This window comes from Gastrolobium bilobum, unplaced genomic scaffold, assembly GCF_033153095.1.
Source record: "Gastrolobium bilobum isolate Gb01-03AN ecotype WA unplaced genomic scaffold, APGP_CSIRO_Gbil_v1 utg9231, whole genome shotgun sequence".
Classification (NCBI taxonomy): Eukaryota; Viridiplantae; Streptophyta; class Magnoliopsida; order Fabales; family Fabaceae; genus Gastrolobium; species Gastrolobium bilobum.
In genome coordinates this window covers 4,116-76,204 of record NW_026897073.1, presented here as the reverse complement: position 1 = coordinate 76,204, position 72,089 = coordinate 4,116, and the positions used below count along the sequence as shown (strand labels likewise).

At 34.5% G+C, this 72,089-nt stretch overlaps 5 protein-coding genes and 1 non-coding gene across 6 annotated transcripts; 2 read left to right on the top strand and 4 right to left on the bottom strand.

Moving 5' to 3' along the window:
• The first annotated feature begins 17,059 nt into the window (after positions 1-17,059).
• Positions 17,060-20,593, top strand: LOC133303853 (probable metal-nicotianamine transporter YSL7). The gene is made up of 6 exons (XM_061503821.1): positions 17,060-17,381; positions 17,644-17,807; positions 18,579-18,676; positions 18,800-18,934; positions 19,199-19,388; positions 19,496-20,593. Exons 1-6 carry the CDS (start codon positions 17,060-17,062, stop codon positions 20,591-20,593), a joined length of 2,007 nt encoding a protein of 668 aa, XP_061359805.1.
• Positions 20,594-21,241: 648 nt separating this feature from the next.
• Positions 21,242-27,026, bottom strand: LOC133303856 (proteasome subunit alpha type-5). The gene is made up of 9 exons (XM_061503825.1): positions 26,958-27,026; positions 26,748-26,829; positions 26,388-26,468; positions 25,825-25,938; positions 25,642-25,743; positions 24,452-24,510; positions 22,575-22,677; positions 21,788-21,853; positions 21,242-21,681 (listed from the first exon to the last, which is right to left on the bottom strand). The coding sequence occupies exons 1-9, from the start codon at positions 26,969-26,971 to the stop codon at positions 21,589-21,591; spliced, it is 714 nt and encodes a 237-aa protein (XP_061359809.1). The 5' UTR covers positions 26,972-27,026; the 3' UTR covers positions 21,242-21,588.
• Positions 27,027-45,007: 17,981 nt separating this feature from the next.
• Positions 45,008-46,563, top strand: LOC133303861 (glyoxylase I 4-like). Its single transcript, XM_061503829.1, has 3 exons — positions 45,008-45,286; positions 45,619-45,724; positions 46,187-46,563. The coding sequence occupies exons 1-3, from the start codon at positions 45,132-45,134 to the stop codon at positions 46,430-46,432; spliced, it is 507 nt and encodes a 168-aa protein (XP_061359813.1). The 5' UTR covers positions 45,008-45,131; the 3' UTR covers positions 46,433-46,563.
• Positions 46,564-52,037: 5,474 nt separating this feature from the next.
• On the bottom strand, positions 52,038-53,583 carry LOC133303852 (uncharacterized). Its single transcript, XM_061503820.1, has 2 exons — positions 53,104-53,583; positions 52,038-52,145 (listed from the first exon to the last, which is right to left on the bottom strand). The coding sequence occupies exons 1-2, from the start codon at positions 53,581-53,583 to the stop codon at positions 52,038-52,040; spliced, it is 588 nt and encodes a 195-aa protein (XP_061359804.1).
• Positions 53,584-53,654: 71 nt separating this feature from the next.
• On the bottom strand, positions 53,655-54,969 carry LOC133303850 (UPF0481 protein At3g47200-like). Its single transcript, XM_061503819.1, has 3 exons — positions 54,231-54,969; positions 53,831-54,177; positions 53,655-53,774 (listed from the first exon to the last, which is right to left on the bottom strand). The coding sequence occupies exons 1-3, from the start codon at positions 54,967-54,969 to the stop codon at positions 53,655-53,657; spliced, it is 1,206 nt and encodes a 401-aa protein (XP_061359803.1).
• Positions 54,970-60,769: 5,800 nt separating this feature from the next.
• Positions 60,770-60,875, bottom strand: LOC133303871 (small nucleolar RNA R71). Its single transcript, XR_009750523.1, has one exon. It is a non-coding gene; the product is annotated as a small nucleolar RNA R71 (small nucleolar RNA).
• Between the last annotated feature and the right edge of the window lie 11,214 nt (positions 60,876-72,089).

Here is a 72,089-nt window from a genome sequence, read left to right as displayed (position 1 = left end):
CAAATTTTTGACGAAATATTTTTCTTAGATAAATTTTGTTAGTATTTGAGACTTTTCTAATAATGTCACATTTAAAAATGATTTATATTTATGTAATTTTCACATCTTAATGTTAAGGATAAAAGATAATACTTATTTGTTCTTTAATTGTAAAATAGTTTGGTTATGGATAACCAATTATTTTTATGGTTTGGTAAATAACCAATTTATAAAATAAAATGCAATTTCATATGAAATCGGTTTTTAAAAATAATCGATTTTTAAAATGTGGAGCAGTTTGGTTATGGATCGGTTTGGTTCTTTTGGACATTTTGCACATCCCTAGTTGAGACGACCCCATGGCAAAACCCAACTGGAACTCCTCATGAGCCCTATCTAGCGGAAGTCCCACGTTTGGATCATCCTGGTACCGCTCCTAGAGTCGGCCCCACGGCAACAACCCGACCGAAATCCCCAAAGGATGTCTCCAGCGGATGTCCAAACCAACACACATCTACTGGGCAGAGATCAAACATGTCACAGACAACATGCTCCAAGCATGTTACATCATCAAGCAATAATGCATGAACATACATATTCACACCATGTTCAAAGACACAAAATCCAACCACAACCTTCCACTAGGTGTGGTGGAGCACACAAGGGACTAAACCCAAGTTTCAAAGGTTTACCTCGACTCCGAAGCCAATGATCCACACGTAAGCTCCAAGCTTAATCCGCTTCCATAGCGTCCGTGAGAGGCAACCTGTATGATCATCAATCAACTCCAAGACAACAATTCACTCTCAAAATACTCATACCCAAACTCATTAACTTAGGCCAAAGGGTTATTTACACTTATTGTTCCTTATACATCATCATAGGCCAATTTACCACATACTCAATACTTCCATCATTCTTCCAATTCCACAACATCATACCAACCCATTACCATTTAAGCACCACTTACAATCATACAACACCAATTATACCATTTTTACATCATCAAACCAACCATGACCTCAATAGGTCGAATTGCTCATGCCTTTCAATCTAGGGGTATTTAATCCAATTCCACACTCATACTCATCATATAATCATATTACAACATCATACAACAACTCATCAATCCATTTCTTACACAATTCAACTCTCACAAATCCATTGCATCATGCAAAATTTCCTAAGTTATGAACATATTTTCACCAATAATTTTTATTGCATTTCTAGCTCAAATACATCATTCTAAGACATAATCATCTAATGCACATTTTCCATTTGAGCTCTCTAACTACACAAATCATCCAATTTCATTCTAGGGCACAAAACATAATCTCATGAATCAATCCATAGAAGTGTAAGGAAACTTACTCAAAAGGTGGGTATAAGGCTCCTCCACATCATATCCAACCATTGGAGCATCAATCACCACCAAGAACACAAATCTAAGGAAGAGGGTCGCGACTTTGGGGAGGGGATTTCTCAGAATATGAGGGGTTTCAAGGCTTTCCACTAGTGCCAATGTGTTTAGAAGGCCATTTCCATCAAGTTTCAACACAAATTTTGCTTGTTTTGGTGGATAAATGATGAAGTTAGGAGGGAGACAAGTTTTGGACAAAAACTTGCATGAAGAACAATGGGGGAGGGTTGTGTGCACGGGAAGAAGAGGGAGGGAAGAAGATAGAGTGTGAGGAAAAAGTGATTTTGACTCACTTAAGTCACAGGCGGGACCCACACGTGTTTTAACTTTAATCAATCACCTAATTTCGACCACAAATTCATGACCTACGTAATTTTCTCGTTCATGTCATATTTTTGTTTCCTAAAAATACTGATAAAAATTTCACGCTTATCGATACACTTATACCGCAGTATTTTTACACTCGGAAAATCATTATTCATCAAAATTTTCGAAACTTGCCTATCCACTCGATTTTTCGTCTTGAATCCATTTCCGGCATTATTTTTATCATTTGAGATTTCTTACTCAATTTTTTATGCCTTGGGTTACGTGTTTGGTAAATTACCATTTGCCCTTGGTACATATTTTGACCCCAATTTCAGGATTTTCGCTAATCCTACCCTTTTAATTCACATTATAATATATAAATTCATCTTTAGAATCACGAGGTGTTATAGGGGCCGTGTGCTACCGGCCATACTATCTGTTTCCAGTGTGGCCAGGAGGGTCACTATGCTAGAGAGTGTATGTCGTCTGTGGCGAAGGCTGCAGCAGTTCTGACGGCTCCTATTCAGATGTTTCCTGCACCATCAGAGACTGACTGGGTTTATGCACTGGGTCGTCAGCTGTCGGACCGAGCTCCGAACCTTATCAGAGGTACTGTTTCCATTGGGGAATTGTTGTTGATGTTTTGTTTGATTCCGGGGATACGCATTCTTTATTGCAACCCCGATTGTTGTGGGGCTTGAGTTGCCCATGTTTGTGCTTTCTCCACCGTTGCGGTTGACCATTGCCACAGGAGAAAAATGAGATTCTACCACTGTACATCGAGATATCGTGTTTCAGTGGAATGGCCGTGAGTTCTCAGTAGATCGGATGGGATTACCGATGGCTAATTTTGGAGATCATCCTTGGCAGGGATGGATTGTCCAATAGTTATGTGATGACTGATTGATTGTTGTGCCTAGCGAGTGGTGATGTCTCCGTGTGATTCCACAGCCAGTTCCTCGCCTTTTATTTCAGTGCTGCAGGCTATGAGAGCCTTGTGAGCAGGGACTTTTGGTTATGTCTTGTTGGAAGGTTTGGTGAGTGGAACACAGGAGGATATCACTAGCATTCTTGTGGTGGGGGAATTCCTCAAGGTGTTTTCTGAGGAGATTCCTGAGTTTCCGCCACAACGGGAGGAAGAGTTCTCCATTGAATTGTTGCCTGTTGTGAGGCCTTGTTATTAGCTCCATACCGGATGTCGCCACCAGAGTTGGCTGAGTTGAAGTAGCGTTCTGAGGATCTTTCGGCGAAAGACTTCATCCGACCGAGCGTGTCTCCGTGGGAAGCACCGGTCATGTTTTTATTGAGGCAAGATGCCTTACGCTATTACTTAAACGTGATGGTGCTCTGTTTGAGAATGTGAAATTCTCTTCAGGGAAATTGAGTGTGTAACACTTGGAATTTGTGGCAAGGCCACGCATGATCTGGTATATGCGAGGCAGTGCATGTACAATTCGTTTGTGAGTTGAGTGGTCTCCATGACTCTAGGATCTTATGTTGATTATTGATATGCGTCATAAGTAGTTGGCATGTTAACACCATGGATAATGTTAAGCATAAAATAAGTACGATGAACTGTTGTAATATATCAATGTTATTTCACCTTTGACTGACTCTCGATTTTGCAGATACCATGGAGATTGAGGTATACCGTTACTTAGAGTTTTACGTTATTATGCTATTGAAATTGAAAATGTTGTAGGTGTACGTGAACTAAGGTACGTCACTATGTGAATTAGTATGTTAACTAACATGTATTGGTTGAAATGAACATGATCATGATTTCGTACTGTGAAATGATTATGAATTTATTTTGAGGATATTGATTATAATTTGTAAGTCTTGTTGAGGTTAGAGTCATGGAATGAGACCAAACTCACTCAAGATTTGTGTGGTCTAGAGTTGGTGGGGTCGGGTCACCTCTATTGAGAAAGTGACGGATGATTCCAGGGAATCAGATGACGTTTTGATGTCATTGTGAAACTTCGAGTTTTGACGGTGACCTCTTTGTTTGGGGGTGCACTTCTCGAGGCGGAGATTGTGAGAGTCAAGAATGATTTTTTGGAGAAGACCCAATAGGTGCAAGTGCTAAGAGAGTGCCGGGATCATGTGAACAACCAAGATAGTGTGTCTTGGAAGAATGAAGAACTTTGTTGCTTGTGCTTAAAGGTGAAGATTGAACACCAGAAGCCATTTGGTAAGCTTCAACCTCTTGAGGTACTGCAGTGGAAGTGGGAAGGTATTTCCATGAACTTCGTGGTGGGTTGGCCTAAGACTCAGGCTGGTATTGACTCTATTTGGGTCATTGTGGACAGATTGTCAAAGTCTGCCCACTTTCTTCCGGTACAGGTGAGTTTCTCTTCATAGCAGTTGGCCAAACCAGTTGTTCGCGAGATCGTGAGTCTTCACGGGGTGCCCGAGAGTATCATCAATGATAGGGACCCGAAGTTCACCTCTCGGTTCGAGGAGGCGCTGCAGAGAGCTTTTGGAACTCAGTTGCTACTGAGTACATCCTATCACACTCAGACTGTTGGACAGACTGAGCGAATCATCCAGACCTTGGAGGACATGTCGAGGGCTTGCACCTTGGAGCAGGGCCCAGCATGGAATAGGTACCTGACATCGGTTGAGTTTTTGTGCAACTGTGTTTTCCTTGCTAGCCTGGGCAGGGAACTGATAGTCCTCAAGAGTTGAGGCCCATTAAGTGCAAATTGTTCCACAAAACCCATGTTTTGGTTATAAATCACGCCCTTTAACCTTCTTCTTTTCATATAGAGCAACTGTTTTGAATAGTGGACCAGAGCAATGCCGAAAGTGGGAATTAAGGTAGACCTGAAGCAAATTTAACATTATCTTTTTCACATATGACTATTGGGTTAATTTGCTTTGTTCAGGACACCTAAGGCCCATCAAAAGGAACCACAAAATGAAGAGAGAAGAAGGAGTGTTGCGCAGAAAGGAAAAAGAAGTCTGCTATAGTACAACAGCAGTCAAAAGAAGCAATGGGGAGCTGCCTCGTCAGCTACAGCAGAGAAGGTGAGGGTGCTGCCTCTGCTACAGTACGAAAGCAAAGAAGCTGAGCAATGGGGAGCCGCCACGTCAGCTACAGCAGAGAAGGTGAAGGTGCTGCCTCTGCTACAGTACGAAAGCAAAGAAGCTGAGCAATGGGGAGCCGCCACGTCAGCTACAGCAGAAGGAGTGGAGGTGCCACCCTGAATCCGATACTCCTACTCACAAAGGGAGCCAAAAGCAAGGGGGACCACTTCCATTTAAGGCCAAGCTGGCAAGAAGCAAAGCTACCATTGGAGAGGATTTAGACAAAGCACGACCCTTGATGAAAGGAACAATGGAGATCAAATGAAGAACCTTATAAAAGGAACAAGCAATCCTCATAAAGAGGAGGATCAGCACCCATCCTAGGACTGGTTGTCTCTTTGATTTCTTATTTCTTTGTAAAAATGTTCACTAGGAGCTAACTTCCTCTAAGTAGGTGAGGGTTCCATAGAAGTAATCCCTTTTGTCTTAGGATAGCTTTGCAAGGAACACATATTTTATAAATGAATTTTGAGTTGCTCTTTGGTTTAATTTATTGATTTTGTGAAACCCTTTGGGCTGGCAACCTCATCCCGGGACCACTCGGTTGATGAAACACTGACAAAGGCGTGTGGAGCATTCTCAAAATCCTGGGGTAGTTTAGCCTGAAGAAAGGAGGGATAAACACCTGGAATGGGGAGCACTGCCATGTGAATCCATGCTCTTTTGAGAAGGCAGCATGGTTTCCTTGCATATAACTCCAAGTACTATGGAGTAACGTGGAGAGTAAGGCTTTACCCTCTGCTTACCTATAGCAAAACAAGGGAAGGAGCAAGATCCACTTGTAAAATATGCTACCAGGCAGGGTTAACCAAAGGGATGAAAACATGGAACCCGTAACACCTACTTGATCTTTTTCTTTCTGAAATTAATCTTAACTCAATTCCTATCACAACCTTTTCCTCACGATAACTGAACTGTGTTTTACTAGCTGATGCTCTTACTTTCATTTCGTTGACTGCTCTTAAAGTTACTTCAATTGATGCCATTTTATTCGATGACCATGCTAAGTCATTCACTGCTCTCATCTGGTTCAGAATGGTTAACATTGTTTAACTAGCTGCCCAGAGATTGCTCTTTGTGAAGCTTAGCTGAGAATAGTGATTTCTTTTATTGCTCCATTTTACAAATTAAGTTTCCTTTAGCGCTTCTTACTTCACAACTGCTCCCTGAGGACGATAAATCTGGGGCTATAATACCCTATATTGCTTGACACGTACGCTTGCGTATAGTTGAAGAGGGTTGCTCTTAGTCAGAGTAGATTGCTCCTGTTGGCAATCCTGATTACTACTCTACACTCTTGCTCTCTGAAAGAAATATTCCCGAGTAACTCTCGGTTCAACCAAGCAGGAACCCTACGAGGCGCTGTTTGGTAGGAGGTGTAGAACTCCTACCTGTTAGTCTGAGGTTGGAGATAAAGAGTTGTTAGTCTTGGACCTTGTCCAATTTACCACCGACCGATTCAGATGATCAGAGGAAAGCTGAAGCAGGTGCAGAGTCGCCAGGAGAACTACATTGATGTTAAGCATCGTCCACTGGAGTTTAGTAAGGGTGGGCACGTGTTTGTGAGACTTTCATTGTCACCGGTGTTGTTTGGGCACTCGGAGTGAGGAAATTGAGCCCGCGATTCGTTGGGTCATACCAGTTATGTGGTAGAGTAGGATCTGTTGCCTACCGGTTTGCCTTGTCTCCGAACTTGACCAACACCCACGACGTGTTTTACGTGTCTCAACTTCGCATGTTTGTAGCAGATCCTTCGCACGTTGTACAACCGGATGTTGTGGAGGTTCGGGAGAACTTGAAAACTTCCGTCGGACCACTCAAGTTTCTCGATCGTGGTGAGAAGCAGCTGAGGAGCGAGATCATTTTGATGGTCAGAGTACGATGAACGAGAAGAATTCCTGAAAGGTAATTCTGGGAGCGAGAGGACGAGCTTCTCCGGCAGTATCCTGCGCTTCGAGACATGTATGTTTTTGGATTTTGAGGGTAAAATCCTGAAAAGGTGGGGTGAATGTAAGAACTTGCACCGTTAATTAAGGAAGTTAATTAAGTAATTAAGAGAAATTAGGAAATAATTCCATAATTGACCCTAATAATTATTAGGAGGCTTAAATAAATATAGAAAGTGATTAACAATGCTGAAAGTCGCTTTTCTGACGAAAAGTGCAGATACCGGTTCTGCTACTCCGTATAAATGCGTACTGGTGAAGTATCCCGAAAAATTATAATAAGTGCATTAATATTCTTAGAATAATATATAGGACTTGTAAAACAAGTTTGAAGTCAAAATAATGAGAATTGATGTCAGAACTAATACTGTTAGTGTTAAAACGCATATCGAAAAAGTGTTGTGAAAAATTAATATAAAGATACGAAAAATCCTAGAAAAATGGCTAGGTTCAGATTATGAAGTTTGAGATTAAAATGATAAGCGTAGCTATTAATGCTAATACTGCGCGATTAACTTAAGCGCGCCTATAAATACCCTTGGGCACATGATCCTAGGTTAGCCTCCCTCTCCTCTACGTGAGTTTTCTGAGTTTTGTGACCAGCCACCTTTCTCCCATCTTCTCTCCTCCATTGAAGCTCCAAGAGAGCTCTTTTCCACTTAGTTCCTTCACCAAAGTTGCTTATAAGAGTGTGCTCTAGCCTTGGGTGGGTGAAAGTCCAGCCATTTCTGAGTTGTGGGTGTTGTGTTGAGTGAGAGAGCTGCTGTCTTGGAGGTTGTGAGGTGTGGGAGCCATCTCCATGTTATTTTGTGCTTCATGGTGCCATTTTGATGGAGAAAGGTCCAACCTTGTGATACATTTTCGTGGCTTTGTTGAACCTGAGTTTTGGGTCAATTTGGAGAGCTCCAAGAGCTTACTTTTCTAATGAGTTTGAACCTCCATAGGTATACATTGATCATTCCTCTTGAAATCAATGATTTTAGCTTGTTTAAGTCACTAAAGGAGGGAACTTTGATTAATCAAGTTAAAAGTGGTTAATTTATGCATGTTTAATGCTTTGGAACTTCTGTTTTTGAGAAAACCAGGACCTTGGATCATTAGGAACCTTTCCCACCTCGGATTATGCAGAATTTTGCTGCAGAATTCTGTTCTGCACGCGTTGGAATCGATTCCCTTATGTTAGGAATCGTTTCCCAAGTGCAGGAATGGATTCTCCATGTTTGGGAATCGATTCCTACTTGTGACAGCAATGACCTAGTTTAGTAAAATCGTGATATCTCAAGCTACAGATCTCCAAATTGAGTGAGGTTTGGACCTATGTAAAGCTAACACATAGGAATACAATTCTTTAAAATTTCATAGCCATTGGATAAGTGGTTTGTTCGTAGTGTTGGTTTGAAGTCGCGACTTGATTGCTAGAAATTCAGGTTGCAGCAGTCACTTTGCGAAAAACATAACCGGAGTTATACAACTCCGATTGAGACATAAAATATATCATTGGAAACCTTAAGATGTCTAGTTTAACATAATAAAATCTTAGAATATCTCATAAAGAGATGAAATTGCAGTCTTGAAAATGGTAAAGATAATTTAGTGCTTGTGGCTTCGAAAAGAGCCCGTAGTAAGCGAAACGAAAAAGAAATAATGTTCGTTTTAAATCTGAAAAGCTATGATATATTTATTGATGATATTCCTGTTATAAACATACTGTGATTGTGTTGTTTGTTGACCTTGAGCCAATGTGGACTCTTGGTTGGACGAATAGCTTGAGAGGTAAGCTTTCGTGTCTTCGATTTAGCCATTGTTGGTTCCACCATTTCCCATGGGGGGGATGGTTGTATGCATGATGTGTTTTCATGTACCGTTTTATTGAAATGCTAATGAGTTGTTAAGTGCAATTGCTTATGATATTTATGTGGTGTTACGCCTACAAGAGGCTAATGAGTGCTCTTATGGGCGGGTACAACAATGGCTAGTACTGTGTGGGTTTAGATGGATTCCTGCACTTCTCTAATCAGTAGAAATATTATAAAACACATGACATGATTATTTGCATTGCACTATTTTGAGAACTTATACTGCTAAACTGCTTTTGAACTTATATTGCACATGTAAGTGAGCTTGGGGTGGAAGATCCTTGAGGACCCCTTGTCTTACTGAGATTTCTTGTTTAGAGATCTCACCTCACGTTTGTGGACGCTTATTTCAGGTTCAGGTAATTTGGGGGCTGATGCCTCTGGCAGCAGGAGGCCGGAGCTTAGTTGATTATATATTGCTGTATGCTGACATGATTGGATATTGGCTGCTGTTTATGTTTTCTGTCCTTATTATGATATTTGAGTTGAGACTGCTGTTGGGCTTTGTTGTCTTATTTGGTGAGCATGGGGATTGTCCATGCCACATTGATTGACTATGTCTTAGTTTATATTTGAGTATTAATAATGTATCAGGATTATGTCCGGACTACGTGTTGTAGATCCATGACTTAGATACTTACTTAATTATATTACAAAGTATTTCAGTTAGCTGTCTTTTGCAATTTACATACAGGCGATGTTTTTATGAAAATGGTTAAGTAATCAACTTGGCTAAGTATAATGACGTCATAATTGAAAAGAAAAAGATATTCCGCATTTTTTTAAATTAAGCGTAGCTTAATACGATGATATGTTAACAAACTGGGTTAACACGGGGTGTTACATAATGCAATTTTGTAAAAGATACAAATAAAAAAGGATGAATTATACAAAGTTTGTAAGTTGGCTTGCGTTAAACCCCTAATATTTTAAGATAACTTGTATGGTAATTAGGCAAAAAAAGTTAATATATTATTATTTTAATACAAAAACTATGAAAATATAGTTGTTTTGAACCAATTTACGAATCTATTGCACTGAGTTGCGCACCTGGTGGACACAACAGGTAGCTCCCGTGGTAGAGGTGGCAATATAGGTTGAACCCGATGGGTCAACCCGCCAAAATGGGGCGGGTTGGGATACACATTTCAACCAACCAACTCGCCCCGTTGGGTTGTGGGTCAAAACGGGTTGGCGGTGGGTCAAGTTTTTATTTATTTATTTATTTTTTACTATTAGATAGTATTTTATTTATCTTTAAACTTTTATGATATCCAATTTTTTGTTATCTTAGTACTCTCTAAAAAAAAAAAAAAAAATTTATTTATGACAAAGGTAATCTATATATGGAGATAAAAATAAGTTTGTAAAGAATGTATGACTAAATATTAGCATATATTTAGGCTTAAGATTGGAAAAAAATAAGGGAAAAGTAATATAAAAATAAGCAATATTATAATATTAATAAAATATAATTTATTTATTTTTTTAATTTTTTACGCGGGTTGACCCACCAATCCGCCAACCCACTATAAAACGGGACGAGTTGGGATTTTCAACCTACATTCAAGAGGCGGGACGGGCTAATCCATTTTTGGTGGGTTGACAGCGGGTCAGGGCGGGGTGGCTCATTTTGCCACCCCTAGCCCGTGGTGGGCGCAACAAGTCGTGCCTTATGGAGCGCCAATGGTGCAAAGTCGCCACCATTCACGCAGTGACACGTGCCACAAAAAGTCGATATTTTGGTCGTAAAACTTCGGAAGAATGTAACTTCAAACTCGGGTGTCTGAATCAGGTATTTTTTTTATTCCACATAATTTTTTAAGATCTACACAATAACATCTCATTAAAGGAGATTCAGACAAAAAAGTTTCCAAATTCTTTTTTAATTTAATTTTTTTTCCATGGTAATTACTATAAACTTATTCAGAGGGATTCGAATTTTTTTTTGTCTAATTTTCCTATTCCCTTAGCTTACATGCTCTTTTATTGAATAATGGCAACCTACAAAAAAAAAAAAACACTTTAAATATTAATGCTTTTCCTCTTAGTTGATTTTTTTTTTTTTTTTTTTAAAAAATACTTCTCGATATATCTATCTTTAAATTTGTCCGTTAAAATTATAATAAACTTATGTACTAAAAAAATGAAAATTAAAAAAAACTTTGGGAATGATTATATTGCCTACCAATTTAATTTTTTTACCCTTAAAGCCAATTAACAAGAATGGGCCATATTACTGGATGCTATGTCCGACACTAACACGGGACACGATACACCGACATATTAATTTTAAAAAATGTCATATTTCGGCAGTTTGGATATGTTTTGATATTAAATAATATTTTTAATATATAAAAAAATATTTATATTTAATACATTTAACAGTTCATAATAAGTCATATAACTAATCAAATATTCAAATTTCATAATATAAATATAAACAAAAATAATTTTTCGTACCATGTTAATTTTTCATATCAAATTTCATAACAGAAAAAAATTGATTTATAAATTATTATTTTTATGTTTAATTAATAAAATAAAATTAAGACATGAAAAAAAATGTATCAAAAAGTTGACCGCGTGTCAAAAAAAACAAACTAACTGCGTATCAGAAAAATGTACGAGAATGTGTCGACATCCTACACGTATTTTTTAAAAGAATTTGCTGTCCGTTGTTGACCGGAAGCATCAAACTTGGCTATGCTTTCTGCTTCTTGGGTACGAGAACTGGCTACACCCAGGACACGATATATTATGTTTAGAATAGCATTGATATTGGACTTTACGGTTTTCTTTTTCTTTTTTTCATGGTTAGAAATTCGACTCCTCCAAACAGTGAATTATTTGTTTGGGTGCGTTTTTTTTTTGGTAATCATTTGGGTGCGCCTTAATTCATAGCAAAGGTTAACTGAATCTCAGTTTGAAAGTTTTATCTTCCTCCTTGATTGCATCTCGGTACCGATTGACATATATTTAACATATTTGGTATAATTAAGGGTTCATTTTTTCTACGATCACCTACAGATAGATAAGTTATCTCCAGTAAATACAACACGATGTTATTTTGGGCAGAAATTATGGTACTTTTATAATTTTAATTTATTTCATAGTTTTACTATAGTTTTAAATTTTTTTAATTTTTCAATCCCAAAATGACATCGTTTTGAGTGTAAATACAGATAATTTATCTACAGTAACTGCAGAAATATTTTTCTGTATAATTATTTGGTTATATTTATCTTACATATGTTGTATGAAAATAGATATATCATGTTATAGAAATAAAATTATAAGAGGAGAGAGAAAAATAGATGTGAGATTCACCTCTATTTTATATGTGTAAAAAACTTATTTATCTTTTTTTTTTGGAGGTTAAAAACTTATTTATCTTATGCAACATAAGATAAATATAACCATAATTATAATATGCGTAATGTTTGTGATTATTTTGAAAATTTTAATTTGTAAATTCTTTGTATTACTTTGGGCTAGTAAAGGTCGTATGTAATGCTAGTGTGCTTATTTTATTGAATTGTAAATGAATCAAGATTCAAGACATGGGTAGCTTGTGTGTCAGCATGACTTACTTTCAACTCTAGCTTTGCATGGGAGTAAATGTCAACATGGGTATCATATTATATGTGTCATATTTTGTACGAATGATATATTTAAGATTATTTACTTTTGAGTTGAACTTGGATATGACCATAGTGATTGGGTTTGCGGTGGTGCTAGTCTAGGAGCTTTTTTTTTTTTCCAATATTAATTATGATTAAGCTGCTAGAGTATAATATATTACCAACGTGCTTTTTTTTTAACGTATTAATGTGTCACTGGGATATGTCATCACCTGTAACTCTTTAAGTACCTTTGCTTGCTTACCTATTTTTCTTTTGACGAAAGTCTATGTATATACTAGTTAGAAGGTTGACCTTTGGCACGTCTGTCTTGTTACACCACACATACATCACCTCTCACAAAAAAAATTATTGTTAAATATTAAATAAATCTATCATTTATATTAAGCCAACGGCTGAAACACATTATGCAAGTACAATGTTAAAGTTCTTATGTGCATGTACATTATGCTATTAATTAAGTTCATGAATCATGACGTTCTTATGTGCATGTAATTTATGTGCATGTTTGGTATACAGGGTATGATAAAACATGATACTATAAGATCTGATATAAGGTCTGATTGTATAAAATCTGATTAAATTTTAATACTATTCAACGTTTGGTATGATATTGTTTAAGATAATATATTGTAAAAGATAATATCATCTAATGTTTGGTAACACACGGTATAATACTCGATATCATAAAATAAATATTTTTGACAAAAATACCTTTTAATAATGAATTTATATAATTCTTTCAAATATATCAGATGATATTGATTTGTATAGAAATCTGTTGATCAGTGTGTCCAAAAAAACAAATTAATTTTTATAACAATAAAAAAATCTGCAATATTTTGAAAAATTATATATTGAAAAATTATTTTTTATTTTAATATATTAATATTAAAATAATATATTATTTCTTGAGAACTGTGCATTAGTTATTACATCAATCCCTTATCAGGCATAATCCTACCCTCCTAGACCTCATTAAGTTATACATCATTTTGATGTATAAAGAGATCATGCTATATAAGCTTATACTATACGATGGTGACACCAAACAATTAAAAATGTCATAACATATAGTATAAGATTATACTATTAGACCTTATACATCACATCAACTGGCCTTATGGTAAGTCCTTGGACAACTTTTGGACACGTGACATCAAATGGTGCCATTTTAGAAGCCTTAGAAGGCTAGACAACACTATATATCTATATATTATAAAAGAATGTCATTCTTTGACAAATTTGATGACGTATTGCTCTCTCCTTCAATTTCAGGTTTATGTTCACACTAGAAAACATTTAAAATCTTTTCTCTTTTAGTAAAAAAGTAGAAATACAAAAATATAAAATATATTCGAATTTGCAAATAAATTAAATGGAAAAATATGTGAACAATTGTTGGTGGCAGACAACTCATTTAATGTCCTACTACTTTCTACATTGGAATTTCTAAATTAATAATATCTCACTGCTTTCTGAAATCTTGATTTTAAATTTTGAATTTAATTTCAATTTCAATTTTAAATTTGAAGTTTTATTTTTATTTTTATTTTTATTTTTATTTTTTAATTTTTAGAGTAAATACCTTTTTTGATCCCTAACAAAAAACACGGTCCCCACTTTAGTCCCTTACAATAATAAATTAGTCAGTTAGTCCCTAACAAATTCAAGGTGGACCCATTTTAGTCCTTTTGAGGGACTAATACGGGTCTTTTTTGAATTTGTGAGGGACCACGATTTCAACTAAATGGGTCCACTTTGAATTTGTTAAGGACTAACTGACTAATTTATTTTTGTAAGGGACTAAAGTCGGGATCGTGTTTTTTGTTAGGGACTAAAAATGGTATTTACTCTAATTTTTATTTTAATTTTTAATTTTTAATTTTTAATTTTAATTTGAATTTGAATTTTTAATTTTAAAGGATGGGAAAATATTTGAACAATTGTTGGTGGCAGATAGTTCATTTAATGTTCCACTACTTTCTACATTGGATATGTTAAATGTATGTATTATTTCAAATTGTATTATGATTAAAAAAGACCTCTACTTGCATGTATAAATAGGAACACTTCAGGCAGATTTTTGCTATGATTTTTCTTTTGTTGCTTCTGTCTCATATATATATGAAAAAATATTTCTCAAGTTGCTTGAGATATATTTTTCTCCAGTTGCTCCAAAACTATGTCGTTTTGTTTATTTATTTCCTTATATTAATTGATTCACCTTTGAATGGTTATGATTCTATTTTTCTCTCTCTTCCTTTATCACCATTGATCCATCTTTGTACGATTTTGATTTAGTGGCCGAAAATAAAGTTATCTCAAGCAGCTTGAGAAAAGATAAGCCCTATATATATATATATGGGGTTTACATTTATGCAGCTGCTGTACATGCAACAATCAAATACTTGCCATATATATACTTGAAAGCATTAAATGTAGGGAATCATAACCATACAAAAGTTGAAAGCTTTAAATGTGAGAAATCATAACCATACACTTGTCATTGTTGTATGTAAAGCAGTTGCAAAAAGAATTTTACCTATATATATATAGGGGGGAGGTGAATGACTCAGTTGTGCTTCTTGACATTAAGATGTATTTATCTTAAAATATACATAATTCTTTGAGGTTATGACATGGATCCAATTAATTTTGAGCAGTTTTCTAATCATACAGGCAAGCTGCTTCTATTTCTTCATTGCACTCCTAAGGTCATCAAGCTCACAAGGAGACTAGTAATTGAGAGTTATTGTGTCAATTTCTTACCATGGAAAATATTACAGTAAATATTGCAATGCAGTGAGGGATTTACTAATTCACCAGGAAGATGAAAGAGGTGCTGACATTAAACAGATGACAGAACAGAAGAGGAGGAAGTCCAGTTTGTAGCTGCAAATGATGATGAAGTGATGATGTTGAGGAAAGAAATTGAGAGATTTAATGAAGAGAACGTGGCTCATAAGTTCCATTGTGTATTGTTGTATTTGGAATTCCTTGTATACAATTCGTATTCATTATGATAGTTTTAATTTGTAAATGTGATATTGTATACAATTAATATTTTTCAATATGTATTGTAGTTTTTTTTGCCATTGATCTTAGTTTAATTGTGTATTATATGCTTCAAATTCCTATTTATTTGTTGAATTAAAATCTATAGGAAAGATATTTTTAAAAAAAAGTAATTCAAATATTTTTGGTGAGATTTAACCAAAAATTTTAAAAAATTAATTCAAATTTTTTTACGAAAAACAAATTCCGTCGAAGATTTTCAACGAAAATAAATTCCGTCGAAGATTTTTCAAAGAAACAAATTTTGTCGAAGATTTTTCACAGAAACAAATTCCGTCGAACGTCTTGAACGAAAATAAATTCCGTTGAAGATTTTCCACGGAAATAAATTCCGTCAAATTTTTTTGACAGAATCTCTATTTCCGTCGAAAAATGGGTTATAAACGAAGAGAAATTCGACAACCTAGATTCCGTCGAAAATTTCATTTTTGACGAATTTGTATCATTGTAGACGTAATTTTTCCGTCGAAAAATGGACTCTTTTAGTAGTGATAAGCCCCGAAACAAACAAGCAGAAACATATTACTAATAAAAACATATGTTGCATGCAATCATTAAGCACTAGTGGAATGAGGTCTGTAGGAGTGATATCAAATTATGGTAGCTCAGTTGGCGCATGAGAGCTGAGCAGATAAGGGTGAGAGCATATGTTCAATCCTTCCCAATATCATCTTTGGGAAGAATTTAAAACTTAAGGATTGACTCCCATGAAAGATGTGGTTTAACAAAAAAAAAAAAAAACCCTACCCTTCAACAAACAAACTTTGAAAGAGCCTCCTTATTTTTTTTATTAAGATAAGAAATGAAGAAAGCATGATTAATTCCTTATTGAGAGATTCTTTTGCATTTTTTACTCAAAGTATTACTCACCCTTATTTTTTATTAAGATAAATGATGAAAGCATGATCAATTCCTTATTGAGAGATTTCTATGCATTTTTTACACTAAGTATTACTCACCCTTATTTTATTAAGATAAGAAATGGAGAAAGCATGATTAATTCCTTACTGCGACATTCTTTTGCATTTTTTACACAGTATTACTCACCCACTTATTTTAGCACTTTCAGTCTCACCCGGAAAATGTTTCTTACTTCCATTTTCTATTCTTATAATGCAACAACAACCTTATGAAAAATATTACTCAGCAAAAATTAATCCATCACTTGTTTAATATAATGATGCCATGTTTAGTATCAACTTATTTTAAGAAAAAAACTATTTTTTAAATGAAAAAGTAATTTTCTTGTCACGGGAGATAAAATTATCTTCAGCAACCTCAAAACTACATCATTTTGAGAATCGAGAAAATTAAAGAATGATATTTTAGGAATTTTATTTATTTCTTTGTTACATAAATTTTACCAAAATACCTTTTATTAATTTTCCAACTCTTAAAACGATATAGTTTTGGTGGAGATAGCTTTTATCCTTGTGACAATGATAAACCCTTTTTTAAAACTTCTCAAAACTTACAATAAACAAAATTAAATCCAAAATAAGTTAATTTAAACAACCAATAAGTTGGCATTGTTCATTGAATCTTAAATTGATACATATGTAGTTCCTACCATTTTATTAAACTTCCTCTGAATTTTTCTAGTTTTAGCACACTAGCATTAAACCTTAACCTCTACGCGGCTTTGAAACTTTTGATGCATTCAATTCAATTCAATAAATAGATTTGGCAGTCTCCACAAACCACCCAATGAGCTTCAAAATGAGAGAGATTATGGAAGAGAATGACTTGGAGGGAGAAGTGAGTACTTTAAAGAACACATGGGTTCCAACATGGACAAAACAGATAACAATAAGGTCCTTAGTGACAAGCTTTATCCTAGGCACCCTCTTCAACTTCATTATTTGTAGACTCAGTTACACCTCAGGACTCACACCAAACCTCAATGTCCCTGTGGGGTTGTTGGGGTTTACGGTCATTAAGTACTACACAGCATTGCTCAACAAGTGTGGCCTCCTCAAGCAGCCATTCACTCGCCAAGAGAACACTCTGATCCAAACCTGCATCTTTGCCTCCTCTGGAATTGCATTTAGTAGTAAGTTTTTTTTTTTTTGGTTTCCTTGGATACCCTTTTTCTTTTTATATTTCATGAACTGTGTTGATATGAAATCTTATAAGAATTCAGAATTAACATGATATTAAACTGGTGTTCTCATTATGTAATATGTAAGTGAATTTACCATATCCTAAGAGTGCAAAGAAGTTGTTCTCTTCTTCTGTCCTTATTGTATATGGAGCAAGGAAGTCCTAATTTGTTTTGTAAAAATATTGAGCTTTGCTATGTGATTACTGATTAGGTGGCACTGGAAGTTATCTATTTGGGATGAGTCCATATATCACTGCAAAAGATCATGTAGAGGACACACCAATCAATAGAAAGAGACTCTCCCTTGGCTGGATGTTTGGTTTCATCTTTGCCATTAGCTTTGTTGGCTTGTTCTTTATTTTGCCTCTAAGAAAGGTTGGTACAAAGAAACTAGGCTCTGTTTCATTTCTGTTTTGAAAAACAGTTTTTTAATTTTCAGAACAAAAAAATTAAAAAACTCGTTTGGTAAGACCTATTTTGTAAAAATTGTTTTGAAAACTATAATTATTTTTTTGTTTTTAAAATCAAATTTAGAGAACATGCGTGAGTTGTTTTTGTTTTCTGTTTTGGTTTTTAACTTTCAAAAAGAAAAACATATAGAAAACAACTGTTTCCATAACTATTTTACAAAACAGTTTTAAGAACAAAAAACCAGAACACAATCAAACAGAACGTTTGATTAATGTTTTTAAAAACAATTTTTTTTTTTCAGAACAAAAAAACAAAAAAATTCGTTTGGTAAGATCTGTTTTAAAAAAATATTTTAAAAACTATAACTGTTTTTTTGTTTTTAGAATCAAATTTAGAGAACATACCTGAGTTGTTTTTGTTTTCTGTTTTGGTTTTTAATTTTTCAAAACAAGAAAATACAGAAAACAACTGTTTCTATAACTATTCTACAAAACAGTTTTAAGAACAAAAAAACCAAAACACAATCAAACAGGCCCGCGTGAATTGTTTTTGTTTTGTGTTTTGACTTTTAACTTTCAAAATAAAATAAAAAACATAGAAAACACATTTTTCCATAAATTATTATACGAAACAATTTTAAGAACAGAAAAACTAGAATATAATCAAACAGACCTACAATTCTGTAGATGTTCTATTACAGTTTATTAAATTTCAATTTCATTTGGTATTCCACAGGTTATGATTTTGAAGTACAAGCTACCATACCGTAGTAGAACTGCCACAGCTCACCTCATCAATAGCGTACACACACCAACAGGTTCAAAGCTAGCAAAGTTAAGTATTTATTAGTACAGAGAACTTGAATTTATAAACCTGATACTACATTAAATTAGAAAAATGTCATTTTTGTTTATAACCAGCTTAACCTCTTCATTCATATATATATATATATATAGGAAACAAGTTGCTTTGCTCTTCAAAAGCTTTTGTGGAAGCTTTGCGTTTGCTTGTTTTCAATGGTTTTTTAAAGCAACAAATGATTGTGGATTTAGCAGTTTTCCAACATTTGGTCTCCAAGCCTATAATAAAAGGTATATATACATTCATCCAAAGTATTTAATCCATTTTTTCATCCTCCACCAACATTGATTTGGTTGACTCCTTATCAATTTTTATTTGGAGTTCTTTTGAGGTTGTTCATGACTTAAAGTTCAATATAATAGTATTGAATTTCATTTTCAATAAACATATATATTTGTTTACTTTTCTCAAATTAATTGTTTCTTATTCTATATATAGTTTATAATTGACATGACACTAACCTGTGTTCATACATAATTTGAATCATCTTACAGATTCTATTTTGATTTTTCATCTACCTATGTTGGAATTGGAATGATCAGCACTTTTAATGCAAATGCATCTTTGCTAATTGGAGCCATAATATCATGGGGTATTCTATGGCCCTGGATTGACCGCAAGAAAGGCACATGGTATAGTGAAGACCTACCTCCCAACAGTTTAGATGGCATGCAAGGATACAAGGTAGAAATGTACATAGATTAAAAATTTTATTATTTATAATATAATAATATTTAATTTAATCTTTTTGAAGTTGTGAATTAGTAGTTCTAAGTTAAATTTATTAACAGGTCTACATTGCTATTGCTATGATACTTGGTGATGGCTTTTACCAATGCATCTACATGCTATTACGAATCACCTATAGTCTTAGCACACAGTACTTGAAGGATAAAAACTCATCCTCTGTAAACCCTGAAATTGTTCATCAAAACTCAAATGTAGATTATGATGATCAGTGTCGAAAGGAGTATTTCTTGAAAGATGATATTCCCATTTGGGTTGCTATCACTGGCTATGTAATCCTTGCAGTTGTTTCCATCATAGTTGTGTCCCATTACATTTTCCCTCAACTGAAATGGTATCACATACTTGTTTGTTACCTTATTGCACCAATTCTGGCCTTCTTCAATGCTTATGGATGTGGCCTCACAGGTTTGTCTTTGGCCACTATATATGGTGAAGTTGCCATTATTATATTCAGTTCTTGGGTTGGCATTGCAAATGGAGGCATAATTGCAGGCCTAGCATCTTGTGGTGTTATGATGAGCTTTGTTTCCACTGCTTCTGTTTTGATGCAAGACTTCAAAACTGGTTATCTTACCCTTACATCTCCACGCTCTATGTTATTCAGTGAAGTTTTTGGCACAATCATTGGTTGTGTCATGTCACCTTTGGTCTTCTGGCTTTTCTACAAAGCTTTCCCAATTGGTGACAATAAAAGCACTTACCCTTCACCTAATGGGGATGTTTACCGTGGGATTTCACTGCTTGGAGCAAAGGGTTTCTCTTATCTTCCTAAGAATTGTCTTAAACTAGCAATCATATTCTTTTGCATCGCTGTGCTCATTGATGTAATACATGATATGTTGAAGCATTATGAAAACAAGTACAAGATATATAGGTATATTCCACAGCCCATGTTCTTGGCTATCCCATTCTATCTTGGTGGATACTTTACCATAGACAGGTGCATTGGGAGCTTGATTGTTTACCTATGGGAGAAAAAGAACAAGAATAAAGCACAACATTATGTGCCTGCAATGGCATTTGGACTACTCTGTGGCGATTCTTTATGGAGTGTTCCAGCTGCAATACTTTCTCTTGCTGGAACTAAAGCTCCAATTTGCATGAAGTTTTTATCTGGGACAGTGAATCACAACTCATAAGATTGGCATCTTCCTGAGAAGATTTCTAATGCTGCTTCATTTTAGGGATAAGTATTTTCAATTTTAGGACCCGGTTGGAACAATGTCAGACCCTATATTGGAGGCGACTCGCCAAGATCATTTTTCATTCTAAGGACTTGATCTCAGACCTTTAGTTAAGAGACACAAGCTCCTTATTACTTGTACCAATGGTATTTGGTACTAATAAGAAATATTTACTCCCAAAGGATATATAATATTTTTGACTGGATCATGGATCAATACAAAACAAAGGGCCATGATGTCCAGCGTTTATTAGCACATCTTCCTAAAAGAGTTAAAGATTTTATATAGAGAAAGATAAGGGTAGATCATCATACACAAAGAATAAAAAATCGTACTATTAATCGGCTTACATCTAAAAGCTCGTGTACATAATAAATTAAAGAAATTAATATTTCTCATGTTGTAGGAGATAAATTTATCTCTTATGCACACAAAAAAAACGATACTCATATTTTTTTTTTTCTTCCTCTTCTCTTCACATAACCTCACATGGCCCCACACACTATTATCTGTGTAAAAAATAAAATTATCTCTTATAATATGAAAAATATTAATTCCTAAATTAAGATCGTTAAATATAAATAAAATCAATTAAAAGCATAATTTACACCAATATAAAATAATTCTACATAATATACGTGCATACGCACGCTACCACGCCAAACTGAGTTAATTTATCACATTGAATTCATCACGTCCGATTGGGACAACCAAAATCTAAATCAAATAAGCACTATAATATGGTTTTCATTTTAAATCACGGTGCTTAAGTACTCAACTGGAGCATTCGGTATCGTAAATTTTCCCAGTTATTAAGTTGTTCACAATTTTCAATTAGACTGAATGAAGTAAATTGGACAGGAGCATCAATTAGAGTGTAGCACTACATGTAGAATGTATCATTATCCAACAAAAAAGTGTTTCCTCACAAAACTAATTTGAATGGGAAATCATAGGCGACTTATCACAGCTTCTACCTCAGCAGGGGAATATAGATGATATTTTGGAGCCACCTTTGCAATATCAACGTTATTGGGAGTGACCTATAAGAACAAATAATGAAATTATAAACTAGTTATAGTTTCCATTTCAGGGGAGGGGGAGAAACAATCAACATTAAATATATCTGGTAATAAATTTTATACTCACCTTCTCTTCCATAACTTGCTTCAGAATGGATAAAGCAATTGTCTCAGCTTCTTGAAGAGTTAGCTCCTGCATTAACGATATAATAAATTAACACCCAATTTTTCAATTCATTTGGATGTTCTTCTAGTATGAAGGATAACCCTACGAAGCAACATTTGCAGGGATAGACAGAAACTCCATAACAGCTGAAGAAATTGTTAGTTTGAGTATGAATTATGAACATTCACTTGATATCAAAATATTTGACTGGTTTAACATTTTTCAGACAAGAAACACAGCTCATAACTTAATGGACACAAAATGGGATATAAATCATTTTGCTTGCAAAAATGTAAATGGAATAATGTCAAGTAAACAATTAAGGTATACCTGGTAGAAGAGCAAAGAGGATGGGACGAAAATAGGATTACTTATATTAATCTTGCTTATCATTGATAAGGTTCATTTCACTTCACAAAAAAGTACAGTGTCATCTTTGGGATTTTTGACAAAATGAATACATTATTTGAAGAAAGCTACCTTTTAGAAATGTTATTTATAAAGCTAATATGATAATTACTGTATAACGTGTTTTCATTCTTCTCCATCTTTCATAACATGCAAGACCAACAAAATCAATTTTCAAGACTTCCAATACCTACCCTACCAAGAATTACAAGTATGAAATATCCTCATTGCTTTTATGTTTCCATTCCTTTTTCTACTTTCCATCATCTTAGCGCAGTGTAATTTTATTGTTATAGGCAAAGGGTATTGGTTTAAACAACCCTCTGTAGGAAGATGATACCTTGTTGTATTGTTCTTGCAGAGAACTGTCTGCACCTTCTGACCCTGAACCAATAGCTTTTGCATTGCATTGCCAGAACGTGCCAGATGGATCAGTGTAATACCTGCAAATCGGAAACTTTCAACTGAATAAGAATAACATAGTCTAATTGAAAAATGGTATCAGGAAGACCATAAAAACTACGGAAAATTTGGTATTCTGGTGAATTAAGTAATGTTACTACCATATTAGCAATGCAGTTCATTTCTTTTACGTTTAAACAATAGTACAGTGGATTACTCTGACATGCAAGAATATGAAATCATGAAAATTGTTTAGATGGAGCCTTTATAAAGGTGAGAAACACAATTGCCCCCATATTTTTTCCAGTATGTAAGGCACACTATTGAGAAAAATGTTAAGTTCCAATCATCAACCATGAACTGGTTTTGAGGGAGAAACTGAAAGGTTTTACAGGTAACAACTGTAAAGGCCAATATATGTTGCTGAGAGTTTAAGGGTAGATAATTAACCCAAGAAAAAAAGAAAAAGAAAACAAAATTCTTCTATTTACACCACATACCAATGGTATAACAAGGAGGCATAAAGATGAACCAAAAATGTTACTTTTTTATAAGGACAAAAAGAGTAATAAGAAAATGTGAGGTAGTACCACAAGACTATGAAATAACTACAAAGAACTATACAGTTCCTTTAAGAAAAAAAGGGATACCTAATGAGGATTAGTTATCATCAAAAAATTTGTTTGGTGTTGTGTGTGATTTTTATTTTTTTTGGGGGGGAGGGGGGAGTGAGGTGGGAGGTTGGTGCTATAAACTCCCACTATACCCCCGGTCCAGGGAAGGGTCCCACCTATTGTGTAAGTCCATAATAGACAGACTTCCATTTGTAGGAGGATAATTACATGAAGACCTCGAGGTCCCATGACAGGGTCACACCTATTGTGTAAGTCCATAATACGCACTCTTACATTTGCAAGAGGCTAATTACATGAAGACCTCCAGGTCCCATGACGAGTGACGACAACACCAACTTTGTGCCAATGTTCCCCTTCACGATTTGTTATCCTCCAAGGACCAAAAAAATAAAGCAAAAATTACACAAAATGAATTCTTGGACTCAATTAGTGGATAGTTGGTTACTCATTAACCACTCTCTAGCCATGTTCAAACAGATCTGTTAAAAAGAAGAAGGAGAAGAAAGAATACGACTTCACACGAAAAATAAGCTCCCCTCCAATTAATCACCAACTTTTGAACAAGAAAGTCCGCAAAAGCACTGGATGAAGGATTTCCATCTAAGAAAGCCCAAGATAGACCAAAAGCCAATGTAGGATCTCACAGCCAAAGTAGCTAAATTAACCAGAACAACACCCCCACATTAAACCTTCAAAGCCTCTTTTATGAAGATTAATGCATATAATAGAGATGTTCTCGAACATGAAATGGTCAAGACATTCAAAAACACATCCTTATCTTCTGGCTACAAAGTAGGCCTTAATATTCGAGAGTAATTCTTATACTAACAAGTAGAAAAGCTAATGGCCAAGATCAGAAAATGGTGTGGTGGGGGATTAAGGAATCAAGAGCTGAAACAAATCCAAAGATACCTTAAAATGGTATTTTTGGCACAGATACTACTTTAAAAGGAAGTCTGAAAAGAAAATAGCAGTTTTCCCACCGTAATCCCCACATAAAGAAACAGGACAAAACTATCTGCCTCATTCGCATATCCTCCTCATAAAATGATTTCCATGCATAATCATATAACAGTTGGTTTCTACAATTACAAAATTGAATTAAAAAAATGACAATCTCAGGATAGACATACACCCCACAAGTAGCCATTGCATATTGAAAAGTATAACAAATACTTACAAACTAGGTCCATTCTCGTCATGGCCAGCAATGAGGAGAGACACTCCAAATGGTCTAGACTGCCAAAAGGGAAATGAAATACCAAAATTTAAAATGCATAATATGATTTATAAAAGTTCAACTTAAATTGAAATTATCGCAATTTCAAATCTTTCAGGCAACCATGGCATCCAGCTATAGTACCACCGCAGCCATTTAGTAATTTGTCCAAAAAGAAAGAGATTTATTGGCCCATGCAACAACACAACTCTGTCCCAAAAGCACCAAGCAAGAGGAATTATGCCTTTAAACAGAAATACAGTCTATTCAAAAGATAATGTTGAGATATGTGCATCCCAAAACTTTAAGTGATACTAGAGTTAGACCTCCACTAAACATTAACCAAGATGCAATATATAACATATATTAAATTGAATTCAGAAGATATCTCATCAAAAAAAGAACCCATAATCTCAAGCTGATTTGGTAATGGTAATTGATAACTAAGCACTCAATCTCCAAAATTGGATTTCACTATATTAATGCGTGTTGAAGAATAATGTTTGAACTCCTCCACATAAATTCACCTTTCACATGCATTTTTGTCGATCATTCACAACCTTCTCTAATCTTTCAGCAGCTATCTCCATTTTAAGACTTTCACTGCTGTCATTCCTATCTTCCTCACATCTTCTTAGAATCTCTCCATCTAGCTGTCTGCCTCAAACACATTTCTATCTCTTAATATATATTTTATTTGCTTATTTATTATTTTGTTGCATTAATTTTTGCCTGTATATTTTACATGGCTAAAGTCTCAGTCCGTATTTGGTAAATTATTCAAAACATATATTTGGCTCCCAACACATACTCATACATACTCTCCATGGGTATCCAAACATGATCTAAAACACAACTTCAGCTTATTGCAGACATTAAAAATACCACTTAAACAAATTCAATTACACAGATTATAGATACACTCTCAGTTCATCCAACCAACCAGCCATAATTTTGAGTTTAAGCTCAATGAAATGAATTTAAAAATTAAACTGAAACAAATACAGCCAACAGTTTTTTCAAGCAAATAAGTGCTTATGAAACAACCTAACAAGAACTGTGTATAAATTGCTAGGCATATATATACCATTAAGCACTATACACAAGCAAACTAAAGTAGACATGAACAATAAAGCTAAGTAGTTTTTTACCATGGATTCTTCATCACCTTCGCCAAAACGCAAGGCTAGATCACAAAGAGCTTGAGTCGTGGACTCTACAGTCATGGATTCACCATAAGAGAACCTATGATTCTGTGAATAAAACAAAACGCAATTTATATATCCTTCATTAGCTAATGAACTATCTACTACATTCGAAAATATTAATAGCACCTGAGTTTCCACTCGTGCATGCTCAACAAGTGTTCGAGCATCGGCAATCAATCCACTCATTGCACAACCTATATGCTCATCAATTTCCATAATTTTCTCCACGCTACTAGGCTCCTGAAGTTCTAAACAAGTCAATATAAAAGAAATCGCATACAAGAAGGAAGTAAATCAAAATTCAAATTAGAGATTTGTTTCATGCACAACCTAATAATAATTTCGATCTAACTATCTAAGCCTGTAACCCCCAAAAGACACATACATCTCTTTTCACCTAAAGGAAAATGAAGGATGGAAAGCGAAAAGAAGATTGAGGTTAAAATTCAGAAGTACATTCAAAACCAACAGGATGCCCCCCAAATTCAAATTATGCAAAGCATATCTATCTCAACACTCAATATTTTGCATATGCATTTTGCTTAGGCATTAACATAACCTAATAGTATATTTATGCGTATAACTGCTATAACAAGATGATAAAACCTAGATTAAAATAATTTAAATGGAGTTATTCAAAAAAATAATAATAATAATTTAAATGGATATAAAACAGAACAAAGCCAGACCAGAAGGGGTGAAGTGATACGCTTTTCAACTGCAAGGACCACTCCATCTTTTGTCTTCAACCCAATTGCAGTTGATCCCAGCTGCAATCCAATCAAAATCCATTTACAAATGCAAACACATTAAACTAAGGGTTTTATTAATCTCCTTTTACATAAGACAGACAGATATCTTATGTTGTAGAGAGAAACTAAGTGGGTCCCACTATTACAAGAAAAAAAAAAAAAAGTGAGCTGCGAAAATCGAGCTGAGAGTAATATTTCCCTTAAACTAAATATGAAAAAATATAAAAAAAAATTGCATCAGTTATATTATTAACAAAACAGCACCTTGGAAATGCTAAGAGGGAAGAAGAAGCATACCTTGATGGCCTCAATTGCATATTCAACCTGAAACAAACGTCCCTCAGGAGAAAAGGTGTTGACTCCCCGGTCATACTCAGTCCTTTTCTCACACACAGACACATACATTTAAAAAAAGAAGAGGAAAACCCATTAATCGATTGGATGATAGGAAGCAGAATCAAGTTTAAATAAGCATTTTTGGAAGAAAAATAGAAAAATGGGGTTCACCTTGTGAGAAACATGTTGGATTCGATTTGATGAGATTACTGTGACGAAATCACATAACCTAAAGAGATTAGTGAAAAGGAACCAAAAGAGAAAAGAATGCGAAGCATTTGGAATTGAGGAAAGTGAGTGACTTACCCAAAAAGCTTGTTGCTATTCACTGTCTCTGTCATGGTTCCTTAGCATACTTTTTTTTTGCAGACACAATACTTCATTTTTTTATTTTTATTTTTTTGATAACACAATACTTCATATTTTATATATAAAAAATAATGAATACTAATTGTAACAACTTGTGTGTACTTGGTGCATTAACTTAATTAAGGTATTAAACACTTCTAGAATTAATCCTTAATCACTTAATTAGAAGTAAGATAATCTTGTGATGTGTAAGGTTGTGAAATAAGAGGTTGTTATGGTCAAAATGTGAATAAACTTTTTCTTTTTACATAACAAATTCATTTCGCGTTCATTAACATCTAACTCCTTAGATATAAAGTTTATCTTGGTTAAAAAAGTCTTACATAAGCCTAAAACCCCATAACAAGTAGCTCATATAATCCTAGAGGGGTAAAAGAGAGAATATTAAAATTAGCACAAAATGCTAAAACGCGCTCCTAAGCAACAAGTTTTCCTTCTATTTAACGCATTGTAATGCGTGTAACAATTATTTTAATCTTATTTAGCGCGCTACAACACCCTCAACCTTAGGGTTTTGGACCTTAAGCGTGTTTTAGCAAACTCTAGCATACTGTAGTGCGCCCATCTCAAAGGTTTTGGCATTTTAGCACCCTCTAGGATGCATTAGCGTGCTAAGTTCGAAATCTGAGATTTATTTTTGTGTCTTAGACTATTTTCAAGAGCATAAACACCATACTTTCACCTAATAAATCATATTATCAATTATACCAAAGAATCCAACATCACATACACATTCCAAATGATTCATCAAAAGATTTATCAACAATTCATTATGATGGTCATTGTACACACTAGCCTCCTAGATTTCAATTACATTACATCTAAAAGTATAAAATCCAAAGATTCATTAATCCAAGCTTTTATTACAGGTTATCAAAACATTTACAAGTTTCCTCGAAAGAATTGGTTTTGCAAATATTTATACCCCTAAGATATACAAGTAAAACCCCTTAAAAGACATTTAAACATCAAAAGATGTAATCAATCTCAATAGCTAGGCATGTTCTTTTCCCTATGATGGACCAATCCCTCCTCCATGAGTATTTGAAACATATCTCCAACAGGGGTGAGAGATAAATCTCAGTAAACTAAGGGCCCTTGGAGATTACTCCCTTTAAGTTCAATTGCCTACATGAAATGCTAGAATAATATAGCATAATATAACATTATATATATATATATATATATATATATATATATATATTGTTAGAAAGAATATATCTTTTGTATATCTGTAAATATTTATTTTTTTATTTCATTAGGATTTGTATTAGGTCTGGGCTAAGCCCATTAGAATATTGTCCACACTCATGGAGGGTTCTGCTCTTACTGCTCAAGGTTATTGTAAAACCCCCAAATTTCTAACAAATTATGAAACATTATTATAATAAAGAAATTGCCAAAATTCACATCTATTATTTATTTATGATCATAGAAATATTGCAGAAGCTAATCTAAAACTAATTTGGGGAAATGTTACTGTCGCACTCGTACATGGACAAGTGCAAGGCTAACTCTATTACATTCATAAATATTAAAATAAAATCAGAAACTTTGTTTTATACATAAAATTTAGAACTAGCTGGAAATTCTCTGAGTCATTATCCTCACTGCTCACTGCTAGCCCCATCTTTTGGAACCTGTATCGCTGAAAATCTGTTCCCCCAAAAGGATCATTGCAGTCAAATAAACACAAAAGTCAGCAAAGCTGGTAATCCTAATCAAAAACACAATTTACATAACTCAAATATAGTAATCAAATTAAATATATAATTTTATAATAATTGAATCAAATATCAACTTCATCATATATATAAAATATTCTCATCATAATCAGATCAAATATCAACTTCAATAATCATCATATATATTCTCATCACAATCACATCAAATTATCAACTTCAAAATATATATTCAATCGAATCAAAATATTATTCATAATCTTTATTAAGTTTATTTAGTGTATGTAGTAGGGATAATTATCAACTAATATATTCAGCACAACATTAATCATAATATGATAATATTCACAACTCAATTACATTCATCATAATGAAATCAAATAACAAATTTCATTTGTTAAATAACGAGAGAGAAGAGAGGAACATTTGAAATAAACTGTGTGTATTGACTGATGAAGGCTGTACAATATACAAACAGACTAATGGGCTAAGCCCAAACCTAATGTAATTTGACCTAATACAAAATAAGGAAACCCTAATTACAAAATAAGGAAACCCTACTTACAATATATTTCTAACACTCCCCCTCAAGCTGGAGCGTATAGGTCATATGCACCAAGCTTGTTACATATAAACTCTATTCGAGGGCCCCTCAAAGATTTTGTAAACACATCTGCTAATTGCTCATTAGAGGGTACAAAACTAATTTTAATTTCACCAGCAAGAACCTTTTCTCGAACAAAGTGGCAATCTATTTCTATATGCTTGGTTCTTTCATGAAACACTGGATTTGATGAAATGTGTAGAGCTGCTTAATTATCACAAATGAGAGTTGCATGTCCAATGTCTCCAAACTTAAGTTCTCTGAGAAGCTGTTTAAGCCAGATGAGCTCGCAAGTAGTAGTCGCCATGGAGCGGTATTCTGCTTCAGCACTTGATCTGGAAACTACGCTTTGTTTTTTACTTTTTCAGGAAATCAAGTTGCCTCCAACAAAGACACAATACCCAGAAGTAGATCTCCTATCAGTTGGACAACCAGCCCAATCAGCATCACAGTACCCAACCACTTTATCATGACATTTATCTTCATATTCAAGGCCTTTCCCTGGAGATGTCTTGATATACTTAAGAATACGAATGACTGCATTCCAAATTTCCAATGTTCTTGACATGGAGAATTGAGAAATTGACTGACAACACTAACTGCAAAGGAAATATCAGGCCGAGCGACTGTGAGGTAGTTCAATTTTCCAACCAATCTTCTATACTGCTCAGGATCTGAAAAGGGCTCCCCCTGATTTGGTAGAAGCTTGATACTTGGATTCATAGGAGTATCAACAGACTTTGAATTTAACAGAGCAGTTTCTTCAAGAATATCCAGAGCATATTTCCTCTGAGATATCACAACACCAGCTTTAGATTGGGCCACCTCGATTCCTAAGAAGTATCGAAGTTTTCCAAGATCCTTAGTCTGAAAATGATGACATAAGTGTTGTTTCAATCGAGTGATCTCATGCTGATCACTACCTATGATGACAGTATCATCCACATATACCACCAGATAAATAGATCCAGAAGCAGAATGACGATAAAAGAGAGAATGATCAGCTGCACTCCGAGTCATGCCAAATTGTTGAACAACACTGCTAAATTTACCAAACCAAGCTCTTGGAGATTGTTTGAGGCCATAGAGAGATTTACGAAGACGACAAACAAGACCTGACTCCCCCTGAGCAACAAATCCAGGAGATTGCTCCATATAAATTTCTTACTTAAGATCACCATGAAGAAAAGCATTCTTGATATCCAGTTGGTAGAGAGGTCAATAGCTAATAGCAGCCATGGCAATAAAAAGGCAAACAGTAGACATTTTCGCCACAGAAGAAAAAGTATCAATAAAATCCAAGCCAAAGACCTGAGTGAAACCCTTCGCCACCAAGCGAGCTTTAAGACGATCCACTTGACCATCAGGTCCAACCTTAACAACATAAATCCATCTGCAACCAACCACAGATTTTCCAGAAGGAAGAGGCACCAAGTCCCATGTGCCATTATGATGAAGAGCACTCATTTCATCAATCATAGCTTGTCTTCATCCCGAATGTGAAAGTGCATCACCTGTGGTCTTAGGAACAGATACAGAGGACAAAGAGGAAAGGCAAGCAAAATATGATGGAGAAAGACGATGATAACTAATATTGACTGTATACCTGGCCGGAGGGCGAGTATCACGAGTACCCTTACGAAGAGCAATGAGAAGGTCACTATCCGAAGGTAAGACCGAAGCCGTGGGAGGAGATGCAGTTGAATGTGAGTCCACAGATACATCTGACGAACTATGCTCGATCTCATCAGCAGAAGAGGTGATAGAAGGAGAGTCAGAAACATGGACTGGTAAAGACGGAAGGTAAAGAAGGTCACCTGGGAAGGACGATTGTGCAGAATCAGTATCCACAGGAGTAGTAGAGGATCCAAAAAGGGAACTGATTCAAAAAAGGAGACATCCGCCGAGATAAAGTATCGACGTAAAGTGAGAGAGTAGCAACGGTAACCCTTCTGAGACCGAGGATAACCCAGAAAAACACATTTATGAGACTTGGGAGCTCATTTATCCAAACCTGGACCAAGATGATTAACAAAACACGTAGAACCAAACACATGTGGAGTTAAAGGATATAAAGCTTGATGGGGAAATAAAATAGAGTGAGGTACCTTATGATTGAGAACAGATGATGGCATGCGATTAATGAGATAGCATGCAGTAAGTATAGCATCACCCCAGAATGTGTATGGAACATTACCATCAATTAACAAGGCACAAGTGGTTTCAACCAGATGGCGATTCTTGCGCTCGGCTACACCATTTTGTTGAGGTGTATGAAGGCAAGATGTTTGATGAAGAATGCCATGAGATGAAAAGAATTGTTGAAATTGATGAGATAAGTACTCATATGCATTATCACTACGAAAAGTACGAATAGGAATACCAAATTGAGTTTTTATTTCATTATAAAATAACTGAAAAATAGAAAACAACTTAGACCGCTTTTTCACTAAAAATAACCAAGTACATCTGGAATAATCATCAATGAAAGTAACAAAGTACTTAAAACCCAAAGTAGAAGAATGACGACTTGGTCCCCAAACATCAGAGTCAACCACAAAAAAAGGAGAAACAGCTTGACGACTAAAACGACTCAAAAACGTACTACGAGTATGTTTCCCAAACTGACAAGACTCACAATTTAAAGTAGAAAGAGATGATAAATGGGGAACCATCTTCTAAAGCTTTGCAAGACTAGGATGGCCCAGACGAGCATGGATAGTAATATGAGAATCCACAGTGGAGCAGGCTGAAGAAGAGGGAACTAGTTGATAGAGGCCCTGAGACTCACATCCTTTGGTAATCTCCTGCCCTGAACTCCGATCCTAAAAGATGACAGAGGTTTTAGTAAAAGAAACAACACAGTCAATGGATTTGGTCAACCTACTAACAGAAAGTAAGTTAAAAGAAGAATTGGGAACATATAGAACATGATCCAGAGATAAATTAGGTAAAAGAAGAACCGTGTCAATCCCCCTTGATTGGACCAGAGACCCATTAGTCATAGTAATAGTGGGAAAAGAACCAGTAGTATAAAGGGAAGTGAATAAGGACTTATTACCAGAAATGTGATCAGAAGTCCCAGAATCTAGAGTCCAAGGGCTAATAGAGTGCAACTGAGATATGCCAGCAAAAGAATTACCAGTGGGAGCAATGGACGCAGTAGGACCTGATGTTTGCTTCTCAGACCACCAAGTCACAAATGCTTTTGCCTGACTCCAAATAGCTTCACAAGTAACAGCAGGTCGAAAAATCTGCTTAATAGACGGATGAAGAGTAGCTTTAATGAGGCTACACAGCTGAGCATCAATCATTTTCCACCGTGTGCGCTCCTTTTCCGCCACAGATTCAGCCTTAGTGGTGAGATGGGATGTATAATTCTGCCCATCCAACCAAAGTCGCAGATCGAAAGACCAAGTATCATAGTTGGAACCACCCAATTTATCCACACTCAACGGAGCAAGGATATAATTTGAAAAAATAGCAGAGTTCGACTTTTTCTCAGCCGAAGTACCAGAGTCATTGGAGACAGGAAGGTCCATAATTAAGAGAGAGAAAAAATCAAAAAAATACAGATCACACAACTAACCGGTAGAAGAGGGATCTGACGTCAACATAAAATAAAGTCCAAACACAGAACCAGGACCATATCCAGAACCGTCACAGGGAGACGAAGAGAACGCAACCAACTGCAGCCAGAGATGAGGTCCCACGCGCCGCCTTGGTGGAGGAGAAGACCGGATCTGGCACGCGCGCGTGAGAGGTCTATTGAGGGTGTGGTCGGTGCCGTTGAGTTCGTGCTTCCAAGACGAGCACGTCGGTATACAGTTCGCCGGAAAACTCCACCGGAAGGTGGTGGTTGACGTAGACAGAAGCTTTAAACGCGGAAGAAAACGTACCGGAAACTGACAGCGCGACAGTTCCAGAAAAAAAAAAAAAGACGATGAATAGTGGGTTCACCGGAAACAAAAATAATTCAAAGTTCCTTAGGCTCTTGATACCATGTTAAATAACGAGAGAGAAGAGAGGAACATTTAAAATAAACTGTGTGTATTGACTGATGAAGGTTGTACAATATATAAACAGACTAATGGGCTAAGCCCAAACTTAATGTAATCTGACCTAATACAAAATAAGGAAACCCTAATTACAAAATAAGGAAACCCTAATTACAATATATTTCTAACATCATTATTAATAATGTTTAAGTTCATTGTATTTAGTGGGAAGAGAACCATGGTAGACCCGGGAAATAACCATTGTTGCCAGTCGACCTCGTGACCCGGGAAATAACCACTGTTGCCAGCCACGTATAATCAAAATTGGCCATCATCAAAATATCAAATCCTAGTATGCACACCTCTTCCCAAAGTTGCTACTATTACCCCGGGAAATAACCATTGTTGCCAGATACCACTTTGGGAAGAACAAAAACATCATTGTCACATCAAATAAATATCAAAGGCATAAAGCCCAAAAGTTGTGTTCATCACTTTGGGAGGTACCATCCCAAAGCTATCCTCCCACTATTAATTTATTCAATCACATACAATCAATTCAATCTTGTCACAATTCTCATAATTGTCAAATAATTTTCATGATTTCCACATCAATTTAATCAAGAGTATAATTTCCAAATTCAATCTTTCAATAATATCATAATTTCCAAATCCATCATAATTTTCAAATCCATTATCCAAGAATATCATAATTTTCATATTCAACATCTACCAGAGTAAAACCCAAATCCAATCATCATACTTTAATTTTCCAAATCATAATTCAAAGAGTAAAATCCAAATCCACTCATCATATCATAATTTTCCAAATCATAATTCAGATATTCACATCTATTAGAGTAAAGCCAAAATCCAATAATTAATCCAATTAATTTCTAGAGGTTAAAATAATTTAATTTAAATACCCTAAGGGTTAATATAATATATGAAAACATCCAAAAACTCCCTAAGTATTAAGATCACATTTAACAAATTTCATATAAAACTAACCTAAGAGTACCTCTGGATTAGGATACCTAGGGATTAGGATTACCCTATCAAATTATCTCTATGAATTACATTACATATAATACACTTCGTATAAGACAACTGTTGGATGGTTTGCTGATGGTGGAAAAATATAAGTTCTGATAGGGGACATTCCTCTGTTCTTATAGAACATAGATTCGTTCCCTTACTTCCAACCCAAGTGCGCAAGTGCACGCATCAAGTAATAATGAGTGTATTAATGCCCAGATTATCGTTCTCACGATGATAGAACTCTAAATATTATCTTACACTGTTTTATAAAGAATGAAAATGAGAAGAAAAGTTAGTAAATGAACTGTCTGGTCAAACATTCCCTACTGTCTTGACAACGTTCCTCAGGAACAGTAAGTTCAGTATGATGGCAAACAATTACTCGCTGCGTACCAAACTGAACATACAACATGTGGTAACTCAGATCGAACGTCACGGATCAAGTATCCCACCTTCCCCGAAGTGCTAAGATTATCCACCAGCCACAAGCTCAAATCGCTGTACAGAAATAGCACCCGGGAGGTCCAGTCTCGAGCTCGGTCCAACCTCATGAGTACCGCCCTCGTCAAGACGCCCAAAGTCACTTATCATAGCGACAAGCTTTGCTGACAACCTAAACCGCCCTAGATGAAACACCTGTCTTGGGCAACCTTGGCGTCAAGCTATACCGACGGCCTAAACCGCCCTAGATGAAACGCCTGTCTTGGGCAACATGGGTGTCAAGAAATACCGATAGCCTATATCGCCCTTGAAGATACGACCAAGGCAACCTATCTTGGCATCAAGCTACACATGCTACCAAGTTGAGGAGCTCCTGTTCTGGATGGCTTAACCCCACAAGAAGCCCAATAACCCTTTAACCTGGATGGCCCAATTCCACAGAGCCTCCAACAGCTTGAGCCCAAGACCCTTGCTTGCGCACACGTCAGCCCTACCAACTCACGGTGAGCGCTTACCCCAAGGCGGCACACGTTCCCAGGTGAGACACCAAAGTGTCTCACTTAGGAACCCCCAACACCCTGCAAACCGCCCAGATACCATAAAAGATAACCGCCTCACTGTCGCCTGCTGACACCGCCAGTAGCAGACACTGTATCACTGCTGCCTCAGTGATGCAGTCCAACCTTGATAAACCCAAGGAGGGTTGACCTCCACACCTAAAACCCTAACGGAACGACACACACAACTCCTATAAATACCACCCTCTACGTAAAGAGGAGATCTTATCTTATGTACTGTTATTATGCCCATTTGTATTAAGTCATATTCTTACTCATTAACCTTCCATTGTTATTTACTTGCTTACACTTGGAATCATACATTCTAGCCTAGTCTTTACTTTAGCTAGAGGTATCATCCATACAACAACATTATCTTCAAAGGGTACATAGTGGGCTTATAGATTCCAACGGTACACTAATATTGATGAATGAGTTATTAGTTTGATAAGATATGTAGTTTTATTAATCAATTATGTACCTACCCATAAAAACAATTAGTTTCATAAGATATATTAGTTTTATTAGTTTCCTATGTTATTTTTAATAAATTCCGCGAGTATAGCACTGTGCACAACGAGGGTTAACTATTATAAAAAAAAAAAAATTCCTTTCCGTAATGCAACGTTTCTGTTTTTAACAAAATTAATTTGGGTTTATTCAAAGTAACAACCTAAAATTGTTGAATGAGTTATTAGTTTCATAAGATATATTAGTTTTATTAATCAATTATATACCCTGTTATAGTAAAATGAGCAATTTAGTCATTTTCTTTTGCCGTCATGATACGTTTTTTTTTTTTCAGTGCCTTCTTCTCAATATATTCATGCATTATTTAGAGGAACGCGCGTGGCTAACCCGCATGGAAATAGGTTAATCAATTTTTTTATAATTATACTTAGGGAAAAATATTTCTCCGGTCACCGGAGATAAAGTTATCTTCAGTTAGCTCAAAATGACGTCGTTTTGGGTTATAAGATTAAAAAATTATAATGACAAAGACTAATATAACCTTACAATATATTATGAATGTTTAAATTATCAAGCCACTGTGATTGATCTAGTGGTGAGAGATTTAGATAGTTTATATTAAATTATATGTCAATTCACACCGTTGTATAAAAAAAAATATCAGTAACAAAATTGACTTCAACAATAAAAATATATTCATCAACTTAAATTTATTATGTTTAATATGATTACTAGTGGTATTTTTTATTAGGAATAGGTTATTCAAGAATCTCAACTAACCTTTATAATTTATTTCTCTTCTTAAGATTTTAATCTAAAAAATGATAGGCAAGATAGATATGAAAAAATAAAGGCAAGTAAAATAACCTATTCTTTTTATTAATATATCATCTGTCAACTTCAATAAGTCCTTGTTAAAGTTATAATAGATAAGATATTATGTCTGTCTATTTTTATACTTACTTTACCTATTTTTCTCAAATACTGTTAGATCATAATCCCAACTAACTTTTATATTTTTTTCTCTTGTCTTGATATTCTGATCTTTAGTATTTAAGAAAAATAGGTAGAGTAAATATAAAAATAGATATACACAATATTCTATTCCAAATTATAATATATCTTAAAAAAATGCAACAACCTTATTTTTTTATAACTTTTTTTAATAAAAATCTGCACATCAGCAGAAAAGAAAAGAGAAAAAACCGAACAATATAATAACATGTTGGGCCCACCTAAAATAATAATTATAATAATAGCAAATTAGTCTCCAGGAAAAAATAGCTATATTACGTTTGAATTAGTTTACCATTAGGATATCGCCATAAGGACATTATTAATTGTTAGTTAGTGGACATCCGTGACTAACTCTTTCTCTCTTTATCAATTTTTTTTTTTATGTTCTTCAACGTTCTTGATTTTCTCTCTCAAAGTTTTGGATTTGCATCTTTTTTTGTTTTTTTGGGTTTTTCTAGTTCTTGTGTTTTGGGGTTGGATATTTTGGGAACAGTAACCAAAGTGTCACTGTTGGCCAAAAAAATTATCAGACTGCCACGTCAACATAAATTTTGTCAAAATGCCACGTGGCATATTTCGCTACACTGTGTAGTGAAATATGTGTACAAATAATTTGCTACACAGTGTAGCGAAATATGTCACGTCAGACTGCTCAGAACCAAAAATGTCATGTGTCAAAATCGAAGAAATTCGCTACATAGGATAGCGAATTTCTACAATTTTGACACGTGACATTTTTTGTTCTGACGTGGCATATTTCGCTACACTGTGTAGCGAATTATTTTCACACATATTTCGCTACACAGTGTAGCGAAATATGCCACGTAACATTTTGACAAAATGTACTATTAGTATGGTAGTCCAGTAATTTTTTTGGCCAACGGTGACAAATTAATCACTGTTCTGATATTTTGTCCACAAAATGAAGGAAAGTGTAGGAAATCCTCTGCATCTAAAGTCTGTGAACCACATCTCTCTTATCTGCAAATCAGTGGAAGAGTCTATGAACTTCTACCAGAACGTTCTTGGATTTTTTTCCCATCAGGAGGACAGGATCATTTGATTTTGATGGGGCATGGTAATGATTTCAAGATATAAAAAAAAAGGTTATATTTATCACTATTTTTTCTTATTATTTTTTATTATTTACTGTTAATTTTGTCATCGTTAGTTGAAAATATAATCAACGTTGATTTGAATTTGATCTAAAAAAAAATAAAATTAATAGTAAAAGGTAATGATAAAGAAATATAATAAATATAACATATCCAGAAAAAGTAGTTAGAAAAATCTGATATAAACCATCTAGGTTGAGAGATCACTTTGTTCTATTTATCTTAGGCTCACAAAACATGTTATAAAGCAGAGAGTGAAAAAAAAATTAAATGTTAGAGAAACAAAATCTAGTTTCCAATTTTGACATCAATTTACAAACGTACATAAAAATATATAGACAATTTTTATATATATGCGCTAGCAAAGCTCAAAAACTACTAGAAAATAGAACCAGTAAATTGTCCCTCAATGTACTCTTCAATGTTGGCCTAGTTACACAGAGATTCACAAATATCAAAATTAATTTTAGCAACTAAGCCGAAAGCCCCAAACAATAATGACTACACGGGGGCAAACACATAAGAGTTTATTTAAAAATTTCCCTGCAAGTTTATATAGGAATCAACTGAAACAAGATATCCTGAAAAATAAGAAATAAAAAACCACAATTAACATATAATTAAAAAAAAATCCATGCAGTATTTGATTACCTAATGAACAAACATTGAAACGAAGCACGTTACTATGATATTTAACAATAGAAAAGTTACGCCATAATAAGGGACCATACCCTTGCAATGGCGGAACCATTTGGGTGTCATTGTCTGCATTTGAAAAAAAAAAAATTCACATAGGATGTGTGATTAGGCCAAGTAAAACAAATAAAAAAAAAAGGAAGATTGAGAGAAAAAAGGTAAAGAGTGGAGGAGAATCACACAAAATTTCTCACGATCTTCTGTGAAACAAAAGTGTCAATTTTGGATCAAATAGATATGTGTGTTTTGATGTATTAACCCCTAAAATTATATTATATTTTACAAATGTCTTTTCGTAGTGTTATTTATTTTTTAATTATCATTATCGATTATTTCCTTAAAACTTTGATTGATTCATCAAAGCTTTACTTTCGAAGTAGAAGCAAAAATTAAATCATAATCTTTTAAAAAAAAAATAGGGACGGCGCTCCCAACCCCCTAAATATATAGACATAAAAATATTTTTCTAAGTCAGCCGCCGTTGTACCCTTGTACTCCATTCCCCACTTTAGTCACACAGTAACAGCTTTCCCAGTCAAATTGTTCAGAAAAGGCTTGGGATTAACTGGTATAGTCTACAAAACACAAGGATGGAAAAAAAAAAAAAAATAGAAAATAAAGCACATTTAATCACACTCCCTGACGTAACCTTTCAAACACAATAATGCGGCACAAATTTGGTTCACATTCTTCCCTAAATTACTCTCTCGTTGTTTTTTTTTTACCTCGAACACATGCATCAAGGTGCAAACAACGCATCTGAGAAATCTCTTAATTCTAAGGATATTGGTCAAGTAAATTGAAGAGTAAATACACTTTTTGCTCGTCAGAAAATTTCACGAAACCCATTTTAGTCCCTAACAAATAAAAAGGTTTTTCAAAAGGACTCATTTAGTTGAAATCGTGGTCCTTCACAAATTCAAAAAAGAGTCATATTAGTCCTCGAAAGGACTAAAATGGGTCTAATTTAAATTTTTTAGGGACCACGATGGATCTTTTTATTTGTCAGGACTAAAACGGGCATAGTGAAATTTTCTGAGGACCAAAAAGGTATTTACTCTAAATTGAATGTATAAAAGATGTTTAAGGGATACAAGAGGAAGATACTCACAGCCATTGTAGATTGGTACACGCTGAAACGTTGGAGGCTCTCTCTTCTCCTCTCTGCGTCAGCTTGAAACGCAAATGAATTATAATATGAACATGGAGAATCTGGAATTTATATAGGATGTGACGATCGATTTGTAGCCGTTGGATTGATTACCTATCCGTTTGAATGGAGAGTTTGAAAGCTGAGACCGTTGGATTGGTTAGATAGATTGAGTGTTATTTTTAATAAATTCCGCGAGTATAGTATTGTGCACAATGAGGGTTAACCGGTTCACTATCATAAAAAAAAAAAATTCCTTTCCATAATGCAACGTTTCTGTTTTTAACAAAATTAATTTGGGTTTATTCAAAGTAACAACCTAACATTGATGAATGAGTTATTAGTTTCATAAGATATATAGTTTTATTAATCAATTATGTACCTATCCATAAAAACAGTTAGTTTCATAAGATATATTAGTTTTAGGGTTCGCTTTTTTTTTTATCTGCAGTAAGCCAATACGACGTCATTTTGGAGCGAAAATCATGATATTTTTGTGATTTTAATTTATTTCAGGTTATAATAGTCTTTATATTTACAATTTTTCAAGATTTTAATACCAAAACGACGTCGTTTTGGAAATAAATGCAGATAACTTATCTGCATTAACTGCAGAAATATTTTTTTCTTAGTTTTATTAGTCTCCTATGTTATTTTTAATAAATTCCGCGAGTATAGTACTGTGCACAATGAGGGTTAACTATTATATAAAAAAAAAAAAAAAAAATTCCTTTCCGTAATGCAACGTTTCTGTTTTTAACAAAATTAAATTGGGTTTATTCAAAGTAACAACCTAGCATTGTTGAATGAGTTATTAGTTTCATAAGATATATTAGTTTTATTAATCAATTATATACCTTGTTATAGTTAAATGAGCAATTTAGTCACTTTCTCTTGCCGTCATGATACGTTTTTTTTTTTTTTTTTTTCAATGCAATCTTCTCAATATATTCATGCATTATTTAGAGGAACGCGCATGGCTAACCCGCATGGAAATGGGTTAATCAATTATAAAATAATGTATAATTACACTTAATAAAAAGTAACAACTAAGCAAATCTATGAATGTTTAAATTATCAAGCCACTCTGGTTAATCGGATGGTGAGAGATTTGAATAGTTTGTATTAAATTATATATCAATTCACACCATTGTATCAAAAAAAAATTATCAGTGACAAAATTGACTTCACCAATAAAAATATATTCATCAACTTAAATTTATTATATTTAATATGATTACTAGTGGTAATTTTTTATTAGGGATATATAGGTTATTCTACAATCTCAACTAACCTTTATAATTTATTTGTCTTCTTACGATTTTGATCTAGAAAATGATAGGTGAGATAGATATGAAGAAAAAAAAGTAAGTATAATAACCTATTCTTTTTATTAATAGGTCATCTGTCAACTTCAATAACTCCTTGTTAAAGTTATAAGAGATATGATATTATATTTTTCTATTTTCATACTTATTTTACTTATTTTTCTCCAATACTGTTAGATCATAATCTCAACTAACTTTTATATTTTCTCTCTTATCTTGATATTTTGATCTAATAGTATTTAAGAAAAGTAGGTAGAGTAAATATAAAAATAGGTATACACAATATTTTATCCCAAATTATAATATATCTTAAAAAAATGCAACAAACTTATTTTTTTACAATTTTTTTAATGAAAAACTGCACATCAACAGAAAAAAAAATGAGAAAAAAGCGAACAATATAATAAGGATATCGCCATAAGGACATCATTAATTGTTATTAGTCCAATTAATCAACGTAATCGAAATTGCAAGAGGATTTTACGATATTTCAAAAGTTTTTTTTTTTTTTTTTTACTTTTAAATGTTTAATTTTTGGGTTAAAATTTTGTCATGTTACATGATAAAATTTTAACTTTTCTACACAAATAAACTAATGTGGGGTTCACAAAAAAAATTTTAAAAAAAAAAATAGCAATTGGGACTGTTGCTATCTCTGCAGGAAAGACAAAAATGAGTCCGTAACCTAACAAACTTTTAACCCTTAATTTTTTATTTAAACTCATATTATTAAGCGCTAATGAAAATTGAACTTGTAATCACTTAATGACATAAGCTCTGATATTATATAATAATATAAACATTTTAACCTAAAATCTTATGTGATTAAGTGATAAATAGTGAATGATTTTATATTATATTTCTCACGTTTAATAATAACTTTTTTTATATACATCATATCATAATAACTTTAAATTCATTGAGTTTATCAATTAAACATAAGTACTACTACGTCAAATTCTCAATTACATGAATATATTTATTAACAAATCATTTACATCTTGGAAGACTTTAATATCAAAGATAAGTAGAAAATATTTATTATTTAAGAGCACATCTACTAAAGGGATATTATTTCTCATGTTATATAAAAATTTATTTTGTGCAACTAAAATTGGTGAGATCCACTAAGAAGATGAGAAAAAAAGAAAATAAATAAATTTCACCATTTTTTATGTGTTACATGAGACAGATTATTTCATAACATGCAAAACAATATTCTTTTTACTGAATGACGGCGTAAAGTATTGTTTTCACGCTTGTTTTATTCATTTATTTTTGTCTTGCAATATTTTTTAAAGTGTAAGATTGTATTTTTATTTTAAAAAAATTATTTGTATCTGTTTTGTAAAAAATTTGAGCCGGTGGCATTATTCTTAACATAAATTATTTGTGAAGGAATTGCTATTTTGTTAGAATATAATATATAGGAATTGCTATTTTATTAGAATATAATATATAGGTGTGACGATCTCACACCTTCTCTTTATCGTATATAATATTTAGGAATTGCTATTTTGTTACCATTGTATATATTACTGTACAAAACCCGCCTTGCATGCCCATAGAATTCCCTTTTTATTTTTATTTTTTACAGGATATATTATTCTATCTACTTTTAGTTTATCTATCCCTCTCAACAATGTTAGAATATAGGGAAAATTTCAAAAACCCTCTATGAGTTTTCCTAATTATTATCACTTATCCCCTCACAAAATTTTTGAATCATTTACACCTTTTTTAGATTTTTTTTATCACTTACTCCCTGACTTAAAGTTTCTTTATTACTTACCCCCTCACTAGGGGGGTAAACGATAAAAAAACTTTAAGTCAGGTAAATGATTCAAAATTTTAGGGAGGGAATAAATGATTATGAGAAAAATTATAAGGGAATTTTTGAAGTTTTCCCTAAAATATAATCTCATCAAACGGTGAAGATTTGTGAGATAAAATAAATCCTTTTATCACTTTCTTTCTTCTCATTGCCTCCCATACTTTCTCTCTCCTCCCCTTTCTCTCACTTCCAAAGGTTTATTTGTTGTTGTGAATTTCAATTCATCCTCTAGTTGGAAGACTAGAAGATCATTTTTCAAATTATTCACACACAAAAAAAATGATGCTATGAACATAAATGCAGTTGATGCCTGCAACTCATTATATTGTAGAATTCTAGAAATTGAATCAACAAAACAAAAAAACAATGAATGAATTTGTGCTCGCAACTCATTGTATTGCAAACAAATCAATCAACATTCCGTATCTTTATTTAATGGGTTTTATAATTCTCATTTAACATGAGAATTAATAAAATTTTCCTACACACCCTTCGATTTTCGTGCTAACATGGGTCCTACATATAGTTTTTCTAACACATGGATCCCACATGCTTTTTATTTCTATAACATGAGAATTGAATCTCATTCAACATGAAAAAATCAAACCCCTTATTTAATTTGCTTTACATTTTGAAAGTTGCATAATCGTCTGATGCTATAATCAATAGTTTGCGTTTATGTAATTCCCTTATTTTCAAAAAAAAAAAAATAGTGATAATGTAATTGGTTTCGAGAAATCACTATCCCTAACGCATCTTTGGTTAGTTTTCATTTCAAGCAAGCTCTCTTCCAGAGAGAGAGAGAAAGAGAGAGAGAGGCAATGAGGAGAAATAAAAAGGATAAAATGATTTATTTTATTCCATAAATCTCCACCGTTGAATGAGATTATAATCTAACGGTATTAATGAAAGAGATAGACAAAAATAAATAAACTAAGAGTAGGCAGAATAATCTATTTTTTTTTAATCATCTTATGTACTTATAAACCATTCTAGAAATCTCTTAGCAAACAAACAGCTGGGATTCAACTTGCAGTGTAACTACTATTTATTCATTCGTTTTATATGTTTTAGTTATATGGAATATTCATTTACCATGTGCACCACAGTGCATGATGACAAGGAAAAGCATGCAAGCTTGAAGCATTGCTTAAAGTGTCATTTGAAGCACCGTTGTCATACTTTCTTGTATCAAACACCAAATTAATTTCGATCGATGGATAAGACAAGAAGACCAAATATTTCGTGGAAATATTCAAGTTGAGTCGGAGACGTATTAGGTTTAATAATGATTATTAATATATATCATCAATAGGTCAGACATTAATTGTTGGCGTAACGTTAATATGTGAAGATTGAATATATAGAATTTGAAAAATGCAAGTAGCCTCCTAAATTTAGCAAAAGAAATATACTATAGCCTTTATAAGATTTTGGGCACTCTCACCTCTTGAGCTAGTTTTTGGGGTGGTGTATCCCAAGGTTCTTGACATGGTATCAAAGTCTCGCCGCCCCTCACTTTCTCTTGTGGCGTTTCTTAACACAGGTAGGCTGGGTCTGTTGCATTGTCCACTCTTCAAGCCCAATGGGCTCTCGTGTGAGGGGGCGTATTGAGATATATAGTCCCACATTGTTTAGATGGACAACTAATATAGCTTTTATAAGATCTTAGACACTTCCACCTCTTGAGCTAACTTTTAGAGTGGTATATGTTAACAGAATATATAAGAGTGGCACGCATGAGTTCCTATTGAACATTTAGCTATCGTGGAAAATCGGAAATGACGTGTAAAAGAAATCCTATCTGACTGACACGTGTCATACATGTATCACTGTTATGACCTTTATATAGAGCGGCACCCATTTCGCGTTAGTTAGTGGACTTCCGTGACTAACTCTTTCACCCTTTATATCATTTTTTATTTTTTTTGTATGTTCTTCAAGGTTCTTGTTTTTTCTCTCTCAAAGTTTTTGATTTGCATTTTTTTTTTTTTGGGTGTTTCTAGTTCTTGTTTTTTGGGGTTGGATATTTTGTCCACAAAATGAAGGAAAGTGTAGGAAATCCTCTGCATCTAAAGTCTGTGAACCACATCTCTCTTATCTGCAAATCAGTGGAAGAATCTATGAACTTCTACCAGAACGTTCTTGGATTTTTTCCCATCAGGAGGCCAGGATCATTTGATTTTGATGGGGCATGGTAATGATTTCAAGATATAAAAAACGGAGGTTATATTTATCACTACTTTTCTTGTTATTTATTATTAATTTTGTTATCGTTAATTCAAAATTTACTGAACCGTTTTCACTTGATATTGTAATATTGATTTGATTTTGATCTAACAATTAATAATAAAAGGTAATGATAAAATATATGTAAATATAACATATCGAAAGAAAAATAGTGTACCAGTGGCTTCTAGATATTAAAAGCACAAAGAAACATTAAAAGATCGAAACTTTTATAAGTTTTGGTGGGTTTTTCTTACTGGGTTTTGGATTTTTTTTTGTTCTTATGTGAATAATGTACAGGCTATTTGGCTACGGGATTGGAATTCACTTGCTGCAAGCAGAGGAACCAGAGAACGTTCCAAGGAAGACGGAAATTAATCCAAAGGATAATCACATATCATTCCAGGCAAGATTTTAATCTGATTATGGTGATCTTTTATTAGAAAATAATATAAATTATTAAATAATTCTCACCCAATGTTTTAAAATTTTTGGATTAAAGTGATTTTTTATATGATATTTAGTTATCACATAAAAATAAAAATTGTGCCCACTGTCCAAAGAGTTTTTGCATGAACAGTGTGTTAGAGAATAGTATCAATTATTAATTCAACACTTTAAGATTTTGAGATTGAAGTCATTTTTTATATTTTTAAACTGCGAATTGAATGCGTGATTCAGTTTTCTTATTGGAAATATTTCAAGGAAGTGCCAAATGAAACAAGTAAATTAATAGAATAAGTTGTACCCAAAAAAAAAATTAATTGAGTAATTGATGGTAATCATTTTAGTAATTGATGTGCATCACTAGACAGTGTTTTTTATGAAATGACAAAGTGGTTGAAATTTTTGTCCTTGTGATGAACAGTGTGAAAGCATGGGAGCAGTGGAGAAGAAGCTGAAGGAAATGGAGATTGGTTATGTGCGTGCAATGGTAGAGGAAGGTGGGATCCAAGTAGATCAGTTGTTTTTTCATGACCCTGATGGCTTTATGATTGAGATTTGCAATTGTGATAGCCTCCCTGTGGTTCCCTTAGGAGGTGAGATGGTTAGATCATGCTCTCTAGTGAACCTTCAGATGATGCAGCACCAACAGCAGATACAACATGTGTGAAGCCTTTGGGGTGGTGCATGTGGAAAAGGAACTCCTCCTTTTAGTTGTGCACTTGTCAATGCACCATGCTCTTCTTATGTCTACATTCTCTTTAAAATAATAAACAATTTGACAGTTGTTCCCGATAATAATAGGAGTTTATATTTATCATGCAACATGATACAATCACTTTTTCTACACACGTACTATTTTGTGGGGCTTGCATTTTTTAAAGCAAAAAAAAAAAAACACGACAAAACGAATCTCTATAACATTACATAATCACTTTTCCTACAACATAACTTTTATAAAACCTATAATAATAATACAAAAAGAAAAAGAAAAAGAAAAAGTATTATCTTTTTCCCGAAAATATAATCTGTACACCCGTTGCATGAGCAATTCAGTGCAACGGCCCAATAAAATTTGAGCTTAAAAAGAAAAGAAAAAAATATTTTTTAAATGAGTTCACTTTTTTTCTAGTTACTGTAGATAAGTTATCTGCAGTAAGTCCAATATGACATTATTTTAGGGTAAAAATTATGATATTTTTATATTTTAATTTATTTCAGAATTATAATAGTCTTTATAATTATAATTTTTAATATTTCAATTCCAAAACGTTTTGGGAATAAAAATATACAATTCATCTGCATTCAAAGATATTTTTCTGATTTTAAATACAAGTGTCATCTTTGGAATCGCATACGCGCATGCAACCATCGTATGGAAAATGATCTCCCATTTGCCAACATTTTCAGAGTTGAATTTGCTTTGCTCGACATTTCCTACATCATTTGCGAAGTGACCGCTGGCCTTAGTAATTATATATATATATATATATATATATATATATATATATAGGAGAGAGATTATTTGACTCTAGAGTAAGACTTATATAAGTCTTACTCTCCATCCTAACCGTTGATTTTCGTCCATCCAACGGTTATAATTTAGGAAGTTATATTAATTAATTAATTATTAATTACACTATTAATGACAACCGTTGATTTTCGTCCATCAACGATTGAGATTGTGAGTAAGACTTAAAATCTTACTCTGGAGTCAAAAGAACCCTCCCTATATATATATATATATATATATATATATATATATATATATATATATAACATAAGAAAAACTTTGCTGGCATCCGAGTATAAAGTGACTCTAGTGATCAAAACAAATAAATTAATCAGCGCCGTGGTGATTCCAACGATAGTGTTTGGACAGCCCCCAAGCAAGGGTGGGTTAAGTTGAATTGTGATGGAGCTTCTTCTAGTGGCATGAAAAAAGTTAGTTGTGGTGGTATATTAAGAGATCACAATGGATCCTTTTTGGGAAGCTTCTATTATAATTTAGGTTCATGCAATCCTCTTGATGCAGAATTATGGGGATTACTGAAAGGTTTGGAACTGTTTTGGGGAACAGGATTAAAAAGAATAGAGCTAGAATGTGATTCTAGCCGAGCCATCCAGATGTTAAAGGAGCAGCATGAAGATCCTAGGGACTCTCAAGTCACTAGCAGATTGAGATTATGGTTAAAAGCAGATTGGACTATTCATCTTGTTCATACCAAGAGAGAAAACAACAAATGTGCTCATTGGTTAGCTAAAACTGGGCAGACTAATAATCTCTATTTCAAGATTTTTAAAGATCCTCCTCCTCAGTTGATGGAACTTATAGTTGCTGATGCTAGAAATATGTCTAGCTTGTTAGTTTCTGATTTGTAATTTCTTTTTGTTTCTGGGGCTTAGCCCCTCTTTGTTTACAAAAATAAAAAATAAAAAATAAATTAAGTATGAAACATTAGATAAGAAAATAAAGTTTAAAAAATAACTAGAAAAAGCAAATAAGCCATTAAACACAGTGTTAACTGTATGACTCTACTTTATATCTAATTGACGAGTGAATATTTTTGATATTATCATCCTATTGAATATTTGATAAAAAATTATAAATTATATATTTCGTAGAATACATAATTATAATATTAAATTTTTTTATTTCTATTAGTGAGATATACATATGACGATAGTATATTAGATTTTTTTAATTAGATGATTCGTTAATAGAATCTCACTTCACGCTAAGCAGATTGTGGAACTCGTATTTTTTTAAGTATTATATCTAAGTGTATTGTAAAGAATGCAATGTGAAAAATTATTTTAACTTGCTTGTAACGTAATGCTTTTCTCTACCACTTACTCTATATGCGATTGTGTATGTAATTCAATTGGTCCTTACACATAGAACATATTTTTTAAAAGAAAAAATCATAATAGATATTGTCACCACTCAATGAAGCACATATATAGAGACCGATAAAGGATAACTGAGAAGGAAAAAACTACTCTCATGTTGTAGGAGAGTAATTTTTTTTTCTACATTCTTTGAGAATTGTGCTATATTTTGTTTTTTATTTTTTATTTTAAGTCATGGGCTCCACCACTATGTAACATGATAGGAGATGTTCGGTCCAAGTAGACCGTGAGTATTTACCGTATAGGTATGCACTCAGAGATATCTATAAGAGATATATCTAATTGGCTCAATGCCAATATACCAATCACTGCACATTGATAACATGCATATAGCCAAGGTGTGAGGGTGTGTGCACAGTATTGACAGCAACAGAGAATGAGTTTAGAAGTGTCTACCTGAGAGACTTTAACCCTTTATTTATAAGAGGGGTTATTTGTAGGTGTAAACTCCTAATAGAAATGTGATTTCTTGGGATAGGATGATTGGATTATCAATTAATATTCACTACTAGAAAAATCCTGTATAGCGAGGGAATTGCTATGCAAATTCCGTCGCTACTTTCATCATCGCTACTACTATCCCTCGCAAAATCGTTTGCGAGGGAATTTGCGAGGGAAAGTAGTAGCGAGGATAAAATTAGCGACGGAATTTTCATAGCAATTCCCTCGCTATACAGGATTTTTCTAGTAGTGATTGTTAGGATTAGTCTCCATCTTATATTGGATACGTTGTTGAGATATGTATCTAGTCCATAACAGTTGTCCACCATCCCGACAGTTTTAGAGCTCAGACTGCTGGGGTGTAAAAGTTTTAGAAAGACCTCGGTTGTATCGGGTTACTATATCAAGATCTCGGCGCTGGGTCAAGCCATTATTACTTTCATCATACTAGGTCGAGGTAGACTTATGATGAATAAATTCTCATTAGAACTTATTTGGGATTCATCTCCGCTAGGACTTAAATTCAGCCGTGGTAAAAGTCTCAAAAATGATGTCGAGGCTAAGGTCGGGCCTAGTTTCCATCACATCAGAGTGACTTCTCATTTTAGCTGTTGCCTTGACGGTTACACAAATCCACGTGTCGTTAGGCTATTGATGGTTCATGCGTAGTGAAGCGTGAGCCGCCCTTACTTTTCGCAGACCATGATTGCATGCATTAAATGTGTGTCTCGGGAAATTACCTCATTCCCACTGACCTTTCAGTTACGTGTTGGCCTTTCAACTTCGCGCCTAACAATCATTTTATATTTGCTTTTCATTTTAAACCCATCTCCCCTTCATTTATGCTCTCTGGACTTTGGGGTTGTTTCTGCATTCCTCTCTCATGTGAAGATTTGTTGAGGAACTTTGCACATTTGCTCTCTTCTTCTTTCTCCCTTAGACAAGTATTCCCCATCTTATTCTAAGATACGATCAAAATATTAAAAGATATTTTTAGTATATTCTAACAACCTTCTTGTATGTTTGCCTTAAGCAACAGAAGAATAATAATCTATTAAATGAGTTTCTACAAACTGATTCAGACACGATTTTGCAAAAAACCAAGCTTAATATGAGGCCTTCATCAGACTCAAATTTTAGTTACCAGTCAAAAATTCACACATAAGAAACAATTGAAGCATACATGATAGCAATATTTTAAAAATTAAAATTAAAAAATTTCAACATTAATCCCAATATGACAAGATAACAACTTAAAAACTAAGATGACATTGCACAATAAAATAATTTCAATTTAAAAAAAAACCTTGATTGAAAATTAACCTTTTGGAGATGAAGGGTATGTCAAAGTGTCCAATAATCTTCTTGCAAGGTTTTTAAATATAGAGGATGACATGTAGGGGTTGTTGGGAGTGCCTTTTGATTACTAGGTATGCTACTTAAGCTAAAATAAACTTGTTTTCTTATGTAATTTGGAACCTCATTGCCTTCAATTGCATGTATAGAGTTTCATCCTTTCACTACAAGAAAATATGTGTTTTGCGACAGATAATTCGCGACGGTCAGGGGCAAACTATCGTTGAATAACTTACAACGACGGTAACTTCGACATCCTACGGAACCGTAATTCAATATCAAAATTCCACGATGGGTCTAGTCTTCATAACATTGGTGCAACCATGATTTTGTGGTTTTAATGTCTCTCATGTTGAATTTATCTCCTACACACATATAAAACTGTGTTGGGCTCATCTTTTCATTTTCTCTTTTCTTTTCACATGATCAGCCTCATATACTTTTATATGTATAGAAGATAATTTTATTTGTTACAATATAAGAAACACTGAACCCTAATTTTGTTGAGTATTTCTCCTCCCGAAATCTCCTTGCTATAATTTGGACATAAAGCACCGAAATTGAATATTAGTTGCATAATTTCTATAGTAATTGCCCTAATTAATATATGGTCGGGGCAATTAGAATGATGAAAATTTAATTGATAGATCAGATTCTAGAATGTCAATGATATATATAATATAAAAGGAGTAGTAAATATTGATCATGGATATCAATTTTGAGTGTTTGTCCATTTCATTGCATGTGTACAAGACATGCTAATTGACGATTATTCATATAATAGGGAGATTATATTCTTATCTTGAATTATTGTTTTGAGCTAATTTTTAATTAGCAAATTATTTTTATAAAACTCAATTCATCATCTTTTGAGTTCATATGGGACCAACATCTTACTTATTTCTCTCAGATTATAATATTAAATATTTGCATCGTATGTTTCTTTGTAAAATTGATGAGTATTATAAGTTTAATTGCATAAATTAAAAATATTATTTAATATCTTAATGTGTCCTAACATATCAAAATTTGACATTTATTTAGAATTAACGTATTGAAGTGTCGTGTGTATCCGGTGCAACATAGTTTGTGTAAACATATTTAGCTAAGTATTTCATGGTATAAAAAAATTTCCTAAATTAATTTATTATAAAAAATGGAAAATGGTGGATCAAATCCCTAAAACAACAGAAATTCAGAAGTAATACTTTAAACAGATTATTATGGGGTGTATAAATAAAGAACGTAGAAACTAGAAATACACGAAACACACAGAGAAATGGAAAAACTGGAGAAACTGTATCGCCATCATCGCAAGGTTAGTTTTGGCATTGGAGAAATGCACAAATTTGTTCATTTCATTGCATGTGTACAAGACATGCTAATTGACACAACCTTAGGGGTGTATGCATCACTATTTAATTTGAGTAATCCATGGGAAACATTATGGATGCAACATTCAGCTCTGAGGGGAGATATTGCATTGTCCAGTAACTCTTGAAAGAGTATTAAACCATCATTATGGTTCTGATTCGCCATCTACCAATTAAAAATAAGAATGAGGGTTATATTGACAAACTTTCTTTCTTATAAACTTTCCATGGACTCCAGCAGTAATCACGTCTCAAAGATGCCCTTGCATTGTTCCAAGTACGCTCATAATAAGCATTCAACTATGTCGAAATACGAATGCAATCAGAATTACAATTCAATAACACAGTATTATTGCCAAGGCCACTGAAAAATTTAGTCACATCATTGTTATCACCCAATATATTAGTAATTACTCCACTTTTAACAAGGAGTGCTTGTGTTGATAAATCAATCAAAGAAAACAACATAGTCAATGATGTAACTTTTATAGCACCTCACATAATTGAAAATGAAATATTAATGATTAAATTATGGATTTGAGGATTAATTGGTGAAAATCTTAAATTTTGGGTGGAAATACACTCGAAGGGAAAAATGGTAATTTGACAATTCATGCAACCCTAAAATTATGAAATGATATAATTAGCATTATTTTGATAAAACTAATGTTGGATTTGTATTCAGAACAAAATTGGGGAAGTGAATATGCACTTTTTCTAGTAAATCGATGAGTAGTGATTTTTAGCGGATGAGATACAGCAAATTAATTTTACTAAAAAACTCTAAAGCGAAAATTAAAATCTTGTGAATGGACATATGTTGAAAGAAGTGTTAAGAACCAAGAGAAATACTGACATTTTTGGAGGTATTTATGATTCGCAATAGTTTTAAGGTATGATCACATTTTTGGAAAATGTTAATACTGACGTTTTATAAATGTAAGAATTTTTTAAACGGTATTAAAAAGAAAAAGTTTTACCGTATTTTTAAATGAATTGTTATGATTGTAACTGCACTTATTATCATAAACAATGATAACATGATCGGTCGCGAACGGGGTGTTACAACTTTTACTTGGGCAGTGAAGTTACTCCAAAGCCATCATATTTTGAAGATAACTTTCAGTATTCTCGTCCACTACTTTGGTATTTCAAGATAACTATGTGAAAAACTTAAGAGTAATAAGATTCTTCCTCCCTCCCTAAAATTTATTCCTGCTTCTTTTAACTCAGTTGCACAATAAAGTTGTGTTAGTACTTCATCCATCCTTGGAGATAGACTATCAGTTGGTGATAAGTAAGAGATTCTTAAGATATATGTGAAGTGTTTTATGCTAGGAGGAGAATCTCCATAAGGTATCCAGAATAAATGAAAAGTGAGATCAGCAAATAAAAGGAAATCAGGAGAAGGAGAGGCTAGATTATAGAGTTTGTCAAGAACATCAAAAGGAAGTTCATTCTCAAGTAAAAGCAAATCATGAGCTATATTACTTTCCAACCAACATTTGAATGGGACACAATCATCACCTGTTGACGTAAAAGTTAAGATAAACTCAAATATGAAACAGGAATCCATCAATATCAGTTCAACAAGTTTCTCCCTGCTAAGTTGAATGTCCTCAGAGTAATAAAGACGAACCTTTGGTTCTAACTGTTGCACAAGAGTGACCAAATCGTCAAAGTTTGCACGAACTTGTTCTCTGAAATCTTTGTAATATTTCAGTTTGAGGCTTTCCATATTTTTCAGTCTTGGATTATCATGGTGTAAAGGGCCTATTGACACAAACTTAGGGGTGTATGCATCACTATTTAATTTGAGTAATCCATTGGGAACCTTATGGATGCAACATTCACTCTAAGGGGAGATATTGCATTGTCCAGTATCTCTTTAAAGAGTATTGAACCATCATTATGGTTCTGATTTGTCATCTACCAATTAAAAACAAGAAGGAAAGTTATATTGACAAACTTTCTTTCTTATATACTTTCCATGGACTCCGGCAATAATCACATCTCAAAGATGCCCTTGCATTGTTCCAAGGACGCTCATAATAAGCATTCAACTCTGCCAAAATACGAATGTAATCAGAATTACATTTCAATAGCACAATATTATTGCCAAGGCCACTGAAAAATTTAGCCACATCACTGTTATCACCTAATCTAAATTTTACTGTATTTTTAAAGGAACTGTTATGATTGTAACTGCACTTAATATCATAAACAATGATAACATGATCGGTCGCTAACGGGGTGTTACAACTTTCAATTGGGCAGTAAAGTTCCTCCAAAGCCATCATATTTCGAAGATAACTTTCAGTATTCTCGTCCACTACTTTGGAATTTCAAGATAACTGTGTGAAAAACTTAAGAGTAACGAGATGCTTCCTCCCTCCCTAAACTTTATTCCTGCTTCTTTTAACTCAGTTGCATTATAAAGTTGTGTTAGTACTTCATCCATCCTTGGAGATAGACTATCAGTTGGTGATAAGTAAGAGATTCTTAAGATATATGTGAAGTGTTTTATGCTAGGAGGAGAATCTCCATAAGGTATCCAGAATAAATGAAAAGTGAGATCAGCAAAAAGAAGGAAATCAGGCGAAGGAGAGGCTAGATTATAGAGCTTGTCAAGAACATCAAAAGGAAGTTGATTCTCAAGTAAAAGCAAATCATACGCTATATTACTTTCCAACCAACATTTGAATGGGACACAATCATCATCTGTTGACGTAGAAGTTAAGATAAACTCAAATATGAAACAGGAATCCATCAATATCAGTTCAACAAGTTTCTCCCAGCTAAGTTGAATGTCCTCAGAGTAATAAAGACTAACCTTTGGTTCTAACTGTTGCCCAAGAGAGACCAAATCGTCAAAGTTTGCACGAACGCATACTCTGAAATCTTTGTAATATTTCAGTTTGAGGCTTTCCATGTTTTTCAGTCTTGGATTATCATGGTGAAAAGGGCATATTGACACAACCTTAGTGGTGTATGCATCACTATTTAATTTGAGTAATCCATTGTGAACCTTATGGATGCGACATTTAGCTCTGAGGGAAGATATTGCATCGTCCAGTATCTCTTGAAAGAGTATTGAACCATCATCATGGTTCTGATTCGCCATCTACCAATTAAAAACAAGAAGGAGGGTTTTATTGACAAACTTTCTTTCTTATAAACTTTCCATGGATTCCAGCAGTAATCACGTCTCAAAGATGCACTTGCATTGTTCCAAGGACACTCATATTAGGCATTCAACTACGAATGTAATTAGAATTACAATTCAATAGCACAATATTATTGCCAAGGCCACTGAAAAATTTAGCCACATCACTGTTATCACCTAACATATTAGTGATTATTTCATTTTTAACAAGGACTACTTGTGTTGATAAGGCAATCAAAGAAAACAACATAGTCAATGATGTAACTTTTATAACACATCACATAATTCAAAATGAAATATTAATGATTGAATTGTGGATTAGAGGATTAATTGGTGAAAATCTTAAATTTTGGGTGAAAATCTTAAATTTTGGGTGAAAATACACACAAAGGGCAAAATGATAATTTGACGATTCATGCAATCCTAAAATTATGAAATGATATAAGTAGCCATTATTTTGGTAAAAATAATGTTGAATTTGTATTCAGAACGAAATTTGGGAAGTGAATATGCACTTTTTCTGGAAAATCGATGAGTAGTGATTTTTAGCGGATGAGATACGACAAATTAATTTTACTAAAAAACTCTGAAGCGAAAATTAATATTCTGTGAATGGACATATGTTGAAAGAAGTGTTAAGAACCAAGAGAAATACTGACATTTTTGGAGGTATTTATGATTCGCAATAGTTTTAAGGTACGATCACATTTTTGGAAAATGTTAATACTGACGTTTTATAAATGTAAGAATTTTGTAAACGGTATTAAAAAGAAAAAGTCTTACCGTATTTTTAAATGAACTGTTATGATTGTAACTGCACTTAATATCATAAACAATGATAACATATCGGTCGCGAACGGGGTGTTACAACTTTCACTTGGGCAGAGAAGTTCCTCCAAAGCCATCATATTTCGAAGATAACTTTCAGTTTCTCGTCCATTACTTTGGAATTTCAAAATAACTGTGTGAAAAACTTAAGAGTAATGAGATGTTTCCTCCCTCCCTAAACTTTATTCCTGCTTCTTTTAACTCAGTTGCACTATAAAGTTGTGTTAGTACTTCATGCATCGTTGGAGGTAGACTATCAGGTGGTGGTAAGTAAGAGATTCTTAAGATATATGTGAAGTGTTTTATGCTAGGAGGAGAATCTCCATAAGGTATCCAGAAATAATGAAAAATGAGATCAGCAAATAAAGGGAAATCAGGCGAAGGAGAGAGTTATTTTGACAAATTTTCTTTTTCATAAACCTGCAAACTACCATATCTTTTATCGATAAGACTTCACTCAAGAGTGTCTTACCGATAAGACATAGTATAGTTTGTAAACAAAAAAAAAAAAAAATATAATCTTCCCAAAAATAAGAGTTGAAAAAAAAATACTATTAATTATACATAATTGAATGCAAAACAATAAAAAAAGGAGCATGGATGCATTAAGGCACCATAGTACTAACATATTTTCAGGTAAGAAATAAGTAGCATGTCATGTTTGAATTTAATAACCTACTATGTGAAAAATCAACTCAACAATTTCATCAATTATGGACAAGTAAAAATGAGCGAATCTGGCAAAATGGGTTAGGTTTGGTGGATGTTTTCAAGAATTACCAAGGCAATGGAATGTCATGTTCTTGGGATTTTGTGCATTCATTCAACAATTTTCAATAATTCTAATCAGAAAATATTTTTAGTACTCCCATACTAATGAAGACCGGTACATCTTTTTTACTAAATTTGATAGAAAAAAAAATTAACTTTTATCGTTTTGTTCACTTTTTATGATTATTGACATCTATATTTTACGTTTTCTATTTTTTTTTGGTACATTGCCAGGAGGTATCCCCATTCAACTTTCTCCGGGCACCATGCCATCGGGGTACGGCCCGTTTGGGCTAGCCCCTCGTTGTAATAGTGGGTGCACTAAGTTTCAGTAAGGGAGTACAATACTCTCCTAATATCAAAGATGTGCTACAATTCAAATCATTGATAGAGGAAAAAATAGTATCATATTTATTTATTTTTTATAAATTATAAGTATTCTTCGTTAAATAATCCTATGAGTAAATATCATTTTTGGTCCTCAGAAAATTTCACGAAGCCCGTTTTAGTCCCTAGCAAATAAAAAGGCACATCGTGGTACCTAAAAAATTTAAATTGGACCCATTTTAGTCCTTTTGAGGACTAATATGGGTCTTTTTTGAATTTGTGAGGGACCACGATTTCAACTAAATGGGTCCTTTTGAATTTTTGAGGGATCACGATGGGCCTTTTTATTTGCTAGGGACTAAAACGGGCTTCGTGAAATTTTCTGAGGACTAAAAATGATATTTACTCTGATCCTATTTAAAGCGAATTAAAACTTCAATCCCTTCTAAAGATAAGACTGAGAGGATAAAATTGTCCTATAAATTGAATGGCATTTTGACTCAAGAAATTAGAGATCAAACAACTTTCTCAATTGGATGATCTTGTGATGCCATTTTATCTGATGTGGACTGTCAATTAAATTGAAAAAATCTCGGCGAATTGACATTATTTTAATGTTTGTTCTAAATAATCAAGTTGGACGTTGGAATACGGTGAGATAATTCTGGTCGAATTTCAGGCGCCCAATGATTTGATTTGTTAGCGACGTTACAGTAGATATCAAACTATTGAAGTTAAGTTGAATTAATGCGACTGTATCAATTTGTGACCCAACGTAGTGTATATAATTTAAAATTGATCAACGGATACTCAATTATTGAATCGGTCCTATCCAATACAGAATATTCAAAATATATATTTTCTAAGTTTGGGGTTTCAATTGTATTAAAAGTTGTGGGTAAAGTTTAAGAAAGCTTTTTTCCTTTCAAGAAAGCTCAAATTTTCACCGAAAAGATAAATTACAACTTGTGTTATTAAATTAGAAAAAGATTCTAACTATTCTTTTTTTTTAATCGATTCTAACTATTCTTTTTTTCCAAGTGGTTAGAAAAAGATTCTAACCAGTATTATTAAACTCGACTCGAGCATCGATTCAATCGGGATACTAAGTTATTGGGTCACTGGTTGGACTGGTAGATCACTGATTGGACCAGTTGACTTGGATATATATATATATATATATATATATATATATATAAAGGTATTTGTATTTATCATTTAACATAACACAGCAAAGTTTCCTACACACATAATATTTTGTGGGGCTCAAACTTTTTGAAAAAAAAAAAAAAACTACGACACGCAAAACAAATCTCTATAACATTACATAATCATTTTTTCTATTACATAACTCTTATAAAACTCATATATTAACTCCACATATTTTTTTCTCTTTATGACATGACACAATAACTCTTTTACAACATGAAACTCATTTAACGCTTAACAAAAATGGTTATATCCATTGTATTTAATTTTAGCATGTATCTGGATAGGAGACATAGGAATGTCAATGACATGCATTCCAGTAATATTTGTGTGCTCCCGGCGAAAAGAAAAAATTGGTGGGAAGAAAGAAAGAAAAAATTAAGAAGACAGAAGAAAGAAAAAAAAAAATTGGTCCCAGATATTAATTTCTTAGTAAAAGAACATATTAAAAAATTCCCATGCATTCAATCTTATTCAACGTTTAGCAATATGCTAGCCTTGTGAAAATGACGTGGCACACATGTTTCACTTTGATAGCCAGCCACCATGTAGAGTGGTACACGAGAAAAACTACAATATACCGGGATCATTGAATTATGTGATCTTTTTTACTAAAAAAAAAAAAATAATTTACTCATTCATTTTTTTTATATTTCTCTTTAAATCCTAAAAATACACCTTGTCATTGTTTGATAAAAAAAAAAAAAAAAAAACTTGGTCATTGAAGTTGAATTTGTGTTTAATATCCAAGTTATTTTATTTTTAGGTGAGTTGGCATGTAAATCCATCACAAATTAGAACCAAGTGAACTAATATATTCAACCAATTTGTAAATGCAGATCAACCTATCCCGTTCATTTTTATTGGGTTAGAGGTGGGTTGGATCGACTTAACCACGATCACACATTAATTCTAAGTAGACATTTTTTTTAATGAAAAAAATTTAGATTAGGAGAAACACGTCATGCAAGGTCAGAAAAGAACACCAATATCGGTGAGCATTTGAAATAGAATTGGATTACATATCACCTACTAACAAAGAAAAAATGTGAATCAAACTCAAATCATAACTAACATTAATCCGCATTAATTATTTTATACAAGCAAGTAGCAATAATTTAAATGTAAAACGTTAATAATAAAAGCCATACAAACAAACAAGAAATAACTAATTCAAATTAAACCAAAGGTAACTTATTATCTTTTATTTTTCATTGTTTACTATCATTTTTCAGAATAACTTGTGGTAGTCACATGTTTCACTCAATTTCATGCTGTCTATGATTTCAAACATATTACACTCATTGCAATTAAAGTATGTATCACTTAATCCTTAAATATAAACAAAATGCTCTTAAAAACAAATACTATATTATAAATAAAATATAAAAAAATATCCTAATAAACAAAGAAAATGAAACAAAAAATAATAATAAAAATGAACCCGATCAAAATAATTATCCACACACAAAAATATCAATATACATTATCCAACAACTTAAAAAATTTAATTCATAATCTACCATTGTAGTATATAACATGTTTGAAGGGAATTCGAGCGGTCATTAATAGAGTAGAATCTTACTTAAAATGTCAAATTGAGCCCATTAACACGCCATTTCACAAAAAGGAAAAAAGTTTAAAAAGTTATTCATTTTTTCTATTTTCGTTAAATTTATCAATTGCAACAGGGGTTTTGGAGTTAAACAACCTTTTATTAAAAAATAATAGGCATAATATATTAGGGTAGTAAAAATTATCTTAAAAATATACTTAATTTTGAAAATATCTTAAAAAGTATTCAGCAATAATTTGAAAATTTTAATGTTTAAAATGTGATTATCTACTAATTTTTCCATACTTGGATGTAATGAACAAACTCGCTTACTAATTTTTCCATATTTGGGATATTTTTGATGCAAAAAGATAAGTAAAAGTCACAAGATTATTTTTCTTTTTCCTTTTTTTTTTTTGCTTGTTTTGCATAAAAAAATTGGTTAGTAATCTAGGTGTTTTAACTAAGTCAGGTTTACCTGTTTTAGTTAAAAAGGGTGCATGAGTGCAACTCCACACCCGTTCATAGAATCATTTGACCCAGAACCTGAGAGGACCTTTAGAGTTAGGAGAAGAGCCCAAAGGCAAATCCCAATCCCAGATTTTGAAGAGATGGAGAATGTAGGAAATGGAAATGGGAATGGATATGGGAATGAGGAAGAAATACCAAGGATACAAAACCCACCTATCATAAATGACAATGATAGGTCCATGATGGACTTCATCATACCTGTGTTGGATGAGTTAGATCCAAGCATAGCTCAACTTGTGAATGGAGTGCCCTTTAAGCTAGAACCGGTGATGTTCACCATGCTCCAAAACATGGGGCAGTTCCATGGGTTGTTGATGGAAGACCCACACAAGCACCTTAGGAATTTCATAGAAGTGGCCAACACTTTTAGGAATCCCAACATCTCGGATGATGTGCTAAGATTGAAGTTTTTCCCTCATTCACTGGCTGACAAAGCCAAAGAGTGGTTGAACTCCCTTCCATCCAACTCTATAACCAATTGGCACACCCTTGCTGAGAAATTCATCATGAAATTTTCCCCCTCCAACAAGATAGTGCAAACTAGAGGTGATATTGCTAACTTCATGCAGAGGGATGGTGAGACATTAGTGGATGTGTGGGAGAGGTACAAGAACCTTCTTAAGCAATGCCTCAACCATGGTTTGCTCTCTTGGGCAGTGTTACAAACCCTTTACAATGGCCTGAATACTCAAAATAGGGCCTTGGCAGATTCTGCTGCTAATGACATGTTTATGACTATGTCCTTTAACCAAGCCCATAAGTTGTTAGAACAAATGACTCAAAATTATGCCCAATGGCCTGAAGAGAGAAATCAGCCAAGGAGAGTGGCTGGTTTACATGAGATAGACCCAGTAACAGCTCTTTCAGCCAAGTTTGATGCATTGTCCAATTTAGTGAGAACCCAAGGACAAACCATTGAGGCAAGATTATCCCAATCCCAAGTTCCTGTATCTACACCTCAAATACCTATTACCCAATCTCAAGTTAACACAATAAACACAAGTGTAACTTGTGTTTGCTGTGGTGGGCCCCATTTGTATGATAGTTGCCCATCCAACCCAGAATCTGTGTTTTATGTGGGGAACCAAAATAGGAACCAAAATAATTTTTCCACTAATTTTAATCAAGGATGGAGGCAGAACCAACCTCCTCAATATTTCCAAGGGCAAGGGCAGCAAGCTGGCCCCTCCAATGCCCAAACCAAAATGCCTTTTCCCACCCAGAATTACCAAAAAATTCAAGGCAGCAAGTTGTTGTTCAACCTAGTGAGATGCCTATTGCTCAGCCTTCTTCCTTAGAAGCTTTGTTAAGGGAATATTTGGTTAAAAATGAGACCAAGCAAGACAGCTTGGAAGCTGTTGTGCAAAGTATTCCAGCCTCCTTGAGGAACATAGAATCCCAACTAGGCCATTTAGCAAACATTATGAATACCAGACCCTCTGGTACCTTGCCTAGTAATACTGAAGAGCCTAGGAGAAATAAGGAGCAATGCAATATGATAGAGCTTAGAAATGGCAGATCTGTAAATCAGCCAGAAGCTGTGGTTAGACCTTCCACATTAAGAAAAAGAGAAGAGGAGAACATGCAGAAAGAAAAAGATGCAAATTCTGAACCTGTTCAGAATTCTGTTGTTCATGACAGCCCCCAAGGGGCTGCGCATAGTAACTCCTTACCCATTCTGGTTGAACCAGACAATCAGCCCCCTATAGATGAGCCTTTAGGGAATAATTCCATGGAAAAATCCACTCTAAGGGGTTCGGCCCCTAAGCCAAATAATGATACACCTGCTGCCTCAAAAAGACCTCCACCACCCTTTCCTCAAAGGTTACAAAAACAGAAGCAAGATAATCAGTTTAGGAAATTTCTAGACCTCCTAAAACAGTTGCATGTCAACATTCCATTTGTTGATGCATTGGAACAAATGACCTCTTATGTGAAGTTCATGAAAGAAATTCTTTCAAGAAAAAGGAGGCTAGAAGAGTTTGAGATTGTTGCTCTTACACAAGAGAGCAGTCAATATCTTCTTAGTAAGATACCTCATAAATTAGGAGATCCAGGAAGTTTTACAATTCCATGTACCATAGGAGACCACTACACAGGCAGAGCATTGTGTGATTTAGGTGCTAGTATCAACTTAATGCCTTTGAGTGTGTACAAAAAGCTGAAAGTAGGAGAGCCTAATCCCATCACTGTCACATTACAGTTGGCTGATAGGTCTTTAGTTTATCCGGAAGGGAAAGTAGAGAATGTTTTGGTGAAGGTAGATAAATTCATTCTACCTGCTAATTTTATAATCTTAGACTACGAGGAAGACAGAGAGGTTCCAATTATTTTGGGAAGGGCTTTCTTAGCCACTGGTGGGGCTGTCATAGATGTTAAGGAGGGTGAGTTGGCCATGAATGTGAATGGTGAGCAAGTAAAATTTAATATTTTAAAAGCCATGAAATACCCAAGAGACATTGAGGAATGTTCTAGGCTAGATATCATTGACTGTGTAGTCAAAGATAAATTTTTGCATGAGTCCTCATTAGACTCTTTACAAAATTCTGGTTTTAAGGGTCTAGAAATCAGTCAAACTGATTCTGAAGAAGTAGTTAAGTGGCTGAATTCCAGAACTGATGTGGTTTGGAAAAACAAAAAATTTGAGTCTTTGGAATTAGCAAAGAGAGGGTTAAAACTTCCTGAACCCTCAATTGAAGAGCCCTCTGTGTTAGAACTTAAGCCTCTTCCTAATCATCTTAGGTATGCTTACCTAGGGGAAAAAGACACCTTGCCTGTTATAGTGTCCAATCTGCTCACTGATTTAGAGGAAGAACAGTTGCTGACTGTTTTAAAAAAATTTAAGAGGGCTATAGGTTGGTCTTTGGCAGACATAAAAGGAATTAACCCCTCCTATTGCACACATAAAATTCTTTTTAATGACCCAACCAGCAGCTCTAGAGAGCAGCAAAGAAGGCTTAACCCAATCATGAAGGAGGTAGTAAAAAAGGAAATTATAAAGTGGCTGGATGCTGGGATCATTTATCCCATTTCTGACAGTAATTAGGTTAGCCCAGTACAGTGTGTTCCAAAAAAGGGTGGGATCACTGTTGTGGAAAATGAAAAAAAAAAATTAATACCCACTAGGACTGTTATTGGTTGGAGGATCTGTATGGACTACAGAAAACTCAATAAAGCCACTAGGAAAGACCACTTCCCCTTGCCTTTCATTGACCAAATGCTAGATAGGTTAGCTGGTAAGGAATAGTACTGTTTTCTAGATGGTTATTCAGGGTACAATCAAATAGCCTTAGCCCCTGAGGACCAGCCAAAGACCACTTTTACTTGTCCCTTTGACATCTTTGCCTTTAGGAGAATGCCCTTTGGGCTGTGCAATGCACCAGCCACCTTTCAAAGATGCATGATGGCTATCTTTACTGACATGATAGAACAGTTTGTGGAAGTCTTCATGGATGACTTCAGTGTCTTTGGGGATTCTTTTGAAGAGTGTCTAGGAAATCTGGGAAAAGTCCTTGAAAGATGTGAGGAGACCAATCTAGTCCTAAATTGGGAGAAGTGCCATTTTATGGTGAGAGAAGGCATTGTGTTAGGACATAGGATATCCAAGGCTGGGTTAGAGGTTGATAAAGCTAAGATAGATCAAATTGAGAAGCTGCCACCCCCTGTTAACATAAAGGGGATAAGGTCTTTCCTTGGGCATGCTGGCTTTTACAGGAGATTTATAAAAGATTTTTCCAAAACCTCTAAACCTCTTAGTCACTTGCTGGAAAATAACACCCAATTTCATTTTGATGAGGCTTGTCATAAAGCCTTTGAGGAGCTAAAACATAAATTAATTTCTGCTCCCATCATAATAGCCCCTGACTGGTCACTGCCTTTTGAGTTAATGTGTGATGCAAGTGAGTGGGCAGTGGGAGCTGTTTTATAACAAAGAAAAAAATAGAGTTTTCCACTCTATTTACTATGCTAGCCGAACCTTAAATGGAGCCAATTGAATTATACAGTGACTGAAAAGGAACTGTTGGCTGTAGTGTTTTCCTTTGACAAGTTTAGATCCTATTTGGTAGGCACCAAGGTTATTGTGTATACTGACCATTCTGCCATAAAATACTTGGTGGAAAAGAAAGATTCCAAGCCTAGGTTGATTAGATGGGTTCTTCTCCTTCAAGAATTTGATATGGAAATTAAGGATAGGAAAGGAACTGAAAATCAAGTGGCTGATCACTTGTCTAGGCTTAATGAAGGGCAGCAAGATGATGTGGCAGTTGAGCAAGCCATTAAGGAAACTTTTCCTGATGAGCAACTGTTTTTAGTTGCAACCAATACAACCCCATGGTATGCTGATTTGGCTAACTATTTAGTTAGTGGGGTACTCCCTAAAGAGCTGAGTTACCAACAAAGGAAAAAGTTGGTACATGAAAGCAAATTTTATTTGTGGGATGAACCATACATGTTTAAAAAATGTGCTGATCAGATAATTAGGAGATGTGTGTTGGAGGAAGAGAAAAAGGCAATTTTACAGCAGTGTCATGATTCACCATATGGTGGTCATTTTGGTGGTTTAAGAACAGCAGCAAAAGTGCTGCAATCTCGATAAAATAAATAAATAAAAAAATAAAAAATAAAAAATTTATATAAAGTACAAGAAAGTAAAATTTTTGGCATTCATGGAAATGTCTAGTTGAGTTATCTGATTGCATCAGTTGTCCATCATAGCTGAGTTAGCCATTCATCCATAACTTTCCCACTTTAACCCAAGCCAAGATACAACCATGAAGTCTCTCTGATTGGAGTCTAATGTGTGTCTCATTCAAAAGCCATAGCATCCTATCAAGCCTATGTTGAGGCTATTCCCATTAAAGGTGTGAGTTAAACAGATCCCTGCACAATTGAGTGATAAACATGTGTGATGAGAGAATTTTAGCCATTCTCATTTGCCTTTTATGAAGATGCAGTTCTCTGTATTATGTAAGGATGGGTCATGGTCTCCCTTGTTATTGTTCAATTGCCACTGATCACACGTAAACATTGAAGTCACACCAATCACTAAATTGTTGATATTTTAACTGTAATCCTTTCCTCTGATTGATAAGAAAGAGAAATTTTCTGTTGAATTAATTTCATGTCTTTTAGTGCAAGTCAAGAACTGATGCCTGCTTTAGCAGCTGGAAGTTAAAAGAGAAGTGAATATTCATGAGTAGTAATTCAAAGTTGTATGTTTGACTGAAAATGAAGATTTTGAAAATTCTGTTTGGAAGCATGTTTGATGAGAAATGAAAGTTTGGTTTATTGTTAAGGAACTGTTATGACGAAAGAATTGTGGTGTTGCATTGCATTTGTTCCTTGAGGACAAGTAACAATTTAAGTTTGGGGGTGTGATAAGTCACCTAATGGAGACTTAGAGCATGTGATTTATATTGCATAAAAGAAAAATGAATTGATTTTGTGATTATAATACCCCAAAAGGTATGTGAATTATCTTTTGTTGGTTACAAATGCTAATGGGCTGTACATGTTATATTTTTAGGCCCAAATTGTTACTGAAGGAAGAAGGAAAAGACTGGGCCAGACATAAAGCTAAAGCCCAACGATTGCAAGGAAAGAAAAGAAACAAAAGAAAGGAAAGGAGAGACAAAGTCAGGAAATACGGAAGCCAAAAGAAAGAGGAAAAAAGGAGAAACCCTAGCACCCGTAGTGAGCGCGCTCATCTCTGCGAAGCCTCATCTCAAGCCATCCCTAACCCTTGCCACAAATCAACCCATAAGGTCAGACCGTCCTCTTCTTACCGCTCATCCGTCCAAAATAACCCACATCCGCAGTCCATTAAGGAAAGACAAAAAGAAAAACCCTAGCCACTACTTTTGGTTCCGTAAAAGCCAAACAAAAATTCGTTACTTAGTGGAGGCTGGAGCGATTGTGAGCACACGCCAATGTACGGGTTGAAGCAGCAACAATTCCATTCGGATTGTCTGAGCAGAGGAGTGGAGCTTGGTGGGGACCACCCATTTGCAGCGCAAGCAGCGTGTTATACTGCTGAGCTGGAGCAAAAGAGGAATATTGTGCAAAGATGGAAAGGAGAGCTATAAAAAAGAGAGCAAGGAGTAAGTGAGGGGGCTCTCTCTTTGATTCAGCTTTGGAATTTTATTTTTCTGGTCTTCTGAATATTTTTTCAAATTGTTCTTTCTGTTCTGTAATGAGACTCATATGATGAGCCTTATGCATGTCCCTACAGCACTGTGAATTTCGATTGTTAGGACCAGTGCTGTAGTTTTATTTTTTTTATATTCTGTAATATTTGATTTTCCTTTACTATTTTGTAAAGATCCATTCTCATGGATAGGAGCTAAACTTTTTATAGGTTGGATGTAGGTACCCGAACCACAGTCGTAAATCTGTGCTGAATGCTATTTTCTCGAAGTTGATTTCCTGTTATTTTTAACATTGTGCTTTAATTTATTTATGCTACTGTGGAGGCCTGATAGTAGGATATGAGTTTGGGAATTAGTCATTGAGAAATGACTAACTCCAGAACTGTGTTGAAGGCATGGACTTGAGTGTGAGAACACTCAAGGGATGTTACTAAGAGATGAGAACAACCTCCATGTTGTGTTGGATTGGATTATAAGGGTCTTTCCTTTCGTTTAGCACAGAGATGTGCAGATGTTTGTTAAAGATAAAAGTGTTTTTAAGAGATTAAAATCAACAAGAGAAGGGTCCAACACTTGGGAACTAATTTTGAGGGATTTGTTTTTAGCACTTATTTGGAGGCTGCTGGGGAGGGGAACCAAAGACTCAACCTGTTTCACAACTTATTGTCAACATGTCAAATTTATTTTCCTTTGATTTCACATATTTCAAATATAATTCTGGTTACCAAATTCTTCTTTAAAAAAAAGGAAAAAGAAAAACAATCTTCTGACTTTTACTTATCTTTTTGCATCAAAAATATCCCAACTTATTTTCCCTTTAATTTTTCACTAAGCTATCCAATCATTTTTTTTTAAAAAACAAAAAACAAAAAAATTCAAACAGAAAAGAATTTACGGTTTAGTAGTAGTATGGTATTTATTTGATTTCCATTTTCTTCCCATTTTTAGAATAGGTTCAGTTTTAGCGATTACCAAATTTTGTCCAAGTACATACGCTAAAGATCCTTGTGGAAACGACATAAGGGTCTCATATACGCCCTGTATTACTTGTCGCGTATACTTGCGCGCTACTTGCATAACTGTTAGCAAGGCAACAAGTTTTTGATGAGTTATGCAACGCGTTGATAATTTTTACTTATCTTCTGATCATGTACGCGTTGATCCCCGGCAACGGCGCCAAAAACTTGTAGCCTTGCTAACAGTTATGCAAGTAGCGCGCAAGTATACGCGACAACAAGTAATACAGGGCGTATATGAGCCCTTATATCGTTCCCACAAGGATCTTTAGCGTATGTACTTGGTTAAAATTTGGTAATCGCTAAAACTGAACCTATTCTAAAAATGGGAAGAAAATGGAAATCAAATAAATACCATACTACTACTAAACCGTAAATTCTTTTCTTTTTGAATTTTTTGTTTTTTTTTTTAAAAAAATGATTGGATAGCTTAGTGAAAAATTAAAGGGAAAATAAGTTGGGATATTTTTTATGCAAAAAGATAAGTAAAAGTCAGAAGATTGTTTTTCTTTTTCCTTTTTTTTTTAAAGAAGAATTTGGTAACCAGAATTATATTTGAAATATGTGAAATCAAAGGAAAATAAATTTGACGTGTTGACAATAAGTTGTGAAACAGGTTGAGTCTTTGGTTCCCCTCCCCAGCAGCCTCCAAATAAGTGCTAAAAACAAATCCCTCAAAATTAGTTCCCAAGTGTTGGACCCTTCTCTTGTTGATTATAATCTCTTAAAAACACTTTTATCTTTAGCAAACATCTCCACATCTCTGTGCTAAACGAAAGGAAAGACCCTTATAATCCAATCCAACACAACATGGAGGTTGTTCTCATCTCTGAGTAACATCCCTTGAGTTTTCTCACACTCAAGTCCATGCCTTCAACACAGTTCTGGAGTTAGTCATTTCTCAATGACTAATTGCTTGGTCGAACCGAGAGCTGCTCGGGAATATCTTTTCTGAGAGCAAGAGTGCAGAGTAATAATCAGGATTGCCAACAGGAACAATCTACTCTGACTAAGAGCAACCCTCTTCAACTATACGCAAGCGTACGTGTCAAGCAATATAGGGTATTGTAGCCCCAGATTTATCGTCCTCAGGGAGCAGTTGTGAAGTAAGAAACGCTAAAGGAAACTTAATTTGTAAAATGGAGCAATAAAAGAAAGTACTATTCTCAGCTAAGCTTCACAAAGAGCAATCTCTGGGCAGCTAGTTAAACAATGTTAACCATTCTGAACCAGATGAGCGCAGTGAATGACTTAGCACGTTCATTGAATAAAAAAAAACATCAATTTAAATAACTTCAAGAGCAGTCAATGAAATGAAAGTAAGAGCATCAGCTGGTAAAACACAGTTTAGTTATCGTGAGGAAAAGGTTGTGATAGAAGTTTGAATTAAGATTAATTTCAGAAAAAGTCAAGTAGGTGACACGGGTTCCATGTTTTCATCCCTTTGGTTAACCCTGCTTGGTAGCATATTTTACAAGTGGATTTTGCTCCTTCCCTTGTTTTGCTATAGGTAAGCAGAGGGCAGGGCCCTACTCTCCACGTTACTCCATAGTACTTGGAGTTATATGCAAGGAAACCATGTTGCCTTCTCAAAAGAGCATGGATTCACATGGCAGTGCTCCCCATTCCAGGTGTTTCTCCCTCCTTTCTTCAGGCTAAACTACCCCGGGATTTTGAGAATGCTCCACACACCTTTGTCAGTGTTTCATCAACCGAGTGGACCCGGGATGAGGTTGCCAGCCCACAGGGTTTCACAAAATCAATAAATTAAACCAAAGAGCAACTCAAAATTCATTTATAAAATATGTGTTCCTTACAAAGTTATCCTAAGACAAAAGGGATTACTTCTATGGAATCCTCACCTACTTAGAGGAAGTTAGCTCCTAGTAAGCATTTTTACAAAAACAAAACAAAGAGATAACGAGCCCTAGGATGGGCGCTGATGATTCCCTTTATGAGGATTGCTTGTTTCTTTTATAGGGTTCTTCATTTGATCTCCATTGTTCCTTTCATCAAGGGTCATGCTTTGTCTAAATCCTCTCCAATCGTAGCCTTGCTTCTTGCCAGCTTGGCCTTAAATGGAAGTGGTCCCCCTTGCTTTTGGCTCCCTTTGTGAGTAGGAGTATCGGATTCAGGGAGGCACCTCCACTCCTTCTGCTGCAGCTGACGTGGCTGCTTTTGATTGCTCAGCTCCCTTGCTTCCGTACTGTAGCAGAGGTAGCACCTCCACCTTCTCTGTTGTGGCTGACGTGGCGGCTTCCCATTGCCTTCTTTGACTGCTGTTGTACTACAGCAGGTTTTTCCTTTCTGCGCAACCCTCCTTCCTCTCTCTTCATTTTGTGGTTCCTTCTGATGGCCTTAGGTGTCCTGAACAAAGCAAACTAACCCAATAGTCATATGTGAAAAAGATAATGTTAAATTTGCTCCAGATCTACCTTAATTCCCATTTTCGGTATTGCTCTGGTCCACTATTCAAAACAGTTGCTCTATTTGGAAAGAAGAAGGTTGAAGGGAGTGATTTATAACCAAACATGGGTTTTGTGGAACAATTTACACTTAATGGGCCTCGACTTTTGAGGACCATCATCACCCCAAAACTAGATATTACTCGTCCCGAGTAATCCTTCACAACCAACAGTCTTCTTGTGACAGGTTAATGCTCCTTGAGATTATCGATGAAGAGTTAACTTCACTCCTTCTCTTGCTTCATTAGAGCACTTATCTGACTTGTGAGTTTCACCAGCTTCATTGTGTGTGTGACCTCTTCCACTCTTTTAGTCAGTTTCCCACAGAGTTGCTTCCGGATTGAACTTTTTGGCTTGATTTCTTCTCTTACTTTCTAGCTCCCTTCTCTATTTCTTTCTTTTCAGATCTTTTAACTGGAAGTCAATTACTCTCGTCTTTGCGTAGGGCTGACCTTTAACAGCATGCTCTTTGAGCGGCTCTTGCTCTTACCTTGATGACTTGAGCTCTTTGAGCGAAATTTTTTTTGGAGCTGACCCTTTTTTTTTTTTAAATTAGGGGCAGAGTAATTTATTTGAACAGTCTGAAGTTCTTTCCTTGGTAACTCAATAAGTCCACTGAATAACAGAGTGTCCGATTTTTGGAGTGCTGCTTTTTGTTCATGGTGTTGCTCCAAATCAGAGTCATGCTCTATGTTGCTTTGTTAGAAACTGTAAACTCTTTAAGGCATCTCAAGGAGCAAAATCCTGGGCAAAAAGAATCATTGAGTAGATCAGGACACTTAGGACAGTAAACTTAGCAAGAGTTAAAAACAATGAAAAATAAAATAAAAAATAAAACAGGGTGGCGAATCCCTGGTACACCGCAGAAGTCATTTATCTAAGAGCAAAGTCAGTAACATTCCACCACAGAACTTTTCATGCATTCATTCCAACAGATTTAAACAAGTTAAAAAGGATAGGGAACGAATGAACCTGGGGTCACCATAGTGACCCTTAATGCTCTCCAGTTTCTTGTCTTGCTCCGCTAAACGGAGCATTTGTTATTGCTTCTGGAGGGAAGACATTTGGAAACGGTGGATATGGAGTTTGTCCCTTGAATTTTTCTCCCTAGTTACTGGCGAAGATTTGATCCCGAGCACTGTAGTACAATCGGAGTTGAATTTCCTCCTCTTTGCTTTTCATCAATTCATCTTTCAAGAGCCCGATCTCCTCCTTTCAGTCTTTTCTGTTTTTTTCGTGGGCTTGCTCCCTCTCTTCCATTTTCTTGTTCATCATCTCCACTGCTTTCACCAGTCTTTCACCGCGTTTTGCAAGGTTGAGGATCCTTCTCCTTCCTCGATCTTCCTTTTCAAAGGCAATAGTCCAGCATTTTTTATCTGGTCAAGTTCATTCTGCAGGGCCACCTTTTCTTTGTTAATGAGCAAGCTAGCTTCTTTCAGAGATTGCAACTCCCTTCCAACTGTGTCTTCTAAGGCTTGCACTTGAGTGGCTGGAAGGTCTGCTCCGAGACCGAACATAGTTTGACATTGAGTCATGTCAGTTGTCTCGACTAGGAACTTCCTTCGTCCACTCTTTGCAGGAGCTCTCTTAAAGGGAAGTTTTTCCCTTCTTGGAGTTTTCTGAGGTTCTTCCTTCACATTGCCCGAAACTTCAGCTTCTTCTTCTTCCTCTTTTCCTTCTTTTTCTTCTTTCTCTTCTTTTTCTTCTTCCTCCTCACTTTCCAATCCTTCATTATCTCTGATTCTTTTTATCGTGGACTGATCAATGTCCGACCCTTCTGGAATGATTTCATCCGAAATCGGGATATTGGCCTTTAGACCAGACCTCTTGCACATTTCAGTGACCAGACAAGGGGAAAAAAAGGGAGTTTCTTGGTGCATTTGCCACCAGTTGTTTGTAGACAATCCTCCCAACATCAAACTTCTTCTTAGTCAAGATGCAGAAGACCAGCACTGCTCTTTCCAAGTTTACTCTAGAGTCATTGCTCACGGGAATCAGACGGGAGTTAATAAAATGCATCCATACCTTTGCTTTGAATTTGAGTTGCTTCCTAGGGATGGATTCCTTGGTTCCCCAGGTTGCTCCTTCTGAGCCTATTTCTCGGAGCACTTCTCCAGTTATGGCCTCATCTCCTCGGCCAGCACAGTATCTATCAAACTCATCTTGTTCAGCAGGAACTAAAGCAGTGTTATATGCTTCGTTGATTTCTTCAGGGGAGAAGTCTACT

Bases quoted from the DNA above. Each gene is read 5' to 3' on its own strand.
- LOC133303853 (XM_061503821.1), top strand. From the start codon at position 17,060: ATGGAAGAGAATGACTTGGAGGGAGAAGTGAGTACTTTAAAGAACACA. The intron at 18,677-18,799 runs GTTAAGTATTTA...ATATATATATAG, and splicing joins ACAGGTTCAAAGCTAGCAAA to GAAACAAGTTGCTTTGCTCT. The intron at 18,935-19,198 runs GTATATATACAT...ATCATCTTACAG, and splicing joins CTCCAAGCCTATAATAAAAG to ATTCTATTTTGATTTTTCAT.
- LOC133303856 (XM_061503825.1), bottom strand. The intron at 25,744-25,824 runs GTGCTATTAATA...TTTTATTCACAG, and splicing joins ATGCACGAGTGGAAACTCAG to AATCATAGGTTCTCTTATGG. The intron at 24,511-25,641 runs GTAAAAAACTAC...CCCTTTTGGCAG, and splicing joins AAGGTGATGAAGAATCCATG to TCTAGACCATTTGGAGTGTC.
- LOC133303861 (XM_061503829.1), top strand. From the start codon at position 45,132: ATGAAGGAAAGTGTAGGAAATCCTCTGCATCTAAAGTCTGTGAACCAC. The intron at 45,287-45,618 runs GTAATGATTTCA...AATAATGTACAG, and splicing joins TTTGATTTTGATGGGGCATG to GCTATTTGGCTACGGGATTG. The intron at 45,725-46,186 runs GCAAGATTTTAA...TGTGATGAACAG, and splicing joins ATAATCACATATCATTCCAG to TGTGAAAGCATGGGAGCAGT.
- LOC133303852 (XM_061503820.1), bottom strand. From the start codon at position 53,583: ATGGAAAGCCTCAAACTGAAATATTACAAAGATTTCAGAGAACAAGTT. The intron at 52,146-53,103 runs GTACTAACACAA...ATTTCGACATAG, and splicing joins TATCTCCAAGGATGGATGAA to TTGAATGCTTATTATGAGCG.
- LOC133303850 (XM_061503819.1), bottom strand. From the start codon at position 54,969: ATGGCGAATCAGAACCATGATGATGGTTCAATACTCTTTCAAGAGATA. The intron at 54,178-54,230 runs GCATCTCGTTAC...ATTCCAAAGTAG, and splicing joins AAAGTTTAGGGAGGGAGGAA to TGGACGAGAATACTGAAAGT. The intron at 53,775-53,830 runs GTATATAAGAAA...TTTAATTGGTAG, and splicing joins ATTGCCGGAGTCCATGGAAA to ATGACAAATCAGAACCATAA.